Raw genomic sequence first — 67,263 nt, 5'->3', positions numbered from 1 at the left:
CGTCCACTGCTGAACATAGGCCTCCCCCAATGCTTTCGACGTTGATCGATTGGTAGTGGCCTGCGTCCAGCGCTTCCCTGCTACCTTTACGATGTCGTCGGTCCACCTTGTAGTGGACGTCCCACGCTGCCACAAGGCACCACGATAATCCTTTATTGGATTAATACACGAACGATAATATAAGCCCAAATGACGTATATCTTGTTAATAAAGACTCAAAATGCTTGCTTAAGTGAAGCAGCAAATCGAACGCACAGCGTTGAATAGAGCTCTGTGATTGGTTCGTGTGTCACCCTGTGCGTCCCACGTAACTGTGAGACCTCATAGTAATGTTTGTGAATACGGGCGTCAGACTCTAGTACCAGGATTCGATTCGTGGAAGGAGCACTTATTGTGAAAATCAACTTGTAGGCTTGAATTATCTATTAAAGTAATTTAGCGAGTAATAATACGCCTTAGAAGTTATTTAAATTTATTTAAAAAACAATATAAATTTTATGTTTTATAGTCTCCCAAAAGGTCTCACAGTAATGCCTATTTTTTAAGTGACCCCTGGTAGGAATTTTGTTTTAATGTGGGTCACTTAAAAATTAGGGATTGATGGTGAAAATGGGCATAAAAATATAGTACATATTTCTTGTTAGGAATCATTTACCTCAGTGTTATTTGTAGTAGAAAACCTTCCTTAAATTATTAAGCAATTAGCGCAAATAATGTGTAACATAATAATTAGTACCTACCTATAAAGTAAATAAATGTTTATTATTTTATTTTAAGATTATTATAACATATTTTTCCAAGAAAAAAATTACCATAATTTTAACAATTCAACCAAATTACACTTATTACTTACTTTTTTTTTTAATCTGTCCACTTTTGTTAATCAAAACACTGAACTAAACTTTCTTCTGACATCATAAAAACTTTATTAAAACAATAATATTACTAATCACGATAAATTAAAAAATACTAATTAATTTCAATTAAGAAATGAGAGGGTTCTCGCAAACTTTCACCCCTACCTTCTATTCTATGGTAATAAATTTGATACTACCCTTACAGATTAAAAATTGTGTGTCGCTGTCGTCGCGCGGAATTTTCCTGAACTAACGCAACCAAGGTTATTTATAGAAATGAGGCTAAATGACACAAATTACCGCCTTTTTTTCTATCATTAATTAATCTTTTTAGCGAAATAATATCACGTTCTTTCATAAAATTGTGTTTGGAGACAGATTTCATTGAAAAATTATGAAAAAATCAACGTTTTGAATCTAGGAAGGTTGTATGTTGTAAGAAATCGATACAATCACGAGTTCAATGAAAGAGAAACCTTACAACAATACGATGTAGGATTAACACGTGAGCTATTAGCGAATATACACAATAAAATAGTACACTATAATTCACTATACCTACCTCAAAATCTCCTTTAGACACTAAAAACACGCTAAAATTAATAGTTGGGTAAAAATACCTTTAAGTTTTGAATTAATGACATAAAACACTCACCACTTTCAAATTAATATCAAAAAATAAAACTTTAAAATGTAATCCTGCAGTAGTAACTCCAGGGTCACCATTTTTGTCACATTAAATTCTATTTTGGGACCTCTAAATAAAATTTTGATGAAAGGGAAATTCATTCATCTAAAACATGGAGTCGGCGCCATCTAGAAAATATTTAAGTAACTATGTCAGAAAAATAATTTGAGAGATGCCAAAAAGAAAAGTTTCAAGAACTGGCGATAGATGTCACTGCTACAAGTAAATTATTTTAATTAAAAGTTGAGTCAAAGAGTAATAAATTAAAATTAATATTGATTAAAATGATAAATATTGTTTATTTAAAAAATATTCAACACTGTTGTTCAAAGTTTTGACGCACAAATTCGTAAAGATTTGTGAGTACAGTGCCATCTATGTTCAAACTAACAGACTAATTCGTATTTAGTTGAAACAAGTTCTGAAGTTTACCGCTAGATGGCTGTAACACGCTTAAAAGCAGCTGTGAATCAGCTGAAACATGAAAATGAACTGTAAATCTACAAAATAAAGATTTTTTTAGATCGACTGCGGATTTCAACCCAGTTTTCCTGTAACTTGCAAGTACATCCCTCTTCCCCTTCCTTTCTTTTTAATTGATTAGAAAGAGATAGTAAGCGGTCGAGTACCGATTTTGTTTTTCCCTTTTCCCATCGTTAGGTAGTTGTTGAGATGATCACAAAATAGCAAGAATTCTAGAACTTATTCGAAATTGTGGTTTGTGAATGAAAATTACGTAGGAAAATGTGAAATTTTGTGAAAATCGACGTAGTTTCAAAAGTTTTACATCAAAAAGTGTTCAATTGTTGGTGTTATTGATTTTTTTCAGTGTTTTTTGTTTCGTCGAATTGAATAACAGGTCAGGATTGTTATTCAACAAAGGTGCTAAATAATAAGTTTTTCCTAATACGGAGTATTAATAGGTTCGTATTTTGTAGTAAATAAATTGTATTTGACTTATACAAGAGAAATAAATTTAGGTAGTTATGAGTCATACAAAATTGTTTTGTTTTTAATATTTGAACTGTTTTAATGCTTTTGTTTGCCTAAAATTCTTTTAATTTAATAGATAAGATACTAAAGTATCTCCTGATTTTGATAATTCATAAAAATGCATTAATAAATAGTACGAATTAAGTAATGTAGAAAGAACGAAATTGTGATTTTTTTAAGTGGATAACTGATTTAAGTAGATACTTAACTAAAATATAAAAACATCTATAAGTACTATTATAACTATCTTATTTCTTTGTTTGCCTTTATTGCTGAATATAATTGTATTTGTAATAATATTAAGAATATTTGAGCCACACGTTGGGCGCCAATTTAGATTCAGGAAAAATATTTAACTATTTCTGATGAACATAAGCGGTACGAAGTTCGCCGACTAGATAAGATCTTTTAAAGAAAATCCTTTTTTTTCAGTGACGTCACAATGAAGACCAAGCTTACATCCGTGACGTATCTCGGGTACACCGCCATGGACCGACGGTTTTCCAACGCCATGCTTCCATGGTTGTTAAGGGAAATCCGAGCCACTGGCATTTGGGATAAGGTATGTATTTGCTTGAACTACTTAGTACCACTAGGTGGAACAACGACCCCATAAAGGTAGCAGGAAGGCGCTGGATGCAGGCCGCTACCAACCGGATATTATGGAAATCATTGTATTGTTATTTAATTATTTTGGTTTCAGTTAAGCATTGCAATAGAAGATGGCTGCTTGAAGGCTTACAATGGAAATTTTGAGCCGGTCATCATCCACAGACTCGTTGACATTGTCAGGTAACTATTTAGTTGCCTAAAAAAACATTTAGGCCCGATTCGACCAAACTTTTATCCGAGAATAACTCATGGTTTAACTGGCACATTGACAGTTTTAGTATGGGAAATCTGACGATTTATTCTGAGATTATTAGTTATTTACTCTAGTTTGGTCGAATCCACCGTTAATCCGTCAAATTATTCTCGTATTATCAAAAAATATTGGACGCGTATATTTTTATTTGTCAATCAAACAACGTAATTACCTACTTGTTATAATTCGTTAGAGTTTCGAGTGAGGTCACAAAGTGCTACATTTTAAACCACTCCTTGACGTCACGGGCCTCTTTTGTTGAACTTCGGCGCGCTTAGTTTCAAAAACAAAATTCCTGTAAGTGTTACCATAGAGGTCACTCAAAAATTAGAGATTGATGGTGAAAACGGGCATAAGTATTTTCCAATTTAGAGATCCTTTTGCGAAATATTAAACTTTAAAGTGCTCATTTTTGTTCGAGTAGGGTTCCCAATACAGTGCGGCTAGCACGAAAAACTTTCGACTTCGGATCGTTTGCGTATTCGAATCGCCATCAAAAGATTTAGTACGAAAACTAAAAACAGCGCCCTTGTGAACGTGTCGTAAAGTGAACTTAGTATGAAAAATGGTTGCACGAAAAACTTATTTTGAGAATCAAAATTGTCATATTATCGTTTAATTCGAAGGTTGAGTATCGAATTTTGTCGAATACGCAAACGATTCGAAGACGAAAGTTGTTCATGTTAGAGGTACAGTCTTAGGACTTATGACTACAGTATTGTCCATCAATACAGGGCCAGCCAAGTGCCAGGGTCCCCTGAGGAGCTGTTCTATATCCTCCTCAATGAGAAGGAGGGCCTCCTCAACTGCTACCTCTTCAGGGCTGCCACCGTTCTTGAGGTAAGATAGTTTATTTATTTACTAGCTTTCCGCCCCCGTGGAATTTTTTCTGTCACAGAAAACCTATATCACGCGCGTCCCTGTTACAAAAACCGGGATAAAAACTATCCTTTGTCCTTTCCCGGGATTCAAACTATCTCTATGCCAAATTTCATTACAATTGGTTGAGTGGTTTAGACGTGAAAGAGAGACAGACAGACAGACAGACAGAGTTACTTTCGCATTTATAATATTAGTATAGATTTACTTAGTAACAAAATGGCCTTAAGTACATACATAAGGGAGAGTCCGCTAATTTGGACCAGTTTTTTTCAGTCCCATTTTACACATAGTTTTCTTTTGATTTTGCTAATGTCCATGGTATATAATAAAAGATACATTATTCAACTTACTATTTCATAAGTATTAATTAAGGCCGGGTAACAGAGAAAATGGCGAAAATGAGGTTTTCATTTTTCATTTTTGAGGTACTAAACAGTAAAATAAAAGGCTAAGATTTTTTTTGGGCATAGTTGAGGATATTTTCTAGGGCTATTAACGGATGGAAACACGATTTGATGAAGTTAACTCGATAGAATAAATTCCCAAAGTTACCTCTATTCGTTTTCTAATAATGGTTTTATTTTTAAAATAAGCGATTTGAGATTCTGAATCTTTTACTAAACTAAAGTTCAGAAATAACTTGAGGGCTTTTAACGGATGAAATTTTTATATTGTGTCTTATTTAGTTACTATGTTAAAAAATGTGGAAAAAATCGCCCATGACGGCTTGGACAATCTCAATCAGTCGCGCGGTGGCGCTTACGGAGGACGGACGCGTGCCAGTTTTTTGGCCGTGACAGTTCCCGATATGTCAATATTTTTGACAATGATGACTTTGATGAGTCACAGTATAATAATACCAGTGTTACTGGAGAAAGCTAAAATTTTTGATAATTAAGAATTCTGAATTTTGTCTACCTATTGAAATTTAAATCGTTGGCATCCTTTTAAACTAAGACTCTACTCATGATACATTCCTCAAATATGAGACAAAACCAATGAGTTAAAATTACATTTTAATAGTACCTACATACAATCGTCTTCACTCTTTAGAAGAGCACACTGACACAAATAAATAATAAAAAATTAGGTCAGTGGGTCAAATATAGGGGCAGCTGCACGTCACTGAAAGACGATTCTGTTTACTCGGCATCTGGGCTGGAGAACATGAATCCTTGCTTACAGATGCAGATGTAAATAGAGTTATAATTGGACAAATTTTACATGAAATGTTTAACAGAACTCAGTTAAAAGACACATACATGGAATACCAATAAGGTTGCGGAGAGAAAGCTACCTATTATAAACTAGCGGCCGCCCGCGACTTCGTTCGCGTGGACCTCGTTTCACCCCCGTTAGATATGATGTTTACCTCATTTTACCCATGTTGATAGATGGCGTTTCACGGTTTCCCCCGAATGAATATTTACGAACGTCATACCGTAGTTTGTCCAGTGCTGTAGATTTTAACCAATGACAGTAGATGGCGCTTTTAGACACGTCTTATTTATTTATTGAAATTTATTTGCCACATATCGTCATAATGTTAATCTGGGTTATAAACAATAATACTGTAGTTTCAACAAAATCCGTTCAGTAGTTTTTGCGTGAAAGAGTCCAGATGTCCACATCAAGACATCATGACATCCAGACATCCAAACTTTCGCCTTTATAATATTAGTAGGATAATTCACAATCCAAACTAATATTTACTATTTAGCATTTACTTACAGTACATATTAGTTTGGATCGTGAATTATTTAAAATAAAAAAAAGAATAAAACAAAATAGGGTTTCAAATTACCTATCTATAATCTAATATTATAAAGAGGTAAAGTTTGTGTGTTTGTATATTTGTTAAATTGTAAGGGGTAATCTCGGGATCTACTGAACTGATTTTAAAAAATCTTTCACCAATAGAAAGCCACATTATATCTGAGTGTAATAAGTTATATAAAAACCAAAAAATTCCACGCGGGCGAAGCGGCGGGCGGAAAGCTAGTTTATTTATAATTATGTAAGAGCATAATTATTAAAGTCGAAGTCAAACATTCTTTATTTGTGTGGACCTATATTAACGAGAGATTACAAGAGATTACAAGGCGTCAAATATTTCAAGAAAAAAATTAAAAACTATTATAAAGCTAAATTTTGCTCTCATGGAGCCTTTACCTACTCTGACAAATTAAGACTTAGAGAAGAAACTAATAATAAAACTATTTAACTGTCCTGCAATGAAAAGCTTGATCGGGTACAACACCTCAAGTTATTTCAGAACTTGATTTCATTAAAAGACTCCGAATATCAAATCGCTTAGGTATCTAAAGTCAAACGATTCTGAAATGTCAAGTGGACTAATGAATAACCCATTAAGATAGTAGCGCCCTCCTGTCAATGACATACCTGGAACGATAGAGTTTTGAACAACTAATAAAAATGCTTTGTCCTAAATGACTGACGGATATCGTAGAGACCTGAAAGTTGGAAGGTGTGTTCTTTTTATGACGTAGGCATCTCATAAGAAAAGATTTTCCGAAATGGGGTCATGAAATGAAGGGGGTGAAAAAAGGGGGCAAAGTTTGTATGGGACAAAGTGATTCCTTGGTTCAATCTACTTGAAATTTAGTTTAACAATACCTTAATATAATTCATGAAAGACGTGTGGAACGGGTAGAAAGTAATTTTGGCAGTCATTTTCTTCGAAGTTGATATCAATACTACTTAGTGCCTTTGATTTAATTACTTTTTATTTTTACAAGTGTTTGAAAACTCCATTTCAGATTGTGTTCAATGTCAAGTGAAATCTCAAATTGAAATGTCTCAATCTCAATGAGGAGACTCTGTATTTATTCCTAGAATTCCCCAAACACCGTCAAATTACCCTTTCGAATTCAAGACAGTGCAGTTTCCCATCAGTCTGCTTCGTAATGACTATAAACAAAGCTCAAAGTCAAACTCTAGGGACCTCTGCTTAAACTCCCATGAGTGCACAGAGGTACGCAGGTAACCGCGTGTGATGCTTATAGCAATTTTCGATAGGTACAGAACCCCGTACATACGTCATACATATTATAGAAAGAAAACACCCAGACCAATACAAACAAATATGTTTCTGCAATTTTAGTATGATATTTTTATTTATTAATAAACAAAGAGACTGAACAAAATTGATGCGTACCTATACTGATTAATGTTATTAACCACATGCAAAGCTTCGTGAATTGCAACAACTATAATTAAATTTATTATCCAAGCTCTAAATAATCGCTACTAAGAGTAACTTATCATAAAAAAAAATTCCAATCGCTCAAGCTCCCAAGGGCCTACCGATAGGTCGGGTGACGTAATCTTGAAATTCTTTAAGCCGGCGCAGAACTTCCAGAAGGTCGGGCGACGCCACGGCCACTTTGAACAGTGTTTACTTCTGCAGTTATATTTTATATTTATTCGATTCTAGAATATATTCCCAAAAAGTCTGAAAGGTGTTTTAATTTGTATCACTTGGATATGATTTCTATTAGAAAGTGTTGTGAGTGTGACGCTTGAAAGGAAGGAAGTCAACCTAACCTAACCAACTGCGTATTTCTATACTGTGTAGCTGGAAATTGTGGCGGGAGCTCTTTGACGCGCTGTTTTCGGCGAAGAATTGCGCGCGCAGATTTTGACAGCGCGAAATACCTACTTTAGAAGAAATACCAAGCCTTAACATGATTGTTGTATATTTAGCACAAATCAACAAAGTACGAGTTCAGAGCTTCGGTCCAATTTAGCCAACCGGTTCGATAATTTGTACCACAGGGTTACTAAATTGGATTTCAATAAAGGACAATGGGCAAAATGGTACCCGGCTCCAATAGATATGTGTCTAGTATCGTTTGAAAGGTCTTACCAAGATGAACAACTTTTACTATGACCACCAGCCTCAGATCTGGTTGTGTACGAAGATATACATACTTTTTTGCAGAATGGTACCCGGCTCCAATAGTTATGTTTGTAGTGTCATTTGAAAGGTCTTACCAAGAAGAACAACATTTACTATGGCCACCACCCTCAGATCTGGTTGCGTTCGAAGATAAAGATACTTTTTGTGTAACCTAAGTATCATACAGTATGAAGGGGGACGCGCTAGGGGCAGGGCACCGACGAGATGGTCGGACGCGGTGAGGAAGACGGTGGGCGGGAGTTTGCATCGTGCGGTCCACACAGCTTATGACCGCAGTCTGTGGAGGAACACTATCTGTGGTCGCGATCCTCATCAGTGAGGGACCGAGGAAGAAGAAGAAGAAGTATCATACGTGTCCATCGTATGGTACTTAGGTTATGCGAGGCAGGAAGGGTTTACTGCTCCAGCATCCTTCCTTAACTCTATAATTATTGATGGGGACAATTGTGAAATAAATATTTTTATTTAAAGAAGTTAATAATAATAATAATATCCACAAGACCCAATAAGTCCACCTACAAGATGGACCGACGACCTCATATAGGTAGCGGGAAGGCGCTGGATTACTGGATACAGGCCGCCACCAACCGGCCAATGTGGAAATCATTGGGGGAGGCCTATGTTCAACTGGACGTCCTATGGCTAAAATGATCATGATGATGATGATTAAAGCGAATAAAGGGCTAATAGCTAGGGTAGTTCATCGTAGGTATAATCCTTTCTTTTTCAATGCTTCTTTTAGTTATATTAATAGATTGTAGTCATAATACATACTCGTATACATGGATGATTGTGTTATACTTTCATTATAATACTTAGTGGAATTACTGCTTTCAAAACGTGAATTAGAACTGGCCCCATAGCAGACATTTTTCTACATCTAAAGGCCTTTTGAAATATATATTGGTTATGGCTATTGGAGCGGGTACCACTTTCCATACATTTTTGCCCATCATCCTTTCAAGCCTTTAAAAAAACTATGGCTAAATATTATACGATACATTCTTAACAAATTAGGAAACGAAGAGGAACAGTAGTTAATAACATAGACAATCGACATTGTTTTACTCGTTATCACGATTTTGAGTACAAGTTTTGTAATTCCAATTATCGTAACGTACACTTGTACCTAATCTACTTTGCCAGTCTTTTGCTTTCATTTATTGTTAGTCAAACATAACTACGCTATTATAACTTCAAAATATGATTTACTAAAAAAAAATTTCAAAATCCTTTGGTGAAGTTCCATACAACTTGATGTGGTACAATTTAGCCGACTAGGTGATAGTGCTTTTAAAAAATCGGTAAAAAATATAGCTTATAAATACCGAAAAATGTTTCAAATAATTGTAATCCACACTAATTTACGCTTCTAAATAATATATTAGAAACACCCTGTGATTAAATTTAACAAAATTACAATCTAAACATGTATTGTCAAAAGTTAGTTGAAAACAATGAAAAAATACTTTTCAAAATAAAACACACGTGTTTGTTGTCTCGGCAAAAACCACATGGCCGATATTAATTGATTTTAGTTGTGTATCGCTGAGTGTTGCAATTACAGATATTCAATAAATAATTTACGAAATATGAGGGTGGTACAATTTACCCGGCGGTACAATATACCGAACTCTCCCCTACTACCCGTTCGGGCTAAGTTTGCCGGTCCGTGGAATGCGCGTCTCCTCCCCCAACCCAATTAGTTAGTGATTAAACGCAATTTATGTGTCTTATTTTACGCAAATGAACAATTTTTATCAATATTAATAAATAAAAAATATTTTCAATATAATAATATGTAGTTTGCTATAGTTATAGACGCTTCCCTTCCAGTGACGTCATATCGCCAGCGGCAAACTTATCGCGAACGGATAGTATATTTGTTATAGTCAAACCTCGAAGCTCAGGCGCTCCTAGGTTTGACTAGTCAATCCTCAGGTCTGACTAGAAGTCTTAGTCAAAGCCCAAACATTTCGGCCTTTGACTAAAGAATGTTAGTCAAACCTAGGAGAGACTAATTTGGTCAGACAAACGTCGAAACTGAATTTAATGAAATCGGGGTTTGACTAGTCAAACCTCAATTAAGACTTTAAACTGAACTACACTTCATTTTGATATTGAACTTATTACATAGACTTTACCGACCGGTTCTCTCTTTAGGTGAAGGTACGAGTACAAATAACTAAACTTATTTACTTCGGTAGTTTATCAGTGTTTCTAAACCGATCTTGAAATTATTATTTTTAGGGTTCTGTACCTTAAAGGATTAAGGGTAAAAAAGTAAAAAAACTAAAACCCAACTACGACAAAAAACGACCCTGAAAAAGTAAAAAACAAGATTTTTAGAATACTGAACTGAACAAAGTTGCTAATGTAGTTGCATAGTAATTTTCATGTTTGGAAAACCGCAGTCACAAGTTGTCAAAGTGCTACGGTAGGTAGGTATATATGTAACGTGTGACTACGCCTTTCCAAACATGAAAATTACTATGCAACTACATTAGCAACTTTGTTCAGTTCAGTATTCTGAAAATCTTGTTTTTTACTTTTTCAGGGTCGTTTTTTGTCGTAGTTGGGTTTTAGTTTTTTTTACTTTTTATTTATTATTTGTACTATTTTGGTGTTAAAGTGTATTTGTGGCGCATAATATTAACAAAAGTTAAATTGATGATAGTAAAGAAGCTATGAACGAAAAGATGTGAATTATATGCAATCAGCCCATGAATACGGGTAAAGTGACAAGCAAATGCTAGTAATATAATATATATTCAAAATGTACAAGTAAAGCGCTTTCAAATGATACCAAACACGGCATATTTATCTTAACTTTATTTTTTTACTCTGTATGTTTTGTCCTCTAGAGGGAGTCACATTAGATTTTGTGAAACCCCATATAGCCTATAACCAGCGGACAATTAAGACGCCTCTAATGATATGTCATTTGTCGAATTCTGATAAGCAGTTTAGAAGTTACGAGGGAACAGATGAACATACATACATACATACATACATAGCCTGGCAAAATCATAACCCTCCTTTGGCTTTGCCGTAGTCGGGTAAAAACGGAACCCTATTACTACGCTGTTTGTCTGTCACCAGGCTGTATCTCATGCCTTTCCCAAAATATTTAGTTTTATAGTCACTTTAAAAATCATCCCCATTCGCCATATAACAATAAAAGAGTCGTACGGAACCCTTCGTACGTGAATCCGATTCGAACTTGGTCGGTTTTCTATAATTGCTGCCGGCCTCTGTAACGCTGCGTCTACTTTTGACAGAGTCTGCCAGTCGTTTCTAGGATTGACTAGGCAAAGCCCGAAACAGATTATTTTAGTTTCGACGTTTGACTGAACAGTTTAGGCACTTCTAGGTTTGACTTAGTCAAAGGCCGAAATAAGAATTCACTTCGGGGTTGGCCCGAAGGATTTGGTCAAACCTAGGATAGACCAGTCATTCCGCGAAGAGACTGCATATCGACCTTTGACTATGACATATTGACTGAGGGGTAGAGTTTGCGAAGTTGTGAGACAACTTTTTGACAGTGCGAGCCATGGTCTTGGCAACTTCACTTTTCATACAAGTAAAAAAATATCCGACCGATATAAAAAAAGTGACCGACATAGCTCGCAGAATTGCCAAAATCAAGTGGCAGTGGGCGAGACACATAGCACGTAGAGACGATGGCCGTTGGGGCAGAAAAGTTCTCGAGTGGCGACCACAGGCCGGAAGACGTAGCGTGGGCAGGCCTCTTACTAGGTGGACCGACCATCTGGTGAAGGTTGCGGGAAGAATCTGGATGCGGGCAGCGCAGGACCAGTCGTTATGTAAATCCTTTGTCCAGCAGTAGGCTTCATTTCACTGAAACGAACGAAAAATATCCAAGTAATATCGGTAAAGAAAAACAGAGTTTCATTCGCTCTTAATATTAGTTCATTAAGGAAGTATGGATATAGATTTTGCTTCATCACAAGATGTTTTATAACAACAAATATGACAGATGATGATGGATGAGCCAGCCACGTTATACTTAATTAGTTCTCGAGTTTATCTCTCAAAGATAACTCATAGAGGTTTACTTAAGAGCTATGTTTTGTGTGTGTTTGTTCATGGGAGGTAATCTATGGGACAGTAAAAATAAAGAGCTCTCTAAAAAAACTGTGACGCAAACCTCAAAAATCGGCGATTTTTATTAATAACATAGATTTTATAATGCCTAGATAGATAGTAAGCTCAAGAAAAGGTAAAAAAGTATCATTATTCACATCAAGTAAAAAAAAATAATAAAAATTAAATCATTATGTTGTTGTTGTTGTTGTTTCAGCCGAAAGACGTCCACTGCTGGACAAAGGCCTCCCCCAAGGATTTCCACAAAGACCGGTCCTGCGCCGCTTGCATCCAGGTACTTCCCGCGACCTTCACCAGATCGTCGGTCCACCTAGTGGGAGGCCTGCCCACGCTACGTCTTCCAGCTCGTGGTCGCCACTCAAGAACTTTCCTGCCCCAGCGGCTGTCAGCTCTACGAGCTATGTGCCCCGCCCACTGCCACTTGATTTTAGCGATTCTGCGGGCTATGTCAGTCACTCTGGTTCTCCTACGGATCTCCTCATTTCTGTATCTCAAATCATTATAATAACAAATAAATAATATTCACGCGGATGCGAGCGGTGCAGGACCGGTCTGTCTTTGTGAAAATCCTTGGGGGAGGCCTTTGTCCAGCAGTGGACGTCTTTCGGCTGAAACAAAAGAACGAACGAACGAATAATATTCACACATTTCAAAACTCATGAAACTTTTCTATAGACAGGCTTTTTCGGTGCTAAGTTCTTAGCTACCTTCGATGTCACTGTGACGCGCTAATTTTGGTACAACTTGCTTGAAACAAACGCCCGTATTCACAAACGATGCTTGCTTAAATGAAGCAGCAAAACGAACGCACAGCGTTGAATAGAGCTCTGTGATTGGTTCGTGTCACTCTGTACGTCCACGTGCACTGTGAGACCTCATAGTAATGTTTGTGAATACGGGCGAAAGTCTTGCTTAGAGTAGGCGCACACCGTTGATTTTTCGTCGGCCGATAGTTTAGTCGGGCAGTTGATCAGTATGGGCATGTATGGGAGTGCGCACACTACGCCGATTCGATTTGGCCGATTCTACAACAATTTAAAATCGGGCACAACTTTCGGCCAACTAAAAATCAACGGTGTGCGCCTACTCTTACTTGAAGCAAGACTTTGTTTCAAGCATGAGTTGTGATTTTCACAAAATATTAAAACAAAAGAATGTAAAAATATTATGATGACGATTCTTGTTGTTTGTTACAACAATGGCTTGCTTATTTTGAACTTGACCTTCTTAGGGTTCTGTATGACATGAAAAATTAATAATTTTAACTTTAAAATAATGTACTGTGATATTTTTACTGAAAAAAAAATCTGTCAATCTACTTACATACAAAAAAACACCGGTTATCGTTATAGTTACGGTTAAAGTAAGGAGGTGCGCAGCTCCACCTTAATAAGTTGGCAAAAGCGACACAATAACTTAACTTTAACCGTAACCATAACTTTAATAGGTGTTTTTGTACGAAGAATTAAATGAAAAATCAAGTTCTTGGTGACTCTACCACAGATTTTTAACAAAGCGCTAGGTAAGTTAAACTGTACATCCAATTTTACAGTAATTTGAAAAGTTAGTTTTCAAATACGAGTATAGTGTCAAGCAAGTATCAAAGAACTTTTTTTTATGCAAGACAAGGCAGGTATTTGACCGCAATCGCACCTGGTGTTAAGTGAGATGCAGTCTACGATGGCACTTATCTGCCCTGTAAGTGCCTATTCACTCTCGCCTTGAAAAGGCCCGGATTATAGTGTTCAGGATAGACAGCAGCAGACAGCGAATTCCAGTCCCTAGCTGTTCGCATTATAAAAGATTTATCGAAACACTTAGAGCGAGCTGGTGGAATGTCGACAATGTAGAGATGAACTACCTAAATAAAATAAATCAATAACAGATCAGTCCCTATACAGATAATCGCATGCCCAATCAATACAAAAGCAGGTATAAAAATAAATGAATTTATTCTGACGTATGTCCCTTGAGTTTTTTTTTAGACCAATCGCATTTCGGCCTTACTTGTTTAGTTAGTATCGAGGTACCGGTCTGAAACGGTTGTGCTAACGGAAAAAACCGGAAGATAACGAAAGTTCCAAATTCAAATGAGAAATCGTGTCAAAAAAGTTTTTTTTTGTGTTTTTTTAAGTGAAAAAGTGACATTTTTAAGAAAAAATAGTGTTGTGAAAAAAACGTGACGGGAACATTTTTTTTTATAAAAAAAATCAAGTTAGTGTTGAAAATGAATTACTGTGATAGTTTTAAAAATAAATAAATAGTGTTTTTAGTGTAAAATACAATAAAAAAATAATTTGGCTAAACGAGACGTAATAAAACCGGCTTATTTTAAAAATTCCATTCAAATTAAAATTGCTAGAGTTTTCAAGGACACCGTTACTCTCGACTCTATGATCTCAAATTCACGAAAAAGTTCTAGAAAACCGTATCAAAGTTAACTAAAGTAGTTATTAAGACTTCCATTTGTTTCAATGAAAACTGATCAACACGTTGTAATTAAGGAAATACTCTGCCAAGACTATGCTGGATTTAGTATGGACGCCGTTAGCGCACAGAGCGGTCGCGTACACTGTTGGTTTATCCAACTTGGAGTTTTGGTTGGGAGCCATATTAATTTTATTCGCCTGCGAAATGGATTTGATATACTTCCACATTCTAAACTCTTTGGACGTGCACATGCTTTAAAAAAGTGAGTTCAAATATTCAAATTTCGAACTGGGAAGGAATGTTTTGAAAATAGAACGCCGGTGACTGCCAACAAGTAAACAAAATAGTGCGGCCGAAGGTCGGCAGTGGATTCGTTTCGGTTATCGATTTTAATCGATATGTGACAAACGATTTTTAATCGAGTGATTGTGACGTAGCACGTTGTTTTTGTTGTGAAGTGACAGTTGTGATGCCAGTGTAGTGGTACAGTGACTTGTTTCGAAAATTGTGAGTATTTTTTTGTTATCTTGTTTGTCTATTACATTATCCCTATTAGTAAAATTAAGAACCCAAATATTTTTTTAAAGATTTTTTTTTACTTCGGACTTTAGTCAGATTTTAACCACTAACCAAATTATTAGCTTAAAAAATGATTGACTTCTTTTTAATAAGACATCTATAATCCCAAAAAGGATTCATACGAACATCACTAGAGTCCTTTAAATCCCGCGATGAAGAAAAAAATCAGTAGAGAGAGAAACACAAAATAGAAAATAATGTATTTTGTGGTAGAGACGAGACTTTTAATCACTAGATTTATTTAATTCACGAACAACACTAAGTATAGTTTTTATCCCAGTATAAAAAGTCTCTATGTGTACCTACGACGCCATTTACTTTTATTTTCATGAACAAAACATGTCAGAAGCTGGTTTGTTTTGAACAGTTGAAAATATGTTTTCATGAAGGTCATGGCTACTTTTTGCGCTGAAAATGATCTATTCAGTCATTATTCAATGTTATGCAGGGTGTTCGGCGCATGGTTGGACAAACGGAAACTGCGAAGTGGAAAATGACAAGAAAACTGTTCCAAAGTTATTTTGTTCTGTTGTTAATACAGGCCCTATTTCTAAAGAAAGTTTTTATCCCAGTTTTTCTAAAACACGCACTTTAAATCCTTTCTAAGATCAACCTAATTTTTGATTAACAGGCCTCCCCAACCCGTCTGGCCAGCGTGGGGAGTGTAGGTCAGTCTTCCTTTTCTTTTTAAATATGGTCAGGTCTTGGATATGTCAAAAAAGGTTGCACAATTTTACTAAGAAAGAATCTTGAGTGACCCTGGCTGAAAAATTAAAAACTGCTAGATTAAAAAAAAATGGATCTGTCAACAGCACTGGACCAGCCCCCCTAGACAAAACGCACTTTTTGATCGAATCGAAAATCGAATCCGTCAAAACTCCATACAAAAAAGGGGCTTTTCGACCACTTTTAGACTGATTTGCGATTATAATTTGCACTTTGTCTAGACCCACAGGGGTGATTACTGTTTGTACTCCGAATGACTGTCGTGATCGTGACTACACCGATCAAAATGGCGCGAATATTTGTTATGCGCAACTTTAGGGCCCAGTAACTTTTGTATTTGTAGAGATATTTTCATGATTCTTTCACAATTATTATTAGTTTTACTTATATTTTCAAGATTTATTAAAAGAAAAAAAATTGGAAACTGTCCATTAGAGAGTCGTGCTTCTGCAGTGGAGACTAAACAATCAGGTCATCAAATTAGGTTAGCTAATATTAGTTTAATCCAAACGAGGTTGTGTTACAATGTCATTACAAATGATCGATTACATGGCGCCATTATTACAACATCTGGTGGAAAAAACCCATACTATGAAGCAAGATATATTTTGTAATAGGTAGGTACACGTTTTTCGTTCGAATCCAAAAGGCTGGTTTTAGTGTCACGCGGACCGTCCGGTGCGGACCCGCTCCGCACGCCAATCTGTATGAACTTCTAGGGAGCGTTTTAGCTGTTAGAGTAATGCGGTCCGGACCGCTCGCTCCCTAGCAGTTCATACAGATCGGCTGTGCGGAGCGATCCGCACTGACAGTCCACGTGACACTAAAACCAGCCTTAAGCTCATAGCAGATTTATCATCTCGAAAAGGTATCAACACCGTATTGCCTTTCGCGAGCTGTCATCGCCTTTCGCGCGCTGTCAACCGCATGGCGAGGTGTTTACGTTACGGTGCGGATAAGTGTGCGTTGCAATATGGAGTTTCATACAAAGAATACTGACCGCCTCGAGTTGATACGGTTACGATCGCTTTCCGGGTTGATTTTGCGACGTCCATTAACGATTTCAATAATCTTATTTATTTATTTACTAGCTTTCCGCCCGCGGCTTCGCCCGCGTGGATTTTTGTCTGTCACAGAAAAACTGTATCGCGCGCGTCCCTGTTTCAAAAACCGGGATAAAAACTATCCTGTCCTTTCCCAAGACCGAAACTATTTCTATGACTTTCATCAAAATCGGTTCTGTGGTTTAGGCGTGAAAGCAAGACAGACAGACAGAGTTACTTTCGCATATATAATATTAGTATAGATAGTATAGATTGGTACATAAGGTGAACTTGATGCCATTGGGCATTCTCGGCCAGTTAGCCTTTGGGAGAAACAGGAAAAAATAGTTTTTGCTCTTGACTTTATCCACTGACATTTTGATAAATACCGATTACGTGTAGGTTTAAAGTTTTTATGCCTATGAAGACCACATTTAGACCCAGAGACGGGTTCGATTCCCAGTGGGGGCAGATCTTTCTGTTCAGTTTGGTTGGTGATAGGGCTTCTAAGTCCGCTTGGCTAGCTACCACCATCTTACCTAAGTCTGTCGCCATAACAACAATGTTAACAGCATTGTTGTGTTCCGGCAGATGGAGGTAAGATAGCCAGTTCCTCTGTGGTTGAGGATTCCGGGTGAAGCTCGCTTCCAGCTTCCATTCCATGGCCATGATCTTCCTCGTTGTGAATAAAAAAATATGTAGCATTTAACTTTCATTTTGTTGATTAACCTTTGTTTTGTTTCGGATGACGCTAATTAATTTCGTAGCGGGTCCAATGCCAGTTTAACTTTCTTCCGGGACAAACTTCAATGGTTGGGTTATTGGCGCTCAAGCTGTAGATTTTGGCTACACAGGAGTTGCAGCGGTGGGCGATTTTTTCTAGTGTAAAAAGGTCATGAATGTGCAATATTTTGGTTACCCAACGATATTGTGGGAAACTCTATTTTTTTCCGTACAACAATGTAAGGGCTTTAATAGTAAAAACAAGCACATCAAGCTTTTAAATATGATCCTGCGTGCCCAAACAACTGCATGCAGGAAGATATTGTATGCTACTGACAACCACTCTTGTAGCGGAGTTTTGGGCTGACACTGTGTAGGTTTGTTGTCGACACGACAAGAAGAAAAATTAAGCTGAACATTGTAGCAACTTATGGAATTGTAATAGATTATATATTGCCACAAAAATGTGAAGGGTGACGTGCTGTCTTTACAAACAAAACAGTTTTCCTCAATTAACTTGTAATTAATAGCAGAAATGGTCGCTCGAGAACGCGGCCTTTTCTTAAATTACTTTAACACTTGTTTGTGTCATTGGTTCCAGTTGTATCTAAATACTTAAATAGTGAGTCAATCAGTCAGTCACTCAAACTGACTGACTGACATAGTGTTCTATCAACGCACAGCTCTAACCACTGGATGGATCGGGCTGAAAGGCATGCAGGTAGATGTTATAACGTAGGCATCCGCTAATAAAGGATTTTACGAATCTCCACTCCTAAGGGGGTAAAACGGGATCCACGCGTACGAAGTCGCGGGCGGCCGCTAGTTTTAGATAAAATAAATTATTCACTTAATTAATAGGAATAGAAATGTCAATTTAGGAATAAAAATGACAATTTTGGTATAAAATGTCAAATTAGGGATAAAATTGACAATTTAGGAATAATAATTACAACATTGGAATAAAGATATCCCATTAATCTACATACAGGACGAAAAGGCAACAATGTAATTTCACTTGGATTTTCCCAGAACCCAGAAAAGAAATGGGTTTATCAAAAATTGAGTTTTAGCAATATGAATTTCTTATTCTATGTATTTATTAACAATACTTGAATTTTTTTTTAATGTACATTATTTCATTAGAGGGTTTAATTTGTCCGTTTTGTTACCGGGATAAAAAGTATCCCAAGTTTTATTTCAGAGTTCGATTCGATTTTCATAAAAATACGTTTCCGTTGCAAGCAACGTGACATAATAACAAACAAACGTTGACATTGAATACAACTATTCTATGATCATGAATATTCATGGTGAAGGTAACCGTGACTTAGGATTTTATTATAATAGTACATACTTTGTTGAAGGTCCTTTAGAGGTAAAAATAATTAATAACACTTTTACGGCTCGGGATAAAAATTATACGGGATAGTAATAAAAATGACCTGTACTGGAAAATTAAAGGTTTAACACCGAAAATTACTTTTTAAATGATTATTATTTTATTTGATCTACAACGAGGAAGCCTGCATCTCACCTGATGGTAAATGACGATCAGACTGAAGGTGGAAGCGGGCTTCAACCACAGAAGAACTGGCTATCTTACCTCCAACTGCCGGAATACAACAATAGGGATGTTTCCTGGGTCAAAAAGCAAGAGTTTTAATTAGTCCGTCAGTTAACTTATCAAAAAATACACTACACGTATTTTTCACTTTATCAAACTATTGAAAATTTAAAGAGATAAAGCGCGCCAAAGTTCATAAGAAGAGGCCCGTGACGTCGATGCGTGCATAAAAGTGCCGCACGTTGTGACGTCGTGCGGAACTTCAACGCACCATAACTACCTATGTAATTATTTGTTAGATTGACAAATAAAAATATATTATGTGTCCAATATTTTTTGATATTAAACATGACGGACTAAAAAAATTTTTTTAGGAAACTAGCCTATTCTGTTAACATTGTTGTTATGGCGACATACTTATTAAATTATAGACATTGTTGTAATAGTTACTAATAATGTCGTTGCTGCTACACTTAGATTATCAATCTAAGCTGCTACAATGGTTCCTCAAAAGCTTAACTGCTAAAATGAATGATTTTTGTTACTGGTATAAAAGTTATACCAGTTTTCGGGTCCCTTTAATCATAGTCAGAACATAAAATGAAAGTTTTTCGTATTCCTATTGATAGTAGAATCGTTCGTTCGTTCATTTCAGCCGAAAGACGTCCACTGCTGGACAAAGGCCTCCCCCAAGGATTTCCACAAAGACCGGTCCTGCGCCGCTTGCATCCAGGTACCTCCCGCGACCTTCACCAGATCGTCGGTCCACCTAGTGGGAGGCCTGCCCACGCTACGTCTTCCAGCTCGACGTCGCCACTCAAGAACTTTCCTGCCCCAGCGGCCATCAGCTCTTCGAGCTACTATGTGCCCCGCCCCGCCGATAGTAGAATAAAGAATAGCAGTGTCATATTACTAGTCGCTACTATAATTATTTACTCCCCAACCCACTTGGCCAGCGTGGGGAGTGCAGGCCAAATCCTCCATTTGCCTCTGGTAAATTAGAGAGGGTCGCGCTCCTGCAGTGGAGACTAAATGACCTGATGATGATGATGATGATGTTACCTACTAGTAAAGCGTTATAAAGAGCTGGAGGAAACGAGGATTTTAAAAGACAATGCCGGAAATTGGCGTCTTTTTTTTTTCGCGCGGCCATCGACCAAACCTTGTTTTTTGATTACAAAACAGTGTAATAAACCAAACTTAGTACGACATGTATACCTCTAAACTCAGTCTGAACTGAGTTACGAGCATCAGAAGTTTGATGATTTTCATACTAGATTTGCTGTTTGGGCGCAAGTTTTGTAAGCAATTGCAACAAAATAATGACATTGTATGTGTAAACAAACAATACCATCCATTAAAGGCTCCAGACATCAGTACCCATCAAAAACAATACTTGTCAAAAAAACCAAGTCTCGCAACTCAGTTGTTCTACGGTAAAAAGTTGTGAGATCCATGTAATACCAAGTCCAGGCCAGGAAATCTTTAACGTTTTACATAAATTATTGACTTGGCCATCGCACTAAATAATTTTATTTACACGTGTTTTCATGCGATGACCAAGTCAATATATTTATGTAAAACGTTAAAGATTTCCTGGCCTGGACTTGGTATTACATGGATCTCACAACTTTTTACCGTAGAACAACTGAGTTGCGAGACTTGGTTTTTTTGACNTGGACCGAAATTGAAAAATTTTACTCGACTTGGCGGTTGCACTACCGTGCCCCCAAATATTTTAGTTTTTCCTTGATTCATACACCAAACACTTCTTATATTCCAAATTTGAAGCTTCTAGGTCTGCTAGAAGTGCCTTAGAGTTTTGATGATCGGTGAGTCAGTGAGTGAGTCAGTGAGTCAGTGAGTCAGTCAGTGAGTGACAAAATTAAGTAACTTTGACCCGTTATAATTCTTAAACTACTGGTTCAAATTGAATGAAATTTTAAATATACCGTGTCTTTACAATGCCTGCATAGCTAATGAAAATTCAGCCTTCTAGTTTTATCCACAACGAAGTTACAGGCGGTCGAAAATGGCCTGAATTGCTTCGAGAAAAGGATGGTACGGCCGTGCCGCTTTTTTGCTCGACTTGGTGGGGGCACTGCCGTGCCCCCAGATGCAGCAGAATCAGCGCAATAAAAAAATAGCGCAATATTTTGTTGCAATTTCTTACAAAACTTGCGCGCAAAAAGCAAATCTAGTATGAAAATAATTAAACTTCTAATGCTCGTAACTCAGTTCAGACTGAGTTTAGAGGTATACATGCCATAATAAGTTTGGTTTATTACACTATTTTGTAATAAAAAAACAAAGTTTGGTCGATGGCCGCGCGAAAAAAAAAAGACGCCACCTTCCATACAAAATCTGGCATTGCCATTTTACGCTGTCGTAGGTTTTGTATTACAAAGGCAGAACTAAAGTGGCCAATACAGATTAGAAATGTTGTTAGAAAATATGTTTCTAAATCGATTAACAAGTATGAAATTGGTAAACCAGTTTTTTTGTGTGCATTGAATAAACCACCTAGAAACCTTGGAAATATTTAATGTACAAAACACCATCTGTATTCAAACCAAATAAAGTTTTTACTCTGGGAACAAAACAGATTTAATACAAATAAAATAATACTCAATTTGTAGTTCCTTCATAAAGTAGGCCGAAACTCAACTTCAAACTCCTTATATTCTTTTGATTAATTTCATTGCGGGTCCAATGACAGCTCTTTCCCCCGGGACAACCTTGACCTTCACTGTTTAGGTTATTGGCGCTCAAGCTGTAGATCCTGGCTACACAGGAGTTGCAGCGGTGGGAACGAGAGGTGGGAATAGTCCTGTAACGTACATTTCTCTACTTTGTATACCAACATGGCTTCGTCTTTCTCTCTCACTCATATCATGATGATAGTGTGAGTAAAAGAGACGGTATTATAGTCATCAAATAACAATTTAGAGTAGTCACTTCTCGGAAACTTTGGATGCTTTCCAACGGGTATTTTGAACATAACAATGTTCTTTGTAGACGATTTGTCTTTACTGTTATGTCATAAACGTCAGAAAGGGAATCGTAAGAGAATCTTTATTATATTTTTCACTAGTTTATGCCCGCGGTTTCGTCTGCGTTCATTTTGGTCTGTTACTGAATGTTGTACATAAATCCATCTACTCTACAGCCTTTTTCTAACGTCGAGAAATGTTATGCGCATACCCACTGGTCGATGGGGACGGCTAGTGGGTTATGTGGGACTCTCCCCGCCTGCTCACTAAAGGCGGGGCCTACCCACTAAAGCCCGACGGTGTCCACAAGAGCCCAAAGAAACGGAGTCGCGAGTTATTGTCCTGGTTGGACATTCGTCCGCAGCTCCGCCTCAGGCTAGAGCCTCTTCAGCTTCGAGGAACCCCCAATCCCCTCCTCCAGTTGTTAGGGTTCCGTAGTTTTTATAGAGGTTTTCTCCTCGCGGCCCTGGTACAACAGGATCCCCGGCCCACCGTAGCGGGTTACGGTCTGCTCCATGCCGCTGCTCAGTCAGCTGACAGCTCTGTTGATCAGAGAAGTACCGAGAGCGGCCCTTCAAAGAATGGGCCCAGTCAAACGCCTCGTCAGCCCCCACCTGTAAGGGTTTTTAAAGAAGTCTAGGGGACTCCAAAAACAATCAAATCTTTCCTCATTAGTGCCCGTAGATTACTTTCGAGTTTTCCAAAGATTTCTAAGCACATTTAAAATATTTACCTACACCTAATATTAATTACTTATACATACAATATGTTATTCAAAGTTCACTGAGCAATATGTATATTGCTATGGTTCATAACAAGTGCTTACCATAATCAACAAAGCAGTATATTTTGCTCTGATGTGCGTTAAAATTATTATTTTACCATTAAGGTATATCATTTGTAGTACGAGAGCCCACGACCAAAACCATGTGTCATAGCAATACGGCAAAAACCCTATAAAATCGTTAGATTGTATGATTCTGAACCCGACTAGGTGTGTAGTAACGGTCTAAAGTGTAGCAACTGAGTAGGAGGCCATTTCTGCTGTGTCAAAAAAAAAGACAGTCGGTATTATAGCAATACGTCTGATAGTGAAAATGTACATAGATTCTATAATTGTATTACGAAAAAGTTTGTTTTCAGACATTTTGCGCGTAGCATATAGCCTGTGCGCATTTTTGAAAATGTCAATAAATTTAGCCGGACTGTATCATAGCAATACGGATAATTATTTTTTTTAACTTTTCGTATTGCTGCCATGTNTTCACATTTCCGTCTGAAAATTGTTTTGTTCGCATCAAATAACCAAAATTTACTAATAAAAAAGATTTTCGTATTGCTATGAGACATTTTTTTTGTCTCATTTTTAATTTTTTTAAGTGATTTTACGGGTTTGCGCTACACCACTAACGTCTGAAAATAATGTTTCCGGTATCTCAGAACTATCATTCAACTACAGTCTGCAAATCAGACATATTGCTATGATGCAGTTCGGTAAAATTCTTTGACAATTTTGAAAATTCGGTCAGATCAAACGCTACGCGGAAAATGTCTGATATTGGTATTTTCGAGTTCAGGATAATCGTATCTATCGATTTGATGCGGTTTTGGCCGTATTGCTATGAGACAAAAATTTTGGTCGTGGGCTCTCGTACTATTGGTTTTTCCACTAAACTGACGTAATTATTAATAGGTCTAGACTGTCTAGAGCTTAATAGGCTAGTTTCCTAAAAAAATTTTTTTAGTCCGTCAATTTTAATAAAAAAAAATATTGGACACATATATTTTTAATTGTCAATCAAACAAATAATTACAACGTTATAGTGCATTGAAGTTCCGCGCGACGTCATAAAGTGCTGCACTTTTACGCACTCACTGACGTCACGGGCCTTTTCTTTAGAACTTTGGCACGCTTTATCTCTTTACATTTTCATTAGTTTTAAAAAGTGAAAAATACGTGTCGAGTAGTTTTTGTTAAGCTAACTGACGGATTAATTAAAACTCTTGCTTTTTTACCCAGGAAACATCCCTATTCAGTCAGTGCCTGAGATATGGGAGCGGCACGAGGGTGTTTTTGAAACGTCCAAATTCAGCAGTTTCAGATTTCTTTCAGATTGGTTGGCTCTGTCACGTCATAAAATATGTCAAAGTCACGCCTCCCCTTGCCGCTGTTGACTTAGAAGCACTGGACCTATAGTAGTAGAACCATCTTCGTCAGACCCAGAGTAGTCTATTATTCCTATCCTATCCTACTAATATTATAAATGCGAAAGTAACTCTGTCTGTCCGTCTGTCTGTCTGTCTGTCTTGCTTTCACGCCTAAACCACTGAAGCGATTTTGATGAAATTTAGCATAGATAGAGATAGTTTGAGTCCTGGGAAAGGACATAGGTTTTTATCCCGGTTTTAGAAACAGGGACGCGCGCGTTAAAGTTTTTCTGTGAGAGACAAAATTCCACGCGGGCAAAGCCGCGGGCGGAAAGCTAGTGAATTATAAATACTAATGACAGGTTTATTTGACTTTAAAATAAATCCTTTAATATAATAAATTGTTATTTTATTCATTTGATCAGGTAGACTTCCTTATGGAAGTCAAGTTGTGTATGAAATTGTAAATAATAATAATAATATGTTTGACGTTACATTGATTTATAGATTCAATTTAATTATGCCATCTATTATTTTATTTATTTAGGCCCAATTCGACCAAACTTCTATCCGAGAATAACTCCTGGTATAACTGGTATAACTGGCACATTGACAGTTTCAGTATGGGAAATATTATGTCAAAATACAAGTTTATTCTGAAAATTAAATTAATATTTACTTTTGTTTGGTCGAATTAACCCTTAATGATATTTCGGATAAAAACAAAGGGAGGTCATTGTTAGAGAGGAAGTTAAGATTGTTATTTTTCTACGATATCTTAGTCTTTCCTGCTACCTATATGATGTCGTCGGTCCACCTTGTGGTGTGGGTGATCGTCTCACGCTGCGTTTTCCGGTACGCAGCCTCCACTCCAGAACCTTGCTGCAGGGTCGGACTGGGCCGGAAGGGCCCGGGTGGCTGAAAGCAATCCCGAGGCCCGAGACTAGATCATGGTGATGGGATACTATCGAAAAATACTGAGATACACAAATTGAGATAAACAAACTGTAAAAAATTTATTACAATACTAAAATAAAGTAAAATAATAAGTAGGTATTTACTAATAACAAATAATAATATAAAGCTAGCCAATCAACATTTTTTTTAAAACAGGAGAACTTTCAGCTAAGCTGTTAATGACTTCGTAATCCTTGATTAGATCCGATTCTGTATTTAATACAGTGTGAGTTACGATAAAGTGCACATATGAAATTAGGTGAAACTAGATCTATTTTTATCGACAAAAAACAGGTCAAAAATTTTTTGAGATATTATAAAAAAAAATAAGCATTTTTTTTCTTCCAATTACTTATTGTAAAGAAAACGTAATAACTTTTAAACTAAGAGGTATATCCTGTAAAAACAGTAATAATGCTAAATAACAGACAGATCCGATTCTGTATTTAATACAGTGTGAGTTACGATAAAGTGCACATATGAAATTAGGTGAAACTAGATCTATTTTTATCGACAAAAAACAGGTCAAAATTTTTTTGAGATATTTTAAAAAAAAATAAGCATTTTTTTTCTTCCAATTACTTATTGTAAAGAAAACGTAATAACTTTTAAACTAAGAGGTATATCCTGTAAAAACAGTAATAATGCTAAATAACAGACGATACTAAAAAAATACATAAAATACTCAGAAAATGCCAACAAATAATAAAAAATGATACTTTTTGAAAAAAATCTGCTTTTAAATTCGTGTATTATTAGTTATTTGATAAATTTCTCCAAAAAAAGCCCCTATAACAGGTGGTTTTTATTACTTTGCATTATTCTCTATCGTATTACCTTTGTAAAACCAAAAATCGCATGTCTCTATCCCTATCACAACATTTGCTATGATCGTTTGAACTAAGCCTCTCCGGGCGCGCCATTCAACGCTTCGTTAACAACGAAACTGAAAAGCTCTAGATTTGTAATTTTGATTTATCAAAACAAGAGTTAGATTTCAAATAAAAACCAAAGATTTCGAAGTAAAATAAGCATTTTAGTTAAAATTAAAATTGTCCCTACCTGTAGCGGAGAATAATGTTGTGGTAGGCCCTTTGTTCAAACTATCATAGAAAATGTTGTGATCCCTATCACGAGACATGCGATTTTTGGTTTTACAAAGGTAATACGATAGAGAATAATACAAAGCAATAAAAACCACCTGTTATAGGGGAATTTTTTGGAGAAAACCAAAAAAACACGAATTTATAAGCAGATTTTTTTCAAAAAGTATCATTTTTTATTATTTGTTGGCATTTTTTTCCGGCAATTTTCCGAGTATTGCATTTATTAGAGAACGCAATTTTATTTTTGGGATATGTGTGGGTCAATGTGGTCAATAGAAGCTTAACCTCAAGTTTTTGGGGTCGCCACCCTTGTCCCCCAACCGCCATCTTGAAAAAAGGGGTGAAAACACTTTTTTAAGCGTCTTACAAAAATTCGCTGTGTCATAATTTGTAGCAAATTGTTTTGCCTACAAATATGTTTACACAGGCCCCTCTTTCCCACTGGGTACTTTGGGCACGTGCCCAGGGCCCCACGACGGAAGGGGCCCCCGTCTGCTCAAAAGACCTTTTTCCAGATGATAAGACCCCCCTTGATCCTTAAGTGCCCAGGGCCCCTAGTAAGTTCTCTTTCAAGTTCACTAACATAATTATTATTACTCGACGGGATTATTACTGATGGAAGAAACATATTCCATAAACAACAACCACTCACCGATCACAGCGGGCATCAGCTCGTGATACACGATGTGCTGGTAACTACATAGCAATGTTCACGTCCCTGGCGACCTGGTAAAGCTTGTCGTCGCCCCAGCAAGGGTTGAGCTCGTGCAGCTTGTCGGCCAAGTAATTGTGGTTGCGGAACAGCCAGAAGATCAGGTTGACCTGATCTCAACATCAATGCCGTGGAGAGCGTTGCGCTTAGCTAAATTATGTTTTTGTGACGAGTGGTTTCCCCACAATAGTCCAGCGGCGGCGGGGTTCAAACCAGTGTTCCTTGGATCCCGAGTCGGCCAGTCTGACATCTTCACCGTTCGGTATTGTAGCTTTGTTCTATAGTTCAGGATTCTATGTGAGTATCTACTGCTTGCCTGCCAAAAATCCAACCAATGAAGGCCAGGGCATCATGAAAGAAACATAAATGGTCAAAGCCCTCTTTCCCAATGGGCACTTTAGGCACGTGCTCAGGGCCCCGCGACGGAGGGGGCCCCCGTCTGTCCGTCTCAAAATACCTTCTTCTAGATGACAAGGGCCCCCTTGATCCGTAAGTGCCCAGGGCCCCTAGTAGGTTAAAGACGGCCCTGTGTTTACATAACTTTTTGTCCTAAATTAAATTGGAGAAGTTATACATAAGCAAAAAGGATTTTATTTTGCTTATAACTTCTTCAATCTTTAATTTAAGGCAAAAAGTTATATTAACATATTTGTAGGCAAAGAAATTTTCTACAAATTATGACTGTACAATTTTTTTGTACGACGCATAGTTTCCGAGACATGCACGCGGGCAACCGTAGCACAGGGGGCCCGCGCAGCGTGGCCGCATGCCCCGCAACCCAGGCCGTGGGGGGCCCGCGCAGGCTGGGGCCCGGCTGGCAAATGCCACCCCGACTGTATGGCCAGTCCGACGCTGCCTTGCTGCCCCATCGGCCGTCAGTTCTGCGTACTATATGCCCTGCCCATTGCCACTTCAATTTGCTAATCCGTCGGGCTGTGTCAGCGACTTTAGTTCGTTTACCTTTAACATTGTGTAAGAAATAGAAAGAATTCCTTGTAGGATAGGACAGTAGGACAGGATGTAAAGAACTTCAAATACTTTATTTCTTTCTTTATTCCCAACAGATAACAATATGACTACCAAGTATCCAATCCGTCCGCTATTCGGGTCTCATTCGGACACGTCTGCTATAAACATAAAGAGTATGGTAAGATGTGACCTTGGTTTGAAATAACTTAACAAGGCTTTGCATCTATTTTTGGAATGTTTACTAATTGCATTTGATTATTAACATTAATATGGTTTACTAGCGGCCGCCCGCGACTTCGTACGCGTAGATCCCGTTTTACCCCCTTAGGGGCCCGGTTCCGTGGGAATTTCGGGAATTCCTTTCTTAGTGCACCTCTACGGTACCTAAGCTACGTCCCTTCCAAATTTCAAGCGCCTACGTTTATCCGTTTAGGCTGTGCGTTGATATGTCAGTCAGTCAGTATTATTATTCCATAATTTCGATAGACCAGCGATAATTTTATCCGTACCTCTGGCGCGAAAAAATTGTCTTCGAATCTTTTCTTTTCTACGATACCTAGCCTTCGAATTCAACGACAAAGCTCATAGCAGAACTTACCAACTCGGAAAGGGATCAACACCGTATCGCCTTTCGCGAGCTGTCATCGGCTTGCGCGCGCTGTCAACCGCGAGGCGAGGCGTTTACGTTACGGTGCGGATAAGTGTACGTTGCAGTATGGAGTTTCATACAAAGAATACTGACCGCCTCGAGTTCATACGGTTACGATCCCTTTCCGGATTGAGTTTCAGTAACTCCGTACTGCAACGCACACTTTAATCTTTCGATGGCGATTCGAATACGCAAACGGTTCGATGTCGAAAGTTTTCGTGATGGAATCTTCCTAATGTCGATAGAACGCCAATTGATTAAAAAACCGGAACTATTAATTTGGTCCAAACAAGAACGATCTTTGATACCTACTCGATTCAAAGTCCAAATATTTAGATTTAATCACAGTTTCTAGAAAATGACCACTGCCACTCTTGACACTCTTGTGGATGTCGTAAAGGCGACTAAGGGACAAACATGCGAGCATCAGGCCTCCCCAACCCGTCTGGCCAGCGTGGGGAGTGTAGGACAAATCCTCCATTTGCCTCTGGTCAATTAGAGCCGTGCTCCTGCAGTGGAGACTAAATGACCCGATGATTTACAGATTTAACACTATTCTTGATTAATAACCTTTTTCTATGAATTTTGTTTTATTTTCTCTTCAAACATGTGTGCAACTTTACTCCTTATAATTTTCTAAAGCCCGGTCTCCGAGCACGTAGAGTTTTGTCCAATGAACCCAAGCTACCTATCCTTATCGCTCGCGCGTAATTATGTTGCTGTCGCGCTCGCACACTCACTGCGGCCGCCCGTCGAACAGTCGCTACAGCAATATAATTACGCGCGAGCGTTGGGGTCATTGGACGAAATTCTACGTGCTCGGCGACCAAACTATAACTTTCGTTACTTTCACACTTAGCATGAGTTGGCATGAAATTATTTTCATGAAAGTCTTTATTATTGTTTATTTTTGGAATAACATGAGCTTTCAGTTAATTGCAACAATTTTGGTTATCTATTAAGTTTTAAGTAACCATCTGTTTTTGTAGTGAATAAGATGTTAAGGTAATAAGGGATAAACTATTCCCACCTCTCGTTCCCACCACTGCAACTCCTGTTTAGCGAGGATCTACAGCTTGACCGCCATAAAAACCCAACCAATGAAGGTCAAGTTTATCCCGGGGGAAAGTTTAACTGTCCGCAATGAAATTAATCAGAAGAACATAGGAGGAGTTCGAAATTAGGGTTCGCCTTCCCTCCATTGCAAAGCGGATGACAGGTGACAAACAAAGGTGTAATGACCTTTAAGAAAAGATGTGCCCCACGGACAATAAATATCAAATAAGGGGGCCTTAGGTGATAAAGGATGCCTTAAGTGGCGACTAAGGGACAAATATGCGAACATCAGGCCTCCCCAACCCGTCTGGCCAGCGTGGGGAGTGTAGGACAAATCCTCCATTTGCCTCTGGTCAATTAGAGACGTGCTCCTGCAGTGGAGACTAAATGACCTGATGATGATGATTCAATAAGAAGCTTCAAGTGGTGTGTGAATTAACCTATATTAAGGGATTGAGGGAGGCCTATGTTCAGCAGTGGACATCCTGCGGCTGAATGATGATGATGATGATTTAATATTAAACTTACTTTTTCTTCCCCAAGTCGTATTTTTCCTCGAAACTGCCATCAGTAGTCTTTAAATGCATTTCTAGTTCAGCTCTAGTTTTCATCATCATCATTTCAGCCACAGGACGTCCACTGCTGAACAGTGAACATAGGCCTCCCCCAATGACTTCCACATCGCACGGTTGGTAGCGGCCTGCGTCCAGCGCCTTCCTGCTAGCTTTATCAGGTCGTCGGTCCACCTTGTGGTGCTCATGTTTTGGTAAAAACAAAACCCTTAATATTGCTACATTTGTTTATCTACTAAATTGACTTCAACATCGTCAATATACTGCATGAAGGTCAATTTGTTCCGTAACATATGAATCTAACGCACATTACTGTGATTGTTGTTGACCATATTGACTAAATAATCAACTCCCGCGCATCGTTGGCTTGCGCTGAACACATGTTTTGATTGCGCCTTATTAGGGCTGTCACTTGTAGGACCGTTTGGAAATGTCACTTTGACGTTTATAATGTCAATTTTGTAAAGGTGAGTAATGAGTATAGACTCGAGCAATCCTATGTAATGTGAAGTTCTTACGAATGGTACAATACTTAATTGACTCGTGACTGATGATAATACATTTGATAGAGCGGCTCGTTGTACTGTTACAAGTAAATGCTCATCTTAAGTTAAGGCGTCTTGAGAACTGCTTACGGGAATCCATGAAAAACAATCTAACTATAAGATAGCTGAAGATGACCTTCTACTAATAAAGCAGAATATAAAAAATTACCCTCACTGGGATTCGAACCCGGAGCCTTTGGGTCTGAGGCAGGTGGTCTACACTAGATCTGTAAAATCTGTATTTCTTAAGATTCATTTTTGCAAAAGGTAGCCCATGACCATTACCAGGTAGTTCTCATCTAAGTGGAGATACCAAAATACATCGAAATTAAATGTGATCAATAAATAAATAGGAATTTTCCTTAATCACCTGACAGCCCTGGCTATAGTAATTTAATAGCACGTGAACTCATAATTGATAGCTTACAAATGTATGCTTACCTCTCCAATGACCGATCTGTATGGCGCACTCATTGTTTTGTAATTAGTTTTAATTGTTTAATTACTGTTGTGTCGTTATAGTAGACTAGCTTTTGCCCGCGGCTTCACCCGCGAGAATTTCGTTCGACTAAGGGACAATATGCGAACATCAGGCCTCCTCAACCCGTCTGGCCAGCGTGGGGAGTGAAGGACAAATCCATTAACCATTTGTAAATTGAAGAGGGTCGTGTTCGTGTTCTTGAAGTGGAGACTAAATGACTTGATCATAAAGTTCGTTCGTTCGTTCGTTTCAGCCAAATGACGTCCACTGCTGGACAAAGACCTCCGCCAAGGTTTTCCACAATGCACGGTCCTGCGCTGCCCGCATCCAGGCTCTTCCCGCCATAAAGTAATTCGTCAGATTAACGAAGAACATAAATGAATTACTTAACCCTCAGTCAAATGTTGTTTGTACGCAATAATGTTTCTAAAAGACCTTGATTATGTTTCTACCGCCATCTATTGACCTTTACACTAAAGGAGTTATTATTTCAATTAGAGATATGGTGTCATCCCAATGGAAGGTTGAAACTGAATGCCTACTAAAAATTCGTAAAACTATCTATTTTTACAAGTAGGCTTTTCGTTCGTTTCAGTCGAAAGACGTCCATTGCTGGACAAAAGCCTCCCCCAAGGATTTCCACAAAGACCGGCCCTGCCCTCCTCCAGTGACCTTCACCAGATCGTCGGTCCATTTAGTGGCTCGTGGTCGCCACTCAAGAACTTTCCTGCCCCAGTGGCCATCAGCTCTACGAGCTATGTGCCCCGCCCACTGCCACTTGATTTTAGCGATTCTGCGGGTCACTCTGGTTCTCCTACGGATCTCCTCATTTCTCATTCGATCACTCAAGTAGGATTTTAAAAAGCACTTTTACATGTCCCAGTAATAACCCTACCACCGCTTCGGGACAATAAATAGACCAGTGCTGAGAAGAAGCAGCGCAAGAAACTCAGTCACTATTGTCAGCCACTTGTCAACCACACTTGATCCGTGACTGGGTCACCTATGTCCTTTTCTTAAAATTCAGCTTTCTTTAGGCCCAGTTTTTTGATTCGTAGTTAAAATAACAAATTGTTAAATTTTGCTACTAATGGTTAAATATTAACAAAATGTTAAGTAATAGTTAAAAATGTATTAAAAGTCGAGCTAACCATTGTTCGAAAAACATTTTTTTCTGATATTTAACCACTTGTCATTTGACATCTGTCAAATTTGACCATTGGTTATTTTAACTACGAATCAAAAAACCGGGCCTTAGTGGTTTACGCATGTAAATTGGCAATAGACAGAAATAGCTAGGTAGGAGTATCTTACTGGAGGGAAGTCGAACCTTAACTTCGAACTCCTCCTATGTTCTTCTGATTAATTTCGTTGCGGTCCAATGACGATTTAAATTTAAACGAAAAACTTGATCTTCACTGGTTGGGTTACTGGCGGTCAAGCTGTAGACCCTGGCTACACAGGAGTTGCATCGGTGGGAACGGGAGGTGGGAAAGTACCGTATCTATATTTGAAGGGGGGCCAGGTATACATATTTTGAAGTAAAAATGCGAAATAATTTCAACAGGCGTGTGTACTGATCGGTTCCACAAGGCAGAGAGAGAAACTTACAAATATAGGGTGTATGACGGTTGGCACCACTGTCAATGTCACAATTTTTATATAGGGTATCACTCGCGATCGCGAACATGCCCCCGCGCATTGAAGGCTCATCCTTCAACCGAAACGTCTTCTTCTGGGAGCAACGGAACAATTGCCTTTCATATTATAAAGAGGTAATGTTTGTAGCTTTGAAAGGTTTTATGTAATCTCTGAACCGATTTTGAAAATTCTTTTACCATTAGAATGTCACATTATTTGGGACTGTCATAATTATGCTATTTACCTATTTACCCGAAAAATAAACTTCTTCTGAACGAAATTCAGGCTGGTGAAGCCGTGGACAAAAGCTAGTATTTCACAACAGCAAGTGAGCCTACTGGACCGTTGATTTTTAAGTGCGAATATATGTTGTTTAATGTTTGATCAGCTCTATTTGTTCTTAAATATGTTAATGTTGAAGATAATAGTTTGTCTTATCGATTCACGCCTTCTTATTACCTAAATGTTGATGATGGAGAATGATAAGGTAACTAGCGAATTTAGCTAGTATGGAGTCAAATAATATACTTGCCTACAAACTTCTTATAGAGAGTCTAACCGCGTACTTTCAAATCTTTAGTTCGGTGCTTGAAGTAAGCCTGCTTAAGTAAGTGGAAACAGCCTCTGGTGAATTTAAGAGAGTTAATTGTGTTTGTACATGCAAACTAAATAATAATAATAATAATGGACGTATGGAAGAGCAAGGAGCTGCACGGGAGGTTCTATCGGGCCCTTACAGGTCCTGATGTAGACCTCCTCGCCTCGGTGAACTGGCTACGCTTCGGTGACCTCTTTGGGGAAACCGAGGGTTTTGCTTGTGCAATTGCTGACGAGGTCATGATGACGAACAATTACCGAAAATATATCCTTAAGGACGGTACGGTCGACATTTGTCGAGCATGCCACCGTCCCGGAGAGTCACTCAGGCATATAATTTCTGGTTGTTCGCATCTTGCTAACGGTGAGTACTTGCACAGGCATAGCCTAGTAGCCAGAATCATCCATCAGCAACTTGCTCTTCAGTACGACCTTCTTGAATCTGAGACGCCTTATTACCGATACCAGCCGGTGTCAGTTCTCGAAAATGGTCATGCATTGCTCTATTGGGATCGTTCTATCATCACAGACAGGACTATTGTCTGTAATAAGCCTGATATTGTGGTGGTTGACCGATCCCAACGTCGGGCAATGCTCGTTGAGATTACCATCCCGCATGACGAAAACCTCGTGAAGGCCGAGAAGGAAAAGCAAAGCAAATACCTTGACTTGGCCCACGAGGTGACCGCCATGTGGGATGTTGACTCGACGATCATTGTCCCGATAGTTGTCTCGGCAAACGGGCTAATAGCGAAGAGCTTCGACCAACATCTAAAGAAGCTCTCGCTGGATGGTTGGCTCAAGGGTCAGATGCAAAAGGCGGTGATCCTCAGCACGGCACGCATTGTCCGGAGGTTCCTCAGCCTGCGACCCTGACCACCGGTAGCTTGGGCCCTGCTCCGCTACCAGCGGAATAACTATTTTTAAGTATTTTTTTAAAATGTATTTTTATTTATTTTTTTTTGATAATTTACATTGTAAAAAAATATTTAAAATTAAGAACCAAAGTTAATAAAGAGAATAATAATAATAACTAGACGGATATAAACATACATAAATACTTTTTTTTTGTAAATACATACATACATAGTATACATATAGAAAACACCCAGACCCGTCACAGAAATTACCTGATGATTTTTCATCCATAACGAGGATCGAAGTTCTTGGACTGCATCTCACCTGATGGAAAGTAATGATCAAGCCGAAGGTGGAAGCAAGGTTCATCCGGAATCCTCAACCAAAGAGGAACTGGGTATCTTACCTCTAACTGCCGGAACACAACAAGCTGTTAATATTAACTCAAATAATTCCTTTGCAGGTGACAGATCTCTTCGGCCAAATGCGGGAGCCGTCGCCAGGGGCAGCCAGCCCTAAAGGCTCCACCAGCTCGCTGCATGCTGGATCGGTGACGAAGAACCTGGGCTTCCAGCAGCAGCATGCTCAGGAGCTACCATGGAACAGCCCTACGATATCGCTGCCTGGAGCTTGCAACAGTAATCTGTAAGTTTTCCAGAATCAGTTAGTAATTTTTGATATCCTTAGGGGAGGTGAGCCCAAAGCGGGTATACCGCCCAAAGCGGGTAGCCTTCATTATTCACGTATACAAGCCGATAGTGCACATGTGTGCGTTTCGTGGCAACGTCCGAACTCGTTTCGACACGAATCAGTTTTGCTAAAACATCGGCGACGCGCGGCGGAGATCCGAGACGCGAATGTTTTTATTTGCCTGTTTCACAAAAAAATATCAAGATATGTGAATATGAATTACTTCATTCTGTTTAAAGTTGTGTTGAATCTGTTACTTGTGTATTATTCTGCATTAAAACAGCGTAGAATTCTTATTGTTTGAGCAACATTTCTGATAAAGATTTTGAGATTATTTTACAAAACCTGAAAAAGTATCTTTTGGGCAAAGCGGGTATGGGTAAAACGGGTAACCGCTTCTTATCCTTATTCTAATTATATATGGATACAAAAATGGTAGTTTCATAGGTAATTTTTGTTGTTTTGGCTGAACAAGAATCTGAATTGATAGAAGTCTTGTTTCAACATGGATAATCTTTTTTTGGTCTGACAAAATCGGATTTTTATCTCACGTATATCAATATGCAGAGAGCAATAGAATTCCGCACCCTTTCAAAAGTCAAACTGCTGGAAAAGATTGGTGTAAAGCCTTTGAAAAGAGATATCTCCAACTAACATTAAGAAAGTCAAAGCCAACGTCAGTAACTCGCCTTGCCCAGTCTCGACCCGTTTTGCCCCAGGGGCCATACCCGCTTTGGGCACCCCCTGCGGGCAAACCGGGTAAAATGACCGACTGATTAGTTCTTAAATTTTTGAAGTGATTTGTTACAAGAGAAGTGATTTTTAGTTTTTATTACAAAGTTTAATACATACTTGTACGAATTATTAAAAATATATAACTTTGCAACTGCAGTAACGTCTTTTATATTGACACAAACCTTAAGTTACCCGCTTTGGGCCCATCTCCCCTATACCTACATAAAAATAAATAAATTAATTAATTTATTTGCCAGAATACGGTTCCCAATGGTTATAGAGAGAGAAGTTTCCAACATAATTCTCGTACATAATACGATGTGCAAATATTACAAAAAATTTTAAAAAATACGGTTATGTTTATAATATTAAAAAGTAGTATACCTACGGTCAGGTACTTTCCGTGACCTTCACCAGATCGTCAGTACATCTAGCGGGAGACTGCGTCTAGAGCGTATCACTTTTGAAAATCATTTCTGGTTACTGCTCCAACGTAAAAAGCTAAAGCTATTTTACAGGGTGACTGGTAATTAGTGGCGGAGCCGTTAAGGGGAGGTAGTCTAGGGTTATACTGCCAGATATCACTATTAAGCCTACCGTCCTTAATTAAACCTTTCCAAAATATTCCTACTTAAAGAGTGTAACCAAAAATTTTCAAATAGTAATAAATCTTAATAAAGCTTGATTTTAGCCTACTTTGTTTTGTTTTGCAACAAAGATAATTCTAAATAAGTAATATTAATTGTTCAATCTTCGTAACTGTCATTGTTTTATGCAAAAACTGCTAAACAAAAACATAAATAAGGACGGTAGGCCTCATAGTGATATCTGTCAGAATAACCCTTAACGTCTCCGCCACTAATTACCACTCACCCTGTATAATAGCTTTAGCTTTTTTACGGTGGAGCAGTAACCAGAAACCTGGACTTTCAACAGTGATGCGCTGTAGAGGCAGCCTCTCGCTAGGTGTACTATCTGCTGAAGGTAAGAAAAGTACCTGCACGAGGGCAGCACAGGACCGGTCGTAGTGAGAATCCTTGCGGGAGATCTTTGTCCAAAAATTGTAGCAGATTGAATGGAGTTGTTTCATTTATTTGTGCTTGTTCGTATTTTACGTATGATGTCAACGTAATTTTCCTTATTCCCATAGAGCTGTTGATAACAAGAATCAATATTTATTAATAGCAAAATAAGTTAAAGTACGAGTACAATTTTATTATTAACCATGTTAAAATATTTCAAAATTTTCAAACAAGCGATGATAGATCCCAATCTTTCATTCACAAGTATTCACAAGATATTCACGCTAGTGACTAGTGACACGTGTCTAAATACTCGGTCCAAAGTCGCGAACGTTGGCTTTAATCCAAAATACAGCACCATTAACCTTATATACGAAATAATACATCACAGTGTTTATAAATAACGTTCGAGTATTTTTAAAGAACACTTAATTACGGGTTTGAAATTAAGAGTTTCTTCTATCTTTATATAAATCATTGGTTCCCAAAGTGCCGTGCGTGTCGTGGCACCCGCAGTGTAGGGTTCCGTAGTTGTCCGTCGTTACCACAATATATTTCAGATCAAGCAATCATTCATCTAAAGTCACTTTTCATATTTTCTTGTAATGATTTTTTATTAGGTAAGAAATTTTATAATACACTAGCGGCCGCCCGCGACTTCGTACGCGTGGACCTCGTTTTACCACCTTAGGGGTGGAGTTTTGTAAAATCCGTTCTTAGTATCTATAGAGCATACATTTTAAATTTCAACTCTCTTACTTCAAACAAATAGGACTTTCATATAAACTTTCAACCCCCCTTTTATCCCCTTAGCCCTCTAATTGATTTCTAAGGATAGGTACATTATTAGAACACCTCCACAACATCTAGAGAGTTCGTTCGTCGTTAGTTTCAGCCGAAAGACGTCCACTGTTGGACAAAGGCCCCCCTCAAGGATTTCCACAAAGACCGGTCCTGCGCCGCTCGCACCCAGGTTCTTGAGTGGCGACCACGAGCCGGAAGACGTAGCGTGCTCAGGCCTCCCACTAGGTGGACCGACGATCTGGTGAAGGTCGCGGGAGGAACAAGCCTTAATTCATTCCAATTATTGTTAAGATGCTGTTGTTTACTCCCCACTGATATCAATTGGTCTTAATGAGTTTTCATTATCGACGGCATTGAGCATTATTGGTCGAAGTTGGTCAAACACGTGCCTGTCCTGCAATGATGACGAGCATTGTATAGATCGTTTCATCCACGAAGACGCGCCCCACCATTCTTCCGCTAATGTTTCAGTGTTATCGGTACACGCTAAATTAACCATGAGTGCACACGCACACTACAATAATGACGCTCGGATTGCTCGGATCAAACTCCCCGCACCCCGCGCGACTTCGACCAAAAATTGGTGGGGCGCGTCTTCGTGGATGAAACGATCTACCTATATCTTGCTTGCGCTGCTTCTTCTCAGCACTGGCCCATTTATTGTCCCGAAGCAGTGGTAGGGTTATTACTGTACTTTTTAAAAGCCTACTTACTTGCAAAAATAAATGAATTTTATGAGATTTATCATTAAAAATCCTTAGGGAGGCTTTTGTCCTGATGTATATGGCTAAAACGAATTCGTATCAATTAAAGAGATGCATAATTTCACCGTAAAATTGTGAAATCCGTCAGATCTAACGTAGTAAGATTATAATCTAACCTAGAGCCACTATGTTACTTTACAACCTCACACGTTATAATATTAATCAATATCTTGCATCAATAATTGGTCACTGACAGTTACATTGCTGGCGAGGACTCTATCCACTAGTTGTTGCAGTGATAAGAGATATCAATCAAATCCGAAAACTCAGTGAAACATCCTATAAAAGAGCTATATTTATGGTATCCTTCCGTTTGGCCAAATTACTTTTCGCCAAATTTCACTTCGCAAACAACTTATCGCCAAAGTTTCATTTCCCAAATGAACTTTTAGCAACTGTACTTTTCGCAACTAATTCATTTGGTCAAATTATCATTTGGCTAAATTTTACTTGGCAAATGTTTATATAGCAAATGTTTTATGTTGCCAAATATTATATCCCAAATAATTTGTTTGGTCAAATTGACACTTCACATACTTACCCACCGTTACCCACAAATCAAAGCATAAAAATTTTACTTGGCAAATGTTTATATAGCAAATGTTTTATGTTGCCAAATATTATATCCCAAATAATTTGTTTGGTCAAATTGACACTTCACATACTTACCCACCGTTACCCACAAATCAAAGCATAAGGCATATGATCATGGTTTTCACAATAATTTTATGTAAAACATTGCAGAAAATAGTATGGTTGCAAAAAGTAGGTATTGCAGAAAATAGTAGGTTAGGTTAGGTTAGAACAGTGACCCTTAATGCGCGAAGGCGAGCGAAGCGTGCCGCGGCAGCGGCCGCCGAGCGCTAGAATCACCTCTATTGTTAAAGAATCATTTGGGTACTTCTCATTTACACTCAAATTTGATGGTCACACAATAATAGTTCATAAACGGTATAAGTTAGAACAATACCTTTGAAATCAGATGATAAAATATCTATTTAGCTACATACAAAATAAATTTTATCGTAATAGAAGCAAAAATAACACGAAAAAATCACATGAAACGATAAAAAACGGGGTCATTTTTCGAGTTCTCATCGTGTCACACCTTCGGTTGCAATGAAACATTTGGTTACTGCATTCACAATTTTCATTCAATTTGTGTGTATCATATACTAAAACCATCGTAATTAAATATACTTTCCACACAATAGTCAAAAAAATATCTTCTTATAATTATTTTGAATTGAGAAAGCGAAATACGTTGGTCACACGATTTTAGGTACCTAAAATTTTGAGTAATAATACAAGATTGCCGTTAAAACGAACACCAGGAACCAATCACAGTGTTCTATTCGGTTAACGTCAGTCACGCTTCGACCATTGGGGAGGTGAGATAGGTCGATCGTCGCTCCGCGAAAAAAATACGTAGCTTTTTGTGATTGTCCATAGACATATCGATACCTCTGGGCTCAAAGGTCGTAAAGGACAAAGTACGACTTTTCAGGAGAAGCAAAAAACGTTTTTTTATTTTTTTATTCGACGATAACTTTTTTGTTTTTTGAGCTATTAAATTATGACTTATGAAGAAAGTGCTTAGAATTCACAGCCTTTTCCGAAGAGGTATTGAAAAACTGGACTAGAGCTGTATTTACTGAGATAGATTTCCTTTACGCCCTAAAAATTACAATAAAAAGACCTTTACGCCCCTCAAATATTCGTCCTAGGCAAGTTACTCAGGACGTAAGTCTATTTTTATTTCACAAAACTACAAAACTAAGGTAATTAATGACAATTTACATAGTTTTGTAGGTTTTCATGGGTCGTAACGGGACACCCAGGTAAGGTATTATGAAAGGGTAAATTGATGATTTAGCTTAAATATTTAATATTTAATGGTATTTCATATGTAATGTACCATTTCTTCACACATTTTTAATCAATTATGGTCTTTTAAATAAAATAAAATGATTTTCCGCAGCTTCATGATTTAATGCACACAATTTATGAAACTATTTAAGTAGAAGTTTTGATATCTTCGAACTAGAAGAAACTATTTTCGATATAAAAGCTAATTTAGAAAATAAATATTATGATGCTTTTAAATAAAACTTCATAAATGTCTACTTTATAGGAAAAGCCGAAACCAATTTAATTTTATATATTTATTTAATCATTATTATTGTTTCGAAAAACTACAAATAGCGGATTTAATTCCATAGGGCAGTCTGTCCACCAGTTGACTTTATGATAATGCAGATAGAATAGAATTATTAAGGACAAACGAAAACCAAACTATATTAATTATTTATTATATTATTTAACAAGAATTTAGAATAATTACTATTCTAAATTATAAATAAATTAAACATTATTAATTCATAGTAACTTAAAATTATGTCATTGTACCTACTTGGTATAAAAGTAGAAAAGTTAGGTAAGTAAGATTACAAGTAGGAAGATTTTCATTCCAGTAAAGTACATCCACTTACTTTACTCCAACATATACCGTTTTTAAAAGCCAATTATTTTTAATATAAAAACATAACTTCGAAAAAAACTGCATTCACGCTTTTTAGTAGATTAAGTCTCAACATAATATATTTTCCCATGTTGTGTAAATATTTTTCCTACTAGTTATTCTTTATTAGCTGATCCAAATAACTTTAGAAACTATACTAATTTATTATAATTGTAACAGTCAAAACTCAAAAGTGGTTTTGACCAAGGGCGTTAGTCAAAATTACTAGGAAATCAATTAAAATCATTGTAAAGAGTGTAGTATTTGTGTGATTTGTGCATACAAAATAATGACACCTAAGGTACTACAGTAAGGTGACTTTTATTTTCATAATATTTTTAACAAATCTAGCTTTTTCATTTTTTCAATTTTTATAATGACTATCCTAACTTAATTAGGTATAGCCTGACCAGGAACATAAAAACCCTCGCCATGTTGCGGAAAACTAATGGTACTAATTTCTTTTAATGGCAACAGTAACTGAAAACTTCATTGACATGTCACCTTGCATGTCAGTCTATTGCTGTCAAAGTGTAAACAAACTTTATTTTAAATCTGCGCAATTAATTTTGTGAATTAAATTGCTAAAATCTTTTATAGTCGTGAAAGAAAAGTGGTTCACAATGTGTTAAAGTATTTGTCGAAGAGAAATACTAAGAAGGAAATTAATGTAGAACAAATTTTATATTAACTCCCCACTAAACAAAATAATAACCACAAGCTAATTTGTATACCATTCTATGCACCAATCAAATTATTTTGTAAATAGTTTATCGTGAAATATTTTTGCCTAATGAAACATTTGGCAAACCATACTTTGCCAAACAATAATTTGCTAAACAATAATATGCCAAAAAAAAACATTTGCGAATTAAAAGTTTGCAATAAGTTGCTTTGCCAAATGAGAATTTGCCAAATGAAAATTTGCGAAACGTTGTTTGCGATGTGATAATTTGGGAAACGTTTTTTGGCCAAACATTAGTAATCCTATCCTATACTCTACGTTGTTTGTGACGTAATAACATACACAACAGGCTGTGTCAAAGGTTTTTAAGTAAGGATCAAGGTTGTTGAAAATGTTAGTTCAAATCGTAGTTTAAGTCATGTCACACTACTACTGTGTGGCGTAAAGCTGTAACTTTAAGGTTCAAAATTAGGTTGACTTCCTTTACATATTGCGTTAAAAATATCCAAACACCAAATTCATAGCATAATGAGCGTATTTTTGTTTCAGAACGAGCGAGACTCAGCCGCCGCTAGTGCGAAGTGTCAGCAATGCTTCAGCCCTCACCTCCCTCTGTGCTGACCTTTCACCATCTGACTCCCACTTCTTTGAGGTAATATGATGGTCATGGTCATGGTCACGCGATCAATCGATCTTCTTTGCTCTTAGCGTAGCTTAAAGCCTGTAGATAGACGGACAACTCTGAGATTGACGCCCGTATTCACAAACATTACTATGAGGACTCACAGTGCGCGTGGATGCACAAGGTGACACACGAATCAATCAGAGAGCTCTATTCAACACTGTGCGTTCGATTTGCTGCTTCACTTAAGCAAGCATCGTTTGTGAATACGGGTGTGAGATTCCAGGTGAAGCTCGCTTCCACCTTCAACCTGATCACAATAATTCTATCCCTAAACCCAATCAGTTTTCATTTACCTAAGATTTTTAGTAATAACAGTTCATAAGTCAACGCAGTTGGCGAAAAAGTCACGTTTTAAGTTTGTTCTTGAGTTCTGAGCGTTCTGATAGCTCATAAAAAGTATACTTACTTAACCTTTAGTTTTATACTGGATAGAGAGCTTAAACATTACATATTTTCATAGGTTCTCTACATCGGCAAGGTGAGGATATCCCAGCGGAAGGTACCAGAGTCCCTGATTGACGATGCGCTGCACAAATTCGCTCAGCATGAGGCTGAGAAGATCAAGAATCAAAGACGACACAGCTTACTCTCTTCTACTGGGGTATGATGAACATATTTTTATAACCAAGAAAATAATTTCATCTTGATTATGAACTGCTTTTGCGACCTAGTGATAAGACCACCGTCCTCAGACTATAAGGCTCTGGGTTTGATTCTCATTAAGGCCAACATTCTCTGCTTAGTGATCACCACCATCTTACTTAATTGTAACATTATTGTTATGTTGTGTTTAAGCGTCTGCTTCAACTGTTGAAGTATTTGTTAATTTAATTTGTAATGATATTTATATGGGTCTCTCCAGATCTCTGACCTCACCAATCAACTCATGGAAGAGAGACGGAACTTGGTTTTGCAGTCCTCTGAAGATGCTGCTCAGTATCGGCGCCTTAACAGACAGATCTCCAAGTCTTTGACTCGCGACCTACGCCAATTTAATACAGACCGTATTAAAGAGGCGATTGAGCGAAACAAAGGCTCTAAAGTGTTCGCAAGAGATCTGTCTGTTGGCCAAAGTCAACTGACCAAGCTGAAGACAGAGGATGGCAGAGCCATTTCGTCGGGGCCGGAGATATTGGAAGAGGTTGAGAAGTTCTACGGACAATTATACACGACTGTACGCGCACCTGTCACAAATCTAGCCGAAGACCCAAGAGCTAGACTGACCCGACACTATACCGAAGATATCCCGGACGTCAGTCTGTACGAGATTAGAATGGCTCTCAAACAGCTGAAGAACAACAAGGCACCGGGTGATGATGGAATCACGGCTGAGCTTTTGAAGGCAGGCGGAACGCCGGTACTAAGGGCTCTTCAGAAGCTGTTCAATTCCGTCATCCTCGAAGGAAAAACGCCTACGACATGGCACAGAAGTGTGGTGGTACTCTTCTTCAAAAAAGGTGACAAAACCTTGTTGAAGAATTATAGACCCATCTCACTTCTGAGCCATGTCTACAAGCTGTTTTCGAGAGTCATTACGAATCGTCTCGCTCGCAGGCTCGACGACTTCCAGCCTCCCGAACAAGCCGGTTTCCGAAAAGGCTTTAGTACCATAGACCACATACATACGCTAAGGCAGATTATACAGAAGACCGAGGAGTATAATCAACCACTTTGCCTGGCGTTTGTGGATTATGAGAAAGCCTTCGATTCGGTCGAGACCTGGGCAGTGCTACAGTCTCTCCAAAGGTGCCAAATTGACTATCGATATATCGAAGTGTTGAGGGGTTTGTACAAAAACGCCACAATGTCGGTCCGCCTCCAGGATCGGGATTCGAAACCTATCCAGTTGCAGCGAGGGGTAAGACAGGGAGACGTCATATCTCCAAAACTGTTTACCACCGCCCTGGAAGATGTCTTCAAGCTTCTGGACTGGAACGGATTTGGCATAAATATCAACGGCGAGTACATCACCCACCTTCGATTCGCGGACGATATCGTAGTCATGGCTGAGACCTTGGAGGATCTAGGCACAATGCTCGATGGCCTCAGTAGAGCCTCTCAACAAGTGGGCCTCAGAATGAACATGGACAAGACAAAAATCATGTCTAATGTCCGTGTTGCACCCACTCCTCTGAAGGTTGGAGACTCTACACTCGAAGTTGTCGACAATTATGTATACCTGGGACAAACAGTCCAGTTAGGTAGGTCCAACTTCGAGAAAGAGGTCAATCGTCGAATCCAACTCGGATGGGCAGCGTTCGGGAAGCTTCGCCATATACTCATGTCCGAAATACCGCAGTGTCTCAAGACGAAAGTCTTCGAGCAGTGTGTGTTGCCAGTGTTGACATATGGATCCGAAACGTGGTCGCTTACTATGGGCCTCATAAGAAGGCTCAAGGTCACCCAAAGGGCGATGGAGCGGGCTATGCTCGGAGTTTCCCTGCGTGATCGAATCAGAAATGAGGAGATCCGCAGGAGAACCAAAGTAACCGACATAGCTCGCAGAATTGCTAAAATCAAGTGGCAGTGGGCGGGGCACATAGCTCGTAGAGACGATGGCCGTTGGGGCAGGAAAGTTCTCGAGTGGCGACCACGGGCTGGAAGACGTAGCGTGGGCAGGCCTCCTACTAGGTGGACCGACGATCTGGTAAAGGTCGCGGGAAGAGCCTGGATGCGGGCAGCGCAGGACCGTTCATTGTGGAAAACCTTGGGGGAGGCCTTTGTCCAGCAGTGGACGTCATTTGGCTGAAAAGAAAGAAAGAAAAGATTTATATGGGTACGTAAGGCGAACTTATCGTGTCATGATGCATTATCTGTCATAGCTTACAGTTATTGTTTATTTTCAGACCTCAATATACAGCAACGACTCCACAGAAAACATTTCAGAGCCAAAAAATGAGACAACCACCAAAAAAATCAACATAACACCGAGCACGACCCCTCTAGAGCCAGACAAATCTTGGAAAAGTGTTGAAATAATCCCCAAAACGAAAACAGAAGAAATAGACAAAGAATTCGACATGTTCACCAAAGAACGCGTCGAAATCAAGAAGAATCACCAAGAAACTATAGTCATCAACATTCCTAAGAATAATTTAGGCACTGTGAATGAAGATGAAGAGAAAAACGATATAAATTCAGTCATATCCGAAACTGCGTCTTCAATAACACAATTTTGTCAGACTGTCATCAAAAATGTCGAAGAAGCCGACAGAAATGAGAAGGAAAATAATCCTTTTGCGAAAGAAGCTAAAGAATCTAGTCAAACAAAATCTGTAGATGATAAAACGACTGATAATAATCAATCGCCGACGTTAAATTTTAAAGAAATATCGAGGAAACCAAAGACTGTTAATGATTTTAAAGAATCAAGTGATTTTAAAAGAGGTGGTTTGCCGGAGAATAAGCCGTTTTTGAGGGATCGTGCAGCGTCAATTGGAACGCTGAATTTGAAGACGCCCATTGCTCATTTGATTGGGGAACAAAATAGAACAATGCTTTTCCAGGTATGATTTCAATTAGCTGAAATAAAGGTCTTAGCAGACTTATCATCAACTCGGAAAGAGAACACCGTATAGCCTTTCGTGAGCTGTTATCGTCTTTCACGCGCTGTCAACTGCGAGGCGAGGCGTTTACGTTGCGGTGGGGATTGTGGCCGTTGCAGTATGGAGTTTTATACAAAGAATACTGACCGCCTCGAGTTGATACGGTTGCGATCTTTCCGGGTTGATACATGAGATACGTCATTTAAACTCACAGCTTTCCTTTTTTCTTCCTTATTCGATTTTTGGTAAGACTATTGACCGTGTGATTGTGGGCTTCTGGCAGAGTATAATAGAGACATCTTTTACTTTTCCTGTAGATGTCTAAAAGGTATATGCGATCTGGCAGTGTGGAAGGCCAAATCCACCTTTTGCCTCTGGTAAATGTGACGCGTACCAGAAAACGCAGCGTGGGACGTCCACCCATAAGGTGGACCGACGACATCATAAAGGTAGCAGGAAAGCGCTGGACGCAGGCCGCTACCAACCGGGTAACATGGAAACATTGGGGGAGGCCTATGTTCAGCAGTGGACGTCCTATGGCTGAGATGATGATGATGATGATGATGATGAAATGTTACATAGCCCATGGATACTAAATTACCTGATGATGATGATGCTGCTATCTAGGTTTAATAAATTTCTTTTCCTTCACTATAAACATTTATTTACACATTCTTTTCCTCAACTGAAATACTTTCTTTCCAGGTTGGCCGTTCAGAGCTACGGCTGATAAGCCCAGATAGGAAGCAAATCTTGCTCCACCGGGAGTTCAAAGACGTAGCCAGCTGTGTGTTGGGCAGGATACACAAGGAACACTTTGGCTTCGTTTGCAGGGAGACCAACGAGTCGTACGCTTGTTATGTGTTCAAGTGTGAGAGCGATTCAGTTGCCTGTGAGGTTATTAATGGTAAGTTTAAGGACGCCTTCACATTTAGGCGATAAATGCGCGACACACGCGCTGCCGATAATTTCATACTATTTTTTTATTTATTTATTTATTTACACTTTTGCACATACATATGTACAGTGGCGGACTTAATGCCAGGTGGCATTATCTGCCAGTCAACCACAGGTCGAGTAGAGAGATTAAGGTTACTATATGACGGCGGAAGCCTGCTTTCAAATTATAAAAACGCCGCTGCCGCGTTGCAGTCGCGATTCTGTCGCCCTAATGTGACACCTCGGTCTAACACCTTTTGGATCTGGTGAAGGTCGCGGGAAATACCTGGATGCGGGTAGGACCAGCTGTGAAAATCCTTGAGGGAGACCTTTGTTTAACAGTGGACGTCATTGAACTGAAATGAATGAACCAACGAAACCCTTTTCATAAAGTAACCCATTCAACCCGTATTGGATAACCTCGTTTCAAGCGGCCATCGAAGGTGCGTTAGTAGCGATGTAGACTCAATAAAAATGGCGCTTTTATAAATTGTTGTGTGCACAAGCCCTAAGTGTAGAATAAGACCACTCCTACTCTTGACGTGGATGTCTTAAGAGGCGACTAAGGGACAAATATGCGAACCTCCGGCCTCCCCAACCCGTCTGGCCAGCGTGGGGAGTGTAGGACAAATCCATTTGCCTCTGGTAAATTAGAGTCGTGCTCCTGCAGTGGAGACTAAATGACCTGATGACGAGCCAAAGATGCTACATCAAGTTAATAGGCATCTTATCAAGCTGTAATAGAGTCTATTTTCGAACAGCAAATTGATCGTCCTAATATTTTCTTTTCAGCAATAAAGCAAGCGTTCGTAGCACACGCTGAGCTTTTGAAGAAATCCCGAGAGAAGTCGCCGAACATGACTTGCGAACATTGCCCCATGCTGTGGTACCATCGACTGTGCCATGATATTGAAGGTAGGTACTTATACTTATTTGTAGTACAGTCAGCGTCATAATATAGTTCTTGACACGCAAAGTGGCCAAAAAGTTGACAACCCAACCTTATTCCAATTGTAACAAAGACGTGTTGCGAACTTTTTGGCTACTTTGGGTGTCTCGAACTATTTGACGCTGACTGTACCTATATGCTATTTATTATGCAATAAGACCGTTTTTTTGCTGTCGAAAGTAAGGTAACCTCATATCAAAGTAAACACTATAGCACCTACGACGACCTCATAAAGGTAGGAGGAAGGCGCTGGATGCAGGCCGCTACCAATCGCGCGATGTGGAAGTCATTGGGGAGGCCTATGTTCAGCAGTGGAAGTCCTGTGGCTGAAATGATGACGATGAAGTTAATATAGGTGCTATGTGCTACTGATGATATATAAACGGTAAAATAAACTAATATACTGCCCCATATCTAGTCCCAAACTAAGCAAAGCTTAACTTGTTATACATGTACTAATAGTATACGTATAAAGAGGAAAGATTTGATTGTTTGTTTGGAGATATGCTCCAGAACTACTGGACCGATTTGAAAAATTCTTTCACCATTAGAATCCTAATAATTTTCTGCGTAACATAGGCTATAAAGTGTGTTATTATAGGCACATAAAGAATACATTACATTACAAAGAATAAGTACATAAAAAACACCTAAACCAATACAGATGTTCACGCGCCACATATTTGTATGGTGCGGGGATCGAACCCTCGACCTCTATAAGGACAATTATTTATTACAGGTATGAACGAAAAGAAAATCCACGCTTTCATATTGAGACGCGTGGAACAACTACCTGAAGATGAACAGGAGTTGATCATCACCAAGTATCAAGGGGGAACCAATCACATGTACGAGGTAAGGGGAATTCTTTTACAGAATAGAGCATAATAATGTCATAGTCTGAGTGGTTGAAATAACCGCCTCTGTGGTCTAGTACCACCTGCTTCAGACGCAGAGGTCCCGGGTTCGATTCCCAGTGGGGTCAAATTCGGTTTGGTTGGTGGTAGGGTTTGTTCTAAGTCCGCCTGGCTAGCTACCGCCATCTTACCGAAGTCAGTCGCAATAACAACAATGTTAACAGCATTGTTGTGTTCCGGCAGTTACAGGTAAGATAGCCAGTTCCTCCGTGGTTGAGGAATCCGGGTGAAGCTCGCTTCCTTTCGGTCTGATCATCACTTACCATCAGGTGAGGTACAGGCCAAGAGCTTCCTCGTTGTAAATAAAAAAATCCTGTTCATTTTAAAATCATATTATCTACACCAGGTTTCGTTGTAGGAGTAGCAGTAGAATCATCCTTTCTGCTAAGAAAGATCCACTAGGATAGCTTTCAGTGGTTTCAGCTTCACAGATAGTCAGTCAGTAACGAACCTTTTATGTAGATTCTATAAAGTTTTATTATCTTCAGGTGACCGAACACAATGCATTCCTGATGATGCTCCTCCGGGCTCACTGCGAAGCGAAACAGCTAAGACACGTTCACGACACCGCTGAAAACAGGTGGGTACTAACGTTTCCATTTGATTTTAACATAGAAGCCATGATAGCCGAACGGTGAAGGGGTCGGACTGGCCGACTCGTGATCCGAGGAACGCGGAACCGCGCCGCCGCTCGACTATTTTGGTGAGCTCACTTGTGACACAAGCATTTAGCTTAGTACGAGGAGCTAACGGAACTATTAGTAACTTGTGGAATACAGAAATACTGATGATATTCTATGGTATTTCCGCTTACCAGTTGGCGTCACTGGCAAGCAAAATTGCTAGTAGTTTTGACAGTGGCGCAAACTGGTGTTTTTGCTAAGGAATTGGCGCTACTGGCAAAATTCGTGATAATCAACAATCAACCTAGTGTGTGCAATGCAAATAGTCTTCATTAGCAGAAGATGTTTCAAATACAAAGTTATCAATTTTTTTAATCTCCTTCCTACAATGAAATGGCAGTTTGACACCAACGCTATTGAGCTATCAGTCACTTTTTTCGTCAGTCCATCAAGCAGATAATTTAGATCCGTCTTTATCTTTTCAGATCGGAGTTTCTGAACCAGTACCTAGGTGGTAGCACCATCTTTATGAAGGCCAAGCGATCCCTATCCAGTGGGTTCGACCACCTCCTCAAAAGGAAGGCCAGTAGGGACGACGGCACCCTATTGCAGATGAAAAAGGTAATTATAAGTCTGTTAATCTGGTAATCTGTAGGGACTATTTCCACCTCTCGTTCCCACCGCTGCAACTCCTGTGTAGCCAGGAACTACAGCTTGACCGCCAATAACCCAACTAGTGAAGGTCAAGTTTGTACTCTGTTGAGTAGAATAGGGCCACCCCCGCTCTTTCCGTGGATGTCGCAAGAGATGACTAAGGGACAAATAATATGCGAACATCAGGCCTCCCCAACACGTCTGGCCAGCGTGGGGAGTGTCCAAATCTTTCATTCATCATCATCATCATCATTTCAGCTACAGCAGGACGGCCACTGTTGAATATGCCTCCCTCAATGATTTCCATATTGCCCGGTTGGTAGCGGCCTGCGACCAGCGCCTTCCTGCTACCTTTATGATCTTTCATTTTCCTCTTGTAAATTGGAGAGGGTCATGCTCCTACAATGGAGTCTAAATGACTTGATGATGATAATATCAGTACCTTTCTAGATATTAAGCTGTCACAAAAACCATACAATGAAAACTCCAATTAAAGGTCGTGGGTTCGATTCCCACCTTAAGCAGTTTCATTTTTTTAAGTTATTTAAAAGGCAATTCGATTTTTTCAAGTGATTTAGAACTGTAGTGAAAGTTCTCTTATATTTACTCCAGGAGCCATCCCCTCTACCTACCAGTATGGATAGCCCCACAGAGACACCGAACCTGGACCTTCTGTCACCAGATGCGAGAAGCAAGTCACTGTCGCCCGGTTCTGCTTTACAGGATTCAGGTATTTCTGCTGGTTTATCCCAGATTTGGAGAACAATTTTCAAGGATTTGTTTTTTTACGGAACCCTAAAGGCAGCAGACATATGAACTCTGAAAGTGATCAATACCGTATCGCCTTTTCCGAGCTGTCATATTCATTCCGGCTAAGTGTGCCTTGCAGTACGGAGTTTCATACAAAGAATATACCAACCGCCTTGAGTTGATACGGTTACAATCCGTTTCCGGGTTGATAAGTGCGCTTCGTCCTTTATTTTAATGGTTATATTAATATCTTTATGCTTCTCAGATCCGACGCCATCTCCCAGAACTCCATCGGCAGTGCCAGAAGAAGAATCGGAAGAAGCCAGAGAAGAACCTGGGACTCCTGTCAACTCACCCATGATGGATATGTAAGCACCTGTCGTTTCAGCCAAAAGACGTCCACTGCTGGACAAAGACCTTCGCTAATAATTCCCACAACGACCGGTCCTGCGCTGTCCACACCCAGATACTTCCCGCGACGTTCACCAGATCGTCGGTCCACCTAGTGGGGGGCTTGCCCACTTATATCCAGGTTAATAAATATCAGTGTGCTTACCATGAGTTTACGTTAGGCGTTGCTCGCTAGCGAGTACCTACGGGAAACGGGAATCTGTTTGCTATCTCGGACTTATTTTAGAGAAAAACTTTAGTTTTGTCGAGCACATTAAACAGATCGGTGAAAAAGCTAAAAAGAACTTTTATGCCTTAAGTCACATTTCAACCTCGACGTGGGGTCTAACGTTTAAAATCCTCCGAGTAATATATTCGGCCACTTATTTAAGCTCCATTTGCTATGGTGCACCAGTTTGGGCTGACAGAGCTACTATAGGAGCCGCTCGACGGAAACTACTCCAAAGTCAACGCCTTGCATTGATTTTTCTTTGCAAAGCTTACAGAACTGTGAGCACGGAGGCTCTGCCAGTCCTGGCTGGTGTACTGCCGGTCGACTTAGAGGTACAAAAGCGTGCGGCTATGTACTTCGCATCAAGGGAAAATATAACCTCCGATTTCTTAAATAGCCGCGATCGTTCTAAAATAAGTCGATTATTTGATTCCCGAGAAGTCGTTGAAGAAGATTTACTTAATGAATGGCAAAAAAGATGGGATACGTCAGTCAAAGGACGTCACTTATATAAATTCTTCCCGAATGTACGCGAACGTCTAACTAGGCGATGGTTAGAAATCGACCATTGCTCGTCGCAGTTCCTCACGGGACATGGCAACTTTAAACATAAACTTCACGAATTCAAACTAGTTCCGTCTCCTTTTTGCGAGTGTTCCACTGATGATGTCAGTCATGAGCAGTCTGCCCATCATATCTTGTGGGAGTGTGATCTTTGGAAACATGAACGTGATATAATGCTTAATTCAATACAACATACATCTGTTTCCGCAATTTATTACACCGATCTTGTCGCGACAAGGAAAAATTTCCGTGCTTTTAAGCGATTTTGTGAAAAATATTATTGGCAGGTAGTTGCTAATTGCTCATAAGATAGGCCCCCTTAATTTAATTTATTGTCCGTGGTGCATAATCTTTTCTTAAAGGTTTTAAACCTTTGTTTGTCACCTGTCATCCGCTTTGCAATGGAGGGAAGTCGAACCTTAATTTCGAACTCCTCCTATGTTCTTCTGATTAATTTCGTTGCGGGTCCAATGACAGTTTAACTTTCCCCCGGGACAAACTTGGCCTTCATTGGTTGGGTTTTTGTGGCGGTCAAGCTGTAGATCCTGGCTACACAGGAGTTGCAGTGGTGGGAACGAGAGGTGGGAATAGTCCCGTTTTTAGCGAGTACCTACATAGTACGTCAAAAAAATCTATGAAGATTTTAGTTCTTGAAAGTATCCGCTAGGGGCGCTGAATAATCTGTCATACATTTAATGTAATTTTTTTACGCAGTCGCTAGCGAGCACACGTAACGTAAACTCATGGTAAGCACACTGATGATAGAAGGCCGCTACCAATCTATCAACATGGTTGGAAAGCATTCGGGGAGGCCTATGTTCAGCCTAATGACGTCCATTGCTGGACAAAGGTTATTCTGATTGGTCATTTAAAACATTTGTTATCTTCTCACTCCTTTCCTCTCCGCTTCAGTGGAAACTGGGCCTTAAACAGAGAATAAAGAAAACATAAACTTGGGAAACATCTTTTATTCCTTTAATAATGCGCTGATAAGACCCTCCTAACCTAATGATATCATCATCAGATCATTTAATCTCCACTGCAGGAGCACGACCCTCTAATTGACCAGAGGCAAATGAAGGATTTGTCCTACACTCCCCACGCTGGCCAGACGGGTTGGGGAGCTGAAGGCAGATATTGTCGACACTTTAGTATGCTGTATTTGGATGGCTAAAATATTTCTCTATCTTAACAGATTCCTGAAAGTGAGTGACTCGCGACCAAACGCCACCGGGAGCGGCACAGAAACTGAAGCCACGTGGAGGCAGACCATCTACGAGAAAGTTGTGCAGCCCCCTGATGTTCAGGAAGGTATTTCGTTCATTCATTCACTCACTCATATTTAACTCACTCTCCTCTCATGGACTCTTTCTAACTTAACATGTGGAGCGTTCATTGGAGGCCAAGTATTTGACTCACTTATTCACTTACTGTTTCACTCACTAACTCACTTACTGTCAGTGAAACAGTTACTCAAATCTTTATCACATCATATTCTCAGTTATTGCAATCTTAAGTTGTTGTTGTTTCAGTACCTCAACTATGGACATTTCTATTTAGCATAATTATTATTATTATTCGTTAATCTCTACAGTCAAAGCCTTTTAATTGATTCATGTTGGTACATACTCGTACAGAGGTATCATAAAATAAAGATAAATAGTCGTATTATACATAGTACATTATAATATGATCGTTTCATCCAAGAAGACGTGCCCCACCAAATTTTGGTCAAGGGAAACGCGAGGTGCGGGGAGTTTAATCCGAGTAATACGAGCGTCATTTTTGCAGTGTGCGTGCACTCATGGTTATTTAGCATGTACCGATAATACTCAAACATTAGCCGAAGAATGGTGGGTTGCGTCTTCGTGGATGAAACGATATACCTGTAATTTCAGTGAATAAGATAGTTGGGTAAGCTGTTTGACTCACTCATCCATTTTCTGTCTCGCTCATTTATTTATACCTTTACTTATTCAGAAATATGGTTCAAAACCCCGTATTTTTCCCATAGGAGACCTCAGCCAAGCCATGAACTTACTGGGACAGCCATCGGCGCCCAAAGGCAAGAGGACTAAGGAACAGCTCAAGCAGTTATGGAAGATGGCCATCGACCAGACCATACTCCTCGTGAGAATGGAGAAGGAGAATGCTAAACTGAAAGGTACGCGATGGTCTTTTCATCATCATCATATCATTTCAGCCACAAGACGGCCACTGCTGAACAAAGGCCGGTTGACCGGTTGGTACCGGCCTGCATCCAGCGCCTTTCTGCTACCTTTATGAGGTCCTCTGTCAACCATGTAGATGGATGTCTCACGCTACGCTTGCGCACGTGACCTCCATTCCAGAATCTTGTTGCCCCATCAGCTGTCAGTTTAGGCGTGCTATGTGCCCTGCCCATTGCCACTTCAGTTTGCTAATCCGTTGACCTTTAAAGATTGCATGCAGGAAGAAGTGGGAAATTATTGGGGAAGGCTTGTGTATGTGGACGTCCAGAGGCTGAATGATGATGTTACGGATTTTGACACTCACCACGCTAACCAGACGGGTTGGGGAGGCCTGATGTCGCCTCTTACGATATCCACGGGAAGGTCGTTTATTTGTTTGGGTTTTTATTGGCGGTCAAGCTGTAGATCCTGGCTACACAGGAGTTGCAGCGGTGGGAACGAGAGATGGGAATACTCAACAATGGGATTCTACTCTGCAGGCACTACATGGCTAATTTCGTCACGAATTTATTTTTAACTGTCCCGTATCTACTAAAATAATGGGGATGCTACTTTTTCGGAAACCTTAAGGTTAATTTTGTCATGAATTTACCATTACAGAGAGCGAAGAATCGTCAGCAGTGCGTCGTATAAAGCTGGAATACACTGAGCTAGGGGTGTGCGACGCGGGGGTCACGCTAATGTGGGATCAGCTGCTGTCCCGGGACGTCTCCCGACCCATGGCCCGGATCGACCGGCATATGCTGACCCAGGCTGTTATACAGGGTGAGTTCTTTTATCATTGAAATCTTTCTGACTATTAAATCAACGAAAAAAATCTTTCTTTCTTTGAACTCAACATAAAAAGGCCGAAGCGTTAATATCCTATACGTGAAGACTTCGGACTGGCCGAGATCCGAGGAACATCGCGCTGGTACGAATCCCGCCGCTGCTGGAATATTGTGGTGAATCCACTCGTAACACAAGCATTATTAAACACATTACTTTACTCTTTATTCCCCACTAATATTTCAAATGCGAAGGTAACTCTTCTTTGTTTTTCTGTTATGCTTTCACATCTAAACCATTGAACCGATTTTCCGGAGTTTTGGGAAGGGATAGTTTTTAGGAAAAAGCTGCTTTTGAAATAACCATGGAATATAATTTTGTTCAGGTGTCCCTCGCATGTCCCGCGGAGCCGTCTGGTACTTCCTGGCAGAGCAGGCCGCCTTCCGGTCTCCCCCACCAGATGTGAAAGCCTTTCCGCTGTATCACGCAGCCTACCGCGCGTTACTGGCAGGCTTGACGAAGCACCAGCACGCTATACTGATTGACTTGGGTATGTATCATCATAATTTCAGCCACAGGACGTCCACTGCTGAACATAGGTCCCTCAATGATTTCCATGTTGACCGGTTGGTAGCGGCCTGTGTGCAGCGCCTTCCTGCTGCCTTTACTGCGACGAAATAAAGCTGTGCTGTTGACACCGAATTCTCTGCTATTGGAGTAAATAATTATCTATGATTCATGGTGCATTTTCAACAGGTTACTAGTATTTTTTAACTCAAGTTTATTGGAGCTTACTAGCTGTGTCCACGTTTCATACGCGTGAAGATCATTTGAATTTTTCGTTCGCAACATCTTTTATTGATGTTTTGCTTCTATTGATCGTAGAGTGACGGTCACTGATTGACTGACTCACTCACTCATCACGAAATCTCAGAAATTACAAATGCTAGGAGTCTAAAATTTTGCATAGGGGTTCCTACGTAGGTGCTCACTAAGACGGGATTATGCAAAATTCAATCTCTAATGGTTAAACGGAGTTCACGCGTACGAAATCGCGGGCGGCCGCCCGCTAGTTTTATACAGAAATTAATGAATTCCATTTTTATTTTCAACCTAAGCTAAAGAACAAATCAATTTCTTTTCTCCCCAGGTCGCACGTTCCCCAAGCATTCCTACTTCGCGTCAGCTCTAGGGCCGGGTCAGCTGGCTCTGTACAACATCCTGAAGGCGTACTCATTACTGGACCCTGATGTAGGCTACTGTCAGGGTCTGAGCTTCGTCGCTGGGGTGCTGTTATTGCATGTAAGTTTATACTCTGTTTCTCACTCACTCACTCTCTCTCTCTCACTCACTCACTCACTCACTCACTCACATACTCACTCACTCATTTACTCACTCACTTACTCACTCACTCATTTACTCACTCACTCACTCACTCTCTACTCGACTCTTTGTATATTTTCACTATTCACAACGTGTTAGTCATTCGATTACACTGCGAGAAGAATTGCTTTAAAGGAACAAACCCATAGTTGCACTCCTTCTAGTTCAACTAACGTAGTTGATGTTAGTTGGATTCTCAAAACTACGTTAGTGAGTTGGTCTCTCTCCACTACAACGTCAGTGTGTTAAGCTATTTTCACTATGAGCTGGTCTCTTTCCATAAATTATGTGGATACGTTGTAAGTTAGATTTTCTCTACTTCTATAGTGATTGGAATCTTTCTTCTACTACTTACTGACTCCTTTGGTATTTTTCCACAATATTATCAAGTTTTTGAAAGCCACAAAGGTGCGTCCCGTGATCACTAGATCACTTTAAAAAACCACAATGATTATTTACTTATCCAATGCTATTATTTCAGATGGAAGAAGCAGAAGCATTTGTGCTACTCCGTCACCTGATGTTCAGGCGAGGTCTTCGGAAGCAGTATCTGCCCGACATGAGTGCTTTGCAAGTCCAGGTAGGTACTTACCAGTGAATCATCAACCGTCACAAAGTCCCAAAACGTGTCACAGTGTTACTCGTTTGGGTGTGACTCGTTAGGAACAAGCTTTCTCAAAATTATATTTATTTCGTGTAGTTATGGGCTTGTTCTTGACTGACGGGGTGGGGATGTTGAAATGAGATCCTTTGCTAGAGAGAGAGCTTGCCCAGAAGATGTACACTCGTGGCTTGAAGGCTTAGGGCCTAATGGTTGCCTTATAGTAGCTGCTGTGATGAAATAGCACCAGAAACAATCTATCCCCGAAACAACAAGTTTTGTTTATTTTGGGACTGGATGATGCTGTGTAAAATCATCAGGCTATTGAGTCTCCACTGCAAGAGCACAACCCTCTACTTTGCTACAAATGGAGGATTTGTCCTACACTCCCCACGCTGGTCAGACGGGTTGTGGAGGCCTGATGTTTGCATATTTGTCCCATAGTCGCCTTTACGACATCCACGGGAAAAGTGGTGTTCTATTCTACTCTGCCGGAATCCCATGGCAAGATTCCCAAGCATACAATGTGCTGTAGCTGTAGACCCTGACTACACAGGAGTTGCAGCGCGGTGGGAACGAGAGGTGGGAATACTTTAACCCACAAATGCTTGCTTAAGTGAAGCTGCAAATCGAACGCACAGCGTTGAATAGAGCTCTGTGATTGGTTCGTGTGTCACTCTCTGCGTCCACGCGCACTGCGAGACCTCATAGTAATGTTTGTGAATACGGGCATAAGCATATTATGGTATTTCTATTTTTCCAGCTGTACCAGCTGTCTCGCCTCCTTCGAGATCATGAACCGGAGTTACACGCGAAACTGGAGTCTCTGGATATATCTCCAGCGTTATATGCTGCACCATGGATGCTTACGCTGTTCACCAGTCAGTTTCCTCTTGGATTCGTCGTGAGGGTGTTTGGTAAGTTGAGAGAATAAAGGTCATAGCAGACTTATTTAATTTAATTTAAAAATCTTTACTGAACGCAACATAAAAATACGAGGTACAAAAGGTGAGCTTAATGCCATAAGGCATTCTCTCCCAGCTGACCTTGGGCAAAATCAACTCTGAAAGGGATCAACAACGTATCGCCTGTTAAGAGTTGTCATCGCCTCAGTCAGTCACATTTGAGTTATATTATTTAGATTTTGCAGTAAATACTATTTATCTCCTTTCCAGACCTGATCTTCCTCGAGTCCTTAGACGTGGTGTTCTCCGTCTCGCTCGCTCTCCTCTCAGCGCATAGAGACGGCCTGATGCTGTGCGAAAGCTGCGAGGAAGCGGCCGAGTATCTGAAGCACAAGCTGCCTGATATGAACCGGGTGTTCTATGAGAAGGTCATGAAGAAGGTAAGGGTTTAGGCGAAAGGTGTCATGTTGTAGGGCACTAAGGATCAAATTACTATTGTCATTTAAAGCATAAGCTGCCTGATAGAAGAAGGTGCTTACTCTAAAGCGGGTCGTATTGTGATGCGTTAAGGATTAAATCGCTGTGAGGCTGTGACATTTGAGGCACAACTTGCCTCATAGAATAAGTTAAATGTTTACACTGAAATGTGTCGTGTAGTAAGGCATTAACCCTTAAATTGGCACTCATTGAACCCTTGCTTCAAAAATGGTCAAATTTGAGATTTAGGTATTGTTTTGATAGATTAAGAAAAAAAAGTTTTCTTTTTGAAAAATTTTCAATTAGTATAGAAGTTATGACATGTCACTCAAAACGGACATTGCCAATTATTTAGCATTACATCCATGTCACTTAGGGCGGACATTGCCAGTTTAGGAAAACAAACGTAAAACAACTTTTATTAATAACAATACAGGAATCCCTGATAATCAGCCTCGGGCTAATCCAGCGCCTTTTGCAATCCATCCGGACTATTTACTGTTGATTTTACATAAATTTATCAAAAAATACCCAGACATATAAAAAAAGAAACTGACTGCCTGATTATCAACATAAATCCCAAACCAGTGGGTATAAAGACACAAATTTTGGCATGTAGGTTCCTTATTAGGGTCTAAGGGTGTGATCAGAAAGGATTTTTCCAAAATTACCCCCTAAGGGGGTGAAATGGGGGTCCAAAGTTTGTAGGGCAAAACAAAATTAGTTGCACTATTTAATTCGAAACTTCACAGGAGAACTCCGATGGATAAATTAATAAACACGTGTTTCAGGTTATTTCAGAATTCAACCCCTAAAAGGGGGAAATGGGGCAAAAATGTCTAAAAATCCACATGAGTATTTATTACTGATAAATGGCGTTGTCTGTTTTAAGTGACATAACATTTGTAACCTTGAAATGAATGAAAAAGAATCGATATTTTTTTACAGTTTTGGCAATAATCGTCAGTTTTATTCGTTAATATTCTAAAATCAGTCAATAAAGCACAAGAACAAGTGTAATACCCACAGTGTTGCCATATTTATCAACAGCGAAAACTTGACCTTCCTGTTGCAGTTATTCAACTGTCTTAATTTTTAAAATTCGCGGTTTTTTATGGAGCTACTGCCCCGTGTTTCACATAAAATATCATGCTTTTTATAAAATATCCCTTGAAAATCGATAAATTGCTTTAATTTAGATTCTGTAGGCAATTGTTTGACATGTCCTTTATAACGGACAGAAACCATTTAAGGGTTAAGAATCAAATTGCTGTTGGTATCTGAAGCACAAGCTTGTGTGTTCTATAAGAAGGTTATGAAGAAGGTAAGGGCTTACAGCCCGATGGATTAGCAAGCTGAAGTGGCAATAGGCAGGGGACATAGTACGTAGAACTGACGGCCGATGGTGGCAGCAAGATTCTGTAGTGGAGGCCGCGTACCGGAAAGTAGAGCGTGGGACGTCCACCCACAAGGTGAGCCGACGACCTCATAAAGGTAGCAGGAAGGCGCTGGATGCAGGCCGCTACCAACCGGGCGATGTGGAAGTCATTGGGGGAGGCCTATGTTCAGCTCCAGCCACTATCCTAAATGATGATGATGACTTACTTTTTCACTTAATGTTCTATGCCCTAGATGGGGCAGAGGGTGTCCATAACAGTCCTCCATCGCATTCAGTCTTGAGCTTCGCGTTTGATAATGATCATTAATGACGATAATGAAGTGATTCTCCACTATAGTGGAGGAGGCTCATAGTCCAGCAGTGGACTGTAAAGGGCTGTCTTCTTCTTTTCGTGTCGATAACAAACCTACCAACCGGGTAACATGGAAAGTATTGGGGGAGGCCTATGTTCAGCAGTGGACGTCCTATGGCTGAGATGATGATGATGATGATGAACAAACCTACACAGCATCGGCCCAAAACTCCATCACAAGAATGGCGTTGTCAGTCTAACCTTAATTAAATGTGCAGTTGTTTTTGGGCTGTTGATGATGATGACGATGATGATGATGATGATGAAGTAAGCTTACACTGATTCTCTCCAGGTCCTCTCCTACGACATCAGTCGCCAGCTCAGCGACTATGCCGTAGAATACGCGGTGCTACGCGAAGAGATGCCGCGACTGGCAACCCTGACTGAAGACAATAGAATGCTGACAGCAGACAAGAACAGGATGACTGAGGAGTTGGATGTGAGTAGCACCAGGCCTGTTCATCTCCGCGAGTTTGCATCGAAAACAAAACACGCGCGACTACCCCTCCTGCGGTACCTAATCGACAGGACAATCACGAGCGAGTATTGACGCACGCACGTGTATTCTTCACCACTACCATTCACCACACCATTCTTCAACACCATTTGCATTGTAAAGACAATAAACTATAATGTAAAAACGGTGGTGTAAATTAATACTGTGCAGTATTTTTAACTGCCTGAATAATAATAGAAACACAGAACATAATTCATGCACAAAGAAAACCTTCTGTGGTAGTACTTATTATTATTCTGTGGTAGCAGCTCTGGTATAGAGAAAAATATTTTTATTGGTTTGAAACTTTATGTTGTCCCACATAAAGAAAGTTCAAAATATGGTGGTCCATTCTATAACCACCAGGTAATCTTAAGCCTTCAGTTGGAGTAGAGAAAAAATAATGATGTTTTTTTGGACTAAGAGGCTACACAAACTTATTCATCACCTTTTGTTATTTATGTTTGAGCAGCTCCTAGATGTTCATCAGCTTTCCACTTTCAAACTATATTTTTTTTAACCTTAGATAACAAGTGACTGATTAAATTTAAGCAAAATCACTGAAACTTTAAATTGTTTCTCATGCTGGTATTTCTCTAGTGTGAGAGGGATTAAAATTGGAAGATGGGAAAATGTTGTTACTAAGTAGTTATGTTATTAGGAATGTATCCATTTATAGAAGTCTAACTTCAAATAAAAAAAAAGAAACTGATCCAAATTAATCTATTTTTCTTTACAGTCTGCAATGGACGCCATCACAAATTACCAGAAGTCCCAAGCGCGTCTGGAATCACAAAACAAGCAGCTGGAACAACAAATAACGCTACTAAGCCGGTACATATCAGCTCATCAACGCCAGGACATGCCAGCAGAGATCAAGAGGATCGTCCAAAATCACTCCAAACGCCTCTCTTTCAGCTCCAAAATAAGCTCATTTTCTTCCAAGTTTACCTCCAATGACGAAGAGGAAGAAACCAAGAAGGTTTTCAAGACTGGAGTATCAGCTCCGAATTTGTTCTCCAAGATATCCAAAGAAGATGTCATGAACGCTGTGAATAGAGACAGAACCCCGGAGAATGATAGAAAGTCCTTCATAATGAGGAAGTCCCAGTCAGTCCATTCGGGTTTGATAGCGAATAACCTAAAGAACTATCCTTTAAAAGTCTTAGAAGAGAAGACTGAAGATAACAGAAGATCTGACAGCTTCAGAGATAGAGCAGATCTGAAGGACTCCTTAAAAGAACTAGGGAAGAAGAATACTGGTTTCTTTGCAAGCACACACGAGCAAATCCGTCAAGAGAGGTTATTCGAGCAGCAGTTAAAGCACGATTTTGACGAGAATTTGAAGAAATTAGACGAGAAAATCGAGAACAAATCGTACATCGATGATTTGAACCTGTTCCAGGGTAGAAAAAGCATGTCCCTGAATCTGAAACCTAGGGAACATAAAGATGATAGTGGATTTGTAACGCCTTTAAGTCCTGATGATAAGAGAGATGATACACACTCAGTGATATCTCATCCCCTTAGCGATTGCGATGTGGACATCAAGTTCGATGGACAGTCGACCAAATTGAAGCAAATCAGGCCTTTTAAACACCCAGTAACTGCTACTAAAGATACGTAGTAGTTATAAGAGGTTTTAATGTTGCTATTATAGAACAACTGTTCTTAGCATTTGAGTTAAAGTAATTCAATTGTGGTCCATTTCAAAGAGTGAAAACTGAATGGTTTCTTTCGAAATAACAAGATGATTAATTTTTACAGTTACAGAAACTACTGTAAAATACCATAAATCCAATAAAAATGGTTCAAAAAGAACATAAATAACATCAAATATATTAAAAAAATCTTGCCATACACAAATAAATGAGTTCGAGAACTAAATTGACAAAAACATGTATGTCGTCCATCGCTGTAAGTATTTTATATAGCTCTGCAGCTACAGCCTGATGTGTATATTGTTATTATTATTCGCATTATGTAGTTAATATAGTATTAATTATATTAAAATTATAGTAACTGAAGATAGTTTGACCATTAAAAGACGTCATCAACAGGTCATTTAGTCTCCATTGTAGGAGAGAGGGTCCTCTCTAATTTACCAGGCAAATGGAGGATTTGGCCTACACTCCCCACGCTGGCCAGACGGGTTGGGGAGGCCTGATGTTCGCATATTTTTGTCCCTTAGTCGCCTTTCACAACTATAATGAAGTAAAAGTTTTACCAAAGATAATTAAATATTAAAAGTCCCTTTTTATGGTCAGATATTTTATTAACCAAGAAAAGTAGTTCCATTAAAGTGTTCACTTTTTGCCAGATATAAAAATATTTTTGTGATTATTAGACGTGTTATTTGTAAGGTAAGGCTTCCTGTATTTACTAAATCGATATAGATTTTTAAAAGCTTACATTTTGTACTTAAGTCACAACTTATACATTTTTGAAACTTATTAAAAACAAACCTGGTGGTTAAATATAATGATCGAGCGGCGACTCTTACCGCCAAAAAAATTTTAATAACCTGGTGGTTAATTTAGTAATGCTTCAAAATGTTGGTAAAAATCGGCACTAAATAACAAAAAAATACAGAAAATAATATTAAAAGAGTGGTCTATTTTCTTTGAGTACTCTGCCGGAACTACATGGCTAAATTATATACAGAAATAACTCTTCAAAATGTATAACATAAAATATCTAAAGGTAAGGAGTATTACATTGCACGATAAGTAGGTAAATAGGTACTAAGTGTGTGAGCTTAAGAATATTTCAGCAGGTTAGGCTTACAAAATATACGTAGAAAAATATTACGTATATACACCAAGAAAAATATTATTACAGAAAAATGTTAGCTGCATTTTTGGTCAATTTAATTATCTTCCATTATTTATTACATTAATTTTAGTCAGTTAAATAGATAAGTTAAATGTTTAATTAAATTTTAGGTAAAACATAATATTTCTTCCGACATTTTTGTGTATTTTAAATCATTTTCACAATGTGCCTGCTCACGACATTATAATATAAAAAATATTAGGGTTCCGTTTTTTGCCATTTAGCTATGGAACCCTAAAAATTTCTCATTATATTTTATAAGTAGGCAATGCTAAGAATAAAAAAATAATGATTTATATGAAACGTAATTAGTTAAAGCTTTTTTAGTTGTGACCAAGAAAACTAGAAAACGTTTTTTTTTATAATATCTTGCCATAAATTATGTTAAAAAAGACCCCCAGCAACAAATACTGGCTGTATCAATTTATTGGTTGTTGTTATGTATATTTATGATAATTTAAACGAACTGTTGTTTTTATTATAATACAAAATGACCAAATATTATTTAAAAATATTTTTTATTTATATTTCAAATGTTTTGTTGAAAACGTTTTGCTCAAAAATTTGTTTCGTTGAATTTTGGTACCAATTTTTGTATTAAGATAAGTTAGCGCATTTTAAACTGACGAAAGGTAACGAATAGATTTTTTTTATCTATCTGATATTTTTTAATAAAAAAATAAATAAACTTGAAAAGTCGTGTGATGTATCTACATTCAAATATTTTGTTACAAAAAAGTGAAATACTTACATAGCATTTGGTGGTTAATTTACTAACCACCAAGATTTGTGCTATTTTTATTTAATAGCAGTCAGGTTACTTCGTCACTTATTCGTCAGTTAAAAATAACGTAAAAGTGCTTAAATAAAAATAGTTAATTTCTTGTTATAAGTAAGTCTAAATACTATTACTACTTTTTTAGTGGTCAAATAGTACTACTTACACAGTATCCGTAACTCAATTAAATTGAAATAGATAGAAGTGGCTATTTCTTTTTTTCAAATATTTTAAACATTCATCGGAGAGCTTCCTATATAATTTTTGATCTTGATTTTTTGAAGTTCTTTTCTGTAGTTCCAAATTTGACCACTAGATGGCAGTACAAAAATCGATAAACTAAGATTAAGTTAGTTAATGGCTTTTAGAAGCAAGATGAGAGTAGTGATGCAAAGTGTTTAATACCTCCATGCTCAGCATACTGGCTGATTCGATAATTTTTTATAAAAAAAAGAAAAAAAGGAAAAAAAGCTGTCAATTGTTTTCACGTACTTCGCAGCTCGCTTTTTGTCTGTAACTCAATACAATTTTTCTGCGTCGTATCAAATCAAATATTATCATCGTCGTTTTCTTAGACCTACTGGTCAAACGTACTCCATATTTTTTGTGGTCATTTCGAGCACGAATAGCTCTTTGGATTCTACAGTCAATAAAAAACGCTCATCGAAAACTCTAAAATTTCCAGGTAGCACTTTTTAGCACGCCATTGTTAATTTCGTAAGTCNGTCGTATTGGCAATGTTCATGATCAATTCAATCTTTATTGTTTTACTTTTACGTTATTTAAACGTTGACTCAAGCAAACACAGTTTTACTTGTCAATTATATCGTAAAATCGTAATAATAACTCGTCATTTCACACTCATTTCCATCGTTGATAATTTAACATTTTGTCGTATTAGCAATATCCAAAATGGATGATGATTCAAAGTTAACTTTACTGAATACTCGTCGGGAGTATGTATTTCGTGAGATTCAAATATTGTACGATTTATCTCAACATATTACCACAGACAGGAGCAAACTTGCGATATTTAAAAGTCGTTTCAAGCGCATAGATGCTATTCGAACTGAATTTGTCGAAGTTACAGACGAAATAAACCGGTTAATTTTAACAATTAATCCAGACACACAAATTGATTACAAGAAGGTACAATCATTTGATTTGTTGTATTATTCCGTTGTTTCGGTGGCTGACGAGGTGTTGCCGTCGTTAGTGTCAAATTCTGCCGCGGCTGTGAGTAAGGTCAGTGACCTCGCGTCACCAAAACAATGTCCTCAGGTTCGTTTGCCAAAAATCGACCTACTAAAATTCGATGGTAANTGTTGTATTATTCCGTTGTTTCGGTGGCTGACGAGGTGTTGCCGTCGTTAGCGCCACAATCCGCCGCGGCTGCGAGTAAGGTCAGTGACCCCGCGTCACCAAAACAATGTCCTCAGGTTCGTTTGCCAAAAATTGAACTACCAAAATTCGATGGCAATCTTGAGTTATGGCGAACATTTTATGACACATATCTTTCTTTAATTCATGAAAACGCAAACCTCAGTACTATTGAGAAATATCATTATTTGCTTTCTTGTCTCACTGGATCTGCATTGTCAATAGTTAAAAGCATACCATTAATTGCTGATAATTATGAAATTGTCTTCAACGCATTGATTGAAAGATATGATAACAAAAGAATTTTAGCTGTCAATTACTTGGAAAAAATATTTAATTTCACACCTTTGAAAACAAATAGTTTCAGTGAATTGCAAAAGTTAACTAACTTACTAGTAGAATCTGTTAATGCTTTAAAAGCAATGAAAATTTCAAATTTGGGTGAATTTATTTTGTTCTATCTTGCATCCAAGAAATTAGATTCTCAAACCCGTGAGCGTTTTGAGAGTGAGAACTTTAAGGTTGGAAATATAGTACCTGAGTTTGAAGACTTAAAAACTTTTTTGTTAAATTACATCAAAATTTTAGAAGCCTGCGGTCGTTCTACCAAAACAAACAATTTTCAAAACTCAAATTCTAAGCAGGGCCAGGGTGCAAAACCTAAAACAAATTATAATCAAAAATCTTCTTCTTTTCCTATTGATTCGGGATTGTGTTCAGAGACAGGGTCGAACTCATGCACAGGGCCGTATTTGACTTCTGATGATCACGGGAAGGATTGTAATTCTGAACCAGACTTGAACGCAGGGGTGTATTCAGCATCAAATAAATTCCCTGACTGTTCATGTTGTGGTTATTCTCATCATTCTATTTACAAATGTCCAGTTTTTCATGGAATGNTTCTAAGCAAGGTGCAAAACCTAAAACAAATTATAATCACAAATCTTCTTCTTTTCCTATTGAATCGGGATTGTGTTCAAAGACAGGGTCGAACTCATGCACAGGGCCGTATTTGACTTCTGATGATCACGGGGAGGATTGTAATTCTGAACCAGACTTGAACACAGGGGTGTATTCAGCATCAAATAAATTCCCTGACTGTTCATGTTGTGGTTATTCTCATCATTCTATTTACAAATGTTCAGTTTTTCATGGAATGTCAACCATTGATAAATTAAGTTTTTTATACTGGACCGAAACTACAGAATGACGTTGTTGATATTATCACAGCACTTCGGCTGGATGGTATAGTTTTTACAGCTGACATATCTAAGATGTACAGAAATATTGATCTGCGTCCCGAGGACAGACAATATCAACATATATTCTGGAGAGACTCACCGGAAGAGACTGTGAGTGAATTTGAATTAAACACTGTGACTTACGGTGTGAGTAGCTCACCTTATCTGGCTATTCGTACACTTCATCAGTTGGCTCAGGATCATGGTGAGCAATGGCCTCGTGCAGCAACTGCATTGCTC

At 38.8% G+C, this 67,263-nt stretch overlaps 1 protein-coding gene across 2 annotated transcripts; it reads left to right on the top strand.

Moving 5' to 3' along the window:
• Window positions 1–14,677: 14,677 nt before the first annotated feature.
• Window positions 14,678–62,873, top strand: plx (PTB_TBC1D1_like and TBC domain-containing protein plx). 2 transcript variants are annotated; one of them, XM_028311267.1, is made up of 23 exons: window positions 14,678–15,293; window positions 28,405–28,487; window positions 35,172–35,353; window positions 42,479–42,581; window positions 43,075–43,215; window positions 45,461–46,120; window positions 46,865–47,066; window positions 47,891–48,013; window positions 48,787–48,902; window positions 49,453–49,544; window positions 50,073–50,208; window positions 50,854–50,971; window positions 51,257–51,359; window positions 53,373–53,488; window positions 54,192–54,341; window positions 55,009–55,173; window positions 55,562–55,726; window positions 56,327–56,478; window positions 57,041–57,139; window positions 57,924–58,077; window positions 58,336–58,505; window positions 60,586–60,732; window positions 61,529–62,873. In XM_028311267.1, the coding sequence occupies exons 2-23, from the start codon at window positions 28,413–28,415 to the stop codon at window positions 62,414–62,416; spliced, it is 4,257 nt and encodes a 1,418-aa protein (XP_028167068.1). In that variant the 5' UTR covers window positions 14,678–15,293; window positions 28,405–28,412; the 3' UTR covers window positions 62,417–62,873. The 2 variants fall into 2 exon arrangements, with proteins under 2 accessions (XP_028167068.1, XP_028167069.1); XM_028311268.1 differs by lacking the exon at window positions 28,405–28,487.
• Window positions 62,874–67,263: the final 4,390 nt, after the last annotated feature.

This window comes from Ostrinia furnacalis, unplaced genomic scaffold, assembly GCF_004193835.3.
Source record: "Ostrinia furnacalis isolate ACB-3 unplaced genomic scaffold, ASM419383v2 OfSCF3264, whole genome shotgun sequence".
NCBI classification, from domain to species: domain Eukaryota; kingdom Metazoa; phylum Arthropoda; class Insecta; order Lepidoptera; family Crambidae; genus Ostrinia; species Ostrinia furnacalis.
The sequence above is the reverse complement of the archived record's forward strand: the minus strand, read 5'-3'. Positions and strand labels throughout refer to the sequence as shown.

Excerpts from the sequence above, each read along its gene's own strand:
- plx (XM_028311267.1), top strand. The coding sequence starts at position 28,413 with ATGACTACCAAGTATCCAATCCGTCCGCTATTCGGGTCTCATTCGGAC. Across the intron at positions 47,067-47,890 it reads TGCCTGTGAGGTTATTAATG|CAATAAAGCAAGCGTTCGTA; the intron begins GTAAGTTTAAGG and ends TTTTCTTTTCAG. Across the intron at positions 56,479-57,040 it reads CTGGGGTGCTGTTATTGCAT|ATGGAAGAAGCAGAAGCATT; the intron begins GTAAGTTTATAC and ends CTATTATTTCAG.